This window comes from Dermacentor silvarum, chromosome 3 (genome assembly GCF_013339745.2).
Source record: "Dermacentor silvarum isolate Dsil-2018 chromosome 3, BIME_Dsil_1.4, whole genome shotgun sequence".
Classification (NCBI taxonomy): domain Eukaryota; kingdom Metazoa; phylum Arthropoda; class Arachnida; order Ixodida; family Ixodidae; genus Dermacentor; species Dermacentor silvarum.
The window spans coordinates 49,594,488-49,666,576 of record NC_051156.1 but is presented as its reverse complement, the minus strand read 5'-3'; the positions used below and the strand labels follow the sequence as shown (position 1 = coordinate 49,666,576).

At 45.0% G+C, this 72,089-nt stretch overlaps 3 protein-coding genes across 3 annotated transcripts in view; all 3 read left to right on the top strand.

Annotated features, from left to right (window-relative positions):
• Positions 1-7,655, top strand: part of LOC119445419 (venom metalloproteinase antarease-like TtrivMP_A) — a 19,794-nt gene extending 12,139 nt beyond the window's left edge. Inside the window, exons 4-6 of the mRNA XM_049664545.1 lie at positions 1,319-1,442; positions 2,850-2,915; positions 7,651-7,655. Coding sequence (XP_049520502.1) covers positions 1,319-1,442; positions 2,850-2,915; positions 7,651-7,655 — 195 coding nt within the window. The remainder of the gene's footprint in view (positions 1-1,318; positions 1,443-2,849; positions 2,916-7,650) is intronic.
• A 1,733-nt stretch (positions 7,656-9,388) lies between these two features.
• LOC119444333 (uncharacterized) lies at positions 9,389-28,634 on the top strand. The gene is made up of 5 exons (XM_037708745.1): positions 9,389-9,510; positions 25,485-25,556; positions 28,007-28,131; positions 28,281-28,330; positions 28,621-28,634. The coding sequence occupies exons 1-5, from the start codon at positions 9,397-9,399 to the stop codon at positions 28,632-28,634; spliced, it is 375 nt and encodes a 124-aa protein (XP_037564673.1). The 5' UTR covers positions 9,389-9,396.
• A 2,902-nt stretch (positions 28,635-31,536) lies between these two features.
• On the top strand, positions 31,537-64,586 carry LOC119445420 (A disintegrin and metalloproteinase with thrombospondin motifs 20-like). The gene is made up of 5 exons (XM_037709713.2): positions 31,537-31,562; positions 31,645-31,776; positions 41,887-42,037; positions 49,549-49,659; positions 64,455-64,586. The coding sequence occupies exons 1-5, from the start codon at positions 31,540-31,542 to the stop codon at positions 64,494-64,496; spliced, it is 459 nt and encodes a 152-aa protein (XP_037565641.2). The 5' UTR covers positions 31,537-31,539; the 3' UTR covers positions 64,497-64,586.
• The last annotated feature ends 7,503 nt before the right edge of the window (positions 64,587-72,089 follow it).

Sequence of the window (72,089 nt, the reverse complement as noted above, 5' to 3'; positions counted from 1 at the left end):
TCATTGGTACATAATTTTCGTTGCTTTTCCTCTTGTTTGGGTAGTGGTGATGATGATGAAGCATCATGACCACCTTTTGCTTTAACGCATGGCGCCTAATTCAACGTTATCAGTGTTTACTAACAATCTCATGTTTCAGTTAGGCTGGCACACGTCCGCTTGCGCGCTCCACGCGCCGCGGAGGACTGCAAAATTTCGCTGAGATGTTCCCAACAGCGTATGCTATCAGCGGACTATGTTTTTTTCACCATGCCCTAGGGGTGGTTCAGGACCCCTTTAAATAGTATGGCTCCCACGGCAAGCTGGTAAAATTTGAGCGCGTTTTGTGGCAGTGCAAAATATGTATCAAAATGTTATTCTCGTAGTTGAACAGTAAGACGGACTGCTAACACCAACTGATGGCGAAATCGATCGCACCACCAGCTACGCTTCTCTCGCGGCTAGGAAAACCAATCTGGAAAGGGGTGAGCTTTGTGTACTGCAAGCTCCAGAAGCGATGGCAGGAGACGCAAATACGTCACTGCCATTTTGCCTTCGCATGCGCGCCTCGGAAGTCAGTGCGAGATAAGTTTCGGCAGCCGGGCTCTGTTTTGGGCTGTTTTTGTCCCACGCCTGGCGACACCTTGCTGCGTCGTCGGGTGCCAGTGGGTGCGGAGCAAGACGTCCGATGTTTCTGATTGTTTTGAAGCAGTAGACGCCGCGGTAGCCCCCCACTTACCGATATCACAACGCATGCCAAAATGGTGGTCGCTGTCTGTGGCAGGTGCTTAGAAACAGGCGTTTTAAATTGGCATTACCGATTGAAATGTGCGCTGACACTCCATTTTGTCAGTGTTTAGCCATATTTGCCCCTCTTCTCTCTGTTCGAATGATAAAGATAGAATTGTTGAAAGAGCATGGTCATGACCCCTTTAATTTATCGCCAACGAATAAATCCACATTTGAATATGGAGTGTAGTAAATTCTTTGGAGGCCCGCAAAACTTTTGCACTCACTATATTGAATAAAGATATGACGACACGTTCCATTTAGCTTTGGTGCTCAAAAACCTCAAATCCTACCTAAACGTAGAAATCGTCAATTACAGAATTGTGAATATTACGGAGAAATATTTAAGAGAAAATAAACTTCGTTTTCATTTTGTTGGTGAATATTCTACCTAGACTAACCCGTAGCTCGGGACGCCATTGGTTCTCTTTACGTTTATCTGATATTTGAGGCTGTGCTGCGCTAAGCTTGCACCGTTGGTTCTGATTCTTGATGGTAAATTAAGTGTGTTTTAATGTAACTGATTACGTTGACAATATTTTTACTATAGGAGGGTGTGATCAACAGCAAGCTGAGGATAAAGCCACTACCTGAAAGTGAAAGGTCATCGCAAGGTCGGTTGCTCCACAAGGTATATGAAGTGCACGAGAGACAAGAAGGATCTTTCAGGGAAGGTAAGTAATCTTTCTCTCCTGTTGCTAAGACGTCTAAAAGCTGACCACACTGAATTATAATATGTGCTATGCCGTTAGTGGTGTTCAAGGAGCCAGATCATTGCCCAACCCTTCGCTGAGCAGACAAATAACTGACATAGGCAGGAAGGCCCCAGAGAGTGTTTATTGGTTATTTCATATGCCCGTACTGAACAAGAGTTATATTGGAATAGAGGCGGGACACTGCTACGCGTGAGTTTACGCATGCACCGTCTTTAAAAGACAAAGTCAGATGTGCAAGTGGCATACCAATATATTTGCATTCCTGAAAGATTGGGCATCCTGGAAATGTTTTAAACACGATATTTTTACCGGAAGGTTGAGCACGGGCCTTGTGTGCCTGAGTTATAGTGAGTACATATGGCTTGAAGTACCTTACGAATACTTATTTCGGCATACTGCAGTCTCTTAAGACTATCGCAGGAGCGGGAAGTGAGATTTAGGATGCAAAATCAGCGATTCCAAATGTATGAGAGTAGCCGAGCTGGCATAAAGATCGCACATGACCGCGTAAAACGTTCCAGTGTACTGTTATCTGGAGCGAGGTGTATGTAAACATTTACGTGTGGTGATGAAAATAGGACATATAGTGTGATTGGTTGACTTCTGTACAGCCATTTCACAGAAAACCAATACTAATGATCAGTTGATGGTGGCGCTGAGTGCCTTGTTGCTCAAGCATTTCCGCCGGTTACATTTGCCTAGACATGCCTAAGTATCGCACTCTCTCGAAGCGTAAGCCAAGTAGCTTTTGAAGCTTGCCGCTGATACATGTATAGATGAAAATCACTGCTGCTGTCCCTCCTACCGTACTGATCCTGGCAATACATAACACAGTTCCTTAAGATTGTTCGGCTCCTGTTTTGAAACAATATTATAAATATACAATAAGGAAGTGAAACTAGAAAATGGTCCAGTGAGTAGTAGAAAAGCGACTGTATGCTTTTTTGTGCTCTCAAGTAGAACTAAAACGAATTCGGCCAACGCATGCCACACATAATATTTTAGAAACTTCTGCGTTTAAAATAAAGTGCAGCGCGCATGCTTAACTGTTACTGTGGTTGTATTTTTTGACAATTTCGTGGAGTGAACTGTTCTACATGCGATAAAGGATTATTACTGAATATCTGCGAACTTCTCTGCTTACCGGATGGATAAATCTGGCCTGCATCAGTTCTGATGAGGCGTATTTGTAGGAATCTATTGTATTCGCGTTCGACGGCCAAATGCCCGTTCAAGTGTCAAAACGAACAGTCGCAAGAGATGCAATTCATTTGTCATTGTTCGTAATTGTTTGTGAAAACTGTCTCAAAGTTAATATACTTATCTGTTTAACTTGGCAGTTCAAGTCTCGTATTGTAATTTCAGGTCAAGTGCTTGAGCGTTTCCAAAACGATGACCAGAATAATAGGCGTCGCCACAAGTCTCAAGAGCGTGAGTGCAAATTTATTTCATAATCGTAGCAACAACAGCTATCCTTGCAATGCTCAATCACTCTGGCTGATTATAAAAGCAGAATGGTGCTTGGGTTATCATTATAAATCCTTCTGTAGGCAACATATTCAGGTGCACAACGCGTGAAGAAATTCGGAAGAGAAAAAAAAAACGGGACATTATTATTATGTAATTTAGCACACCATCATTGACTTAGGAAGCTACTGCAATTTTCAATTTCATTACCTTCAGCTATTCAAGGCCATGTATCACGCTATTGTTGTGAGAAAGATGATGGTACAGTCGAGCTGGAAGACCATGGAATTCTTTATTCATTGGGACTTTTATCTATCATTCTAGGATATCTCATATCAATATCATTTCAGTTTGGCTGTGTTCCCTGTCATGCACTATCAATCAGTTCTGACTATATTATACTGCATTTTTGCTCTCATTAAACTTATTATTGGTGTTTTATTTACTTCGGTCTCTCTAATCTTGTCATATTGCCGTTTCCGGGTAAAACGTGTAATGTTTCAGCATCAACAGCGCCATCTGCATCTTCAGTGTGCCGCTTGATCTCGAAACGGGAATCCCAGCTCTGGGTGAAATAAGGCATCTGTTATTTTCTCGTCTGCCTCAGCGAGCAAATACTCACCCCATTACCATTGGTCAAGATGCGGAGCAGCCTTTGAACACGGAAATCCGAAGCCAGTAACTGCATGCTCCTCAAACACTGTCTGATCAAGCCATGTGACGAGGCTCACCCGCTCAGTTTCCGTAATAGTGGCCAGTGTCCGGTATCAATGCGACCCTGGCATCTCTAATGGTACTAAAACCACGATATCGAACACGGCTAGTCCTACTAGGAACGGATGAACACACGCAAACGGCTCGACGCCACGAGGCTACGCAAGGTAGTATTTTCTTTAACAGATTTAGCAAGCAAGCGCTACGGGGATCATATAGTCACTACTGCAATTTCGAGCAGTTCAAAAGAAGCTCTGCAGAGGTGCTAGGTCCACCACTATATGCAAACTCCATGCTGAAGAGAGCTTGCAAGGACATGCACGAAGCATTGCAGAGTATTTAGCGAGCTACACAGAGCTCGTTGTCTATTTACGTGGGTGTGCTATTTTACCCATTACTTAATCCGAAAAAGTAAATCACAGCACGGAAACTCTCGATAGCGTTACTTTCAACTTTTGCTCGCTAAATATACGCGCGCTGCTGCCGTAATTTAAAATCAATGTCACAGTTTCGACGTGTTGCCTAAGGGCGAGCTTATTCAGCTCACCCTCACAAAAATATTTATTGAGAAGGCATTGAAATACCATTGGTCAAGTTGAATATGTTGTGCCGGTGAAGAGTAGGCAAAACCAAAGAGAAAATCTATTGATGGGCAGTGCAAAGCCGAGGTGGCGGAACAACAACCACATGAGCGCTTTATCAATCGTCATCTTCCTCCACTTGCTGGCGCCTTCTCCAATGTACGGGAATGGCTTGTAACATATGATCCCTGCCGGTCAATGACATTGTGAAGCAGAAATTTCGCGATGTCAATGGCACAGCTTGTTGGCAGTGCCCGGGTGATGGCATATCGTGTTGTGTAGTCAGTAGCTACGGCAATCTACTTGTTCACCTTGAAGAAAGTCGAGGGCATCATCAATCCGTGGCAATGAATATACGTCCTTACCTGTGACTTTGTTCAAGTGACGGTGGTCGACGCAGAAGCACCAGATGCTATCCTTCTTCTTTACTAGGATGACAGGTGATGTCCAAGGACTCCAGGAAGGTTCAATGACGTGTTTGGCGAGCATCTTGTCGACCTCCTGCTGAACCATTTGCCGCTCAGCATAGGACACGCAATAAGGACGTCGTCAAATGGGGCTGGCGTCTTCAGTATGAATCCGATGAGTTACAATGAGTGTGTGGCCCAAAGGGTGGTCATCAAAGTGAAAGATGTCGTGATAGGACATCAACAGCTACCGGAGATTGGGAGCGTGTGCTGGGATGAGGTCAGTGGCTATCATTTTGTCAAAACTGACATCAGGTGAACTGGACGAGGTGGTGGCCGTAGAAGAAGGCGAAATATCGTTGGTCGCATGGCGATGTTATGGGGAACTTGAGCGAACTTATGGGCAATACGTCTACTCCTGCCGTTTTCAAAACGCTTGCACTCCTTTATGATGGCATCTACTGTGTCACAGTCCTACCAGATTAGCAGATTGAACGCATCATGTTGCTATACCTTTTAGGACGTGTCCCACTTTTTCCGACGATGCCATACCGTCATCCGATTTGCCCCAAAGGGTCAGCACATCCTGTAAGACAAGTATGATTCTGTTGCTGTTTGGGAACGTGGTGCTAGCTCCTTCTTTTCTAGCTCCTTCTATGCTCGTAGATCGTTAACCACTCTTCAATGTCGATGTCATCAGTAGCACAAAACGTGCCAGGGTCTCTTGGCTGAGCAACGACAACGGTTGACGTTGCTGCAGTTGCGGTGAGAACCATCTTTTAGGTCACTGTGGAATGAGCCAGGCGCCGGCCGCTGCAGAGCTCCGTTGTATCGAGCTCCGTTGTACAGCACCTCCACCAAAAATGTGACTGTGATAAGAGTAGCCAAAAGAAAAGAGAAAACGTATTTTTAGAATATATACAGAGTGAAGATGAGACAGCGCAACAACCACACGAGCGCTTCTCCGATCGTCGTCTTCCTCCACTTGCTGGCGCCTTCTCTAATGAACAGGACTGGCTTGTAACAATATTATTGAAAACTCATTGTGAGTTTGTTGAGATATCATTGGAGGGAAGAGTTGAGGGCTCCTAAAAAGTCGCCACTGAAATTTATTGCAACACCATTGGTGAAATATATGCTCAATAATTGTTCAGTTACCGTTGAATGTAGATTGTGCTTAGATGCCTCATTAAGTAATTTTGTTAAATTGCTGTTGGGCTATTATGGAAGCAGCATCGCAATGGTGTTGTGATAGTTCTGTTGACCAGTTGTTAAATCATTATTGACAAATCATTGAATATACATTGTGCCAAAGTTAAGATAGCATTGTGATTTCATAACTCGCCATTGAAGCAGGATTGGTATTTCGTTGGCTAGTGCATTAACGTCCTTTTAATTTTGCAATTGCTTTTCTATTCGCACTTGCATGACCCGGTGCCCGTTGTTCATAATAACTTTCCCTAACATGATACAAAATCAAAGGAGGGATTGCGGTTTCTGGTACCTTTATTTGTACTAAAGATGCATGCCCATGAAACATTACAGTATATAAGGCACAACTGCATGGAATCTGAAGATATAGGCTAGTGCGTACAGCATTCTTCACAGGGTAAATACATCTGAAATGCTATACATTTTAACTCAATCGGAACAGTCATTGTGGTCTTCTTCTCTTGTGACTTAAGTTTAAGACTACAAGGCAAAATGACTCAAGAGGCACAGCTTAAGCATACCATTGCAACAACTAATTTTGAACAGATGCACTCTTGAACCTGGCTTACTGTGTGAACACACAAAATAAAGACCACTGAATAACTTAGACGAAAAAGTTTCACATACCAACACATCACAGAAAGATGTACGACTGCCTGTGAGAACGCAAAATAACAAGTAGAATGGAAACGAATGACTACATCTAAATATATACAAAACACCTGAATCACGTGTTTCTGACGAGCCAGGTTTGCTTACTTCAGAGGCAAACTTCTAAAGTTTGTCTGTTCTAAAAGCAGCTTACCGCAAGTCAAAAAGCAGCTTACCGCAAGTTCTAAAAGCAGCCACAAGTCAAGATCTAACTGAACAGCATTTAATTTCTTATGTCAATCTTGGGTACAAAAGAGGTTATTGAGGTATTTCCTGAATTTAGTTAGCTCATCAGTGAATTTTCCTGGACTTGAAGAAAGTTAATGAAAGCACTTATTTTGGCTTTTTCACGCGGCCCAGCGCTGCCCAGAAACGTCAGAACCCATTTAAGCTGCTTTTGAGTGTTAATCTTTTTTCGCTGAGTCATTGTCATTTATGCTGAGTCATGCTCATGACTATAATTTTTGCCATAGTCCCTTAGTGTTTCCTTCACTTTGTACCCACGTCCGAACTCATTTCAGTGTTTGTTGAGAGTTAATCTTTTTCGCTCGCTCATTGTCATGACCTACATGACACGCATGTCATGACACGTTTGTCCTGCCCTATCACATGTTCGTCCTACACTTCTGTCATACTATGCCAGTTTTGGTACGTGTCAAGTTAACGAAATGACCATTAGAGCGCGAAGACGTATGCGGCTGTTTCATGACTTACATGACACGCGTGTCATGACATTCATTTCATGACATCATTTCTGTTCGTCATATACTCTTGTCATAGCATGCCAATTTCGGTACATACTAAGTTTACGAAACTACCATGAGAGCACAGACACGTAGGCGGGTAGATAGATAGATAGATAGATAGATAGATAGATAGATAGATACTGTCAAAGTAGCAAATGTTCGCCAAGAAATGCTTCGCATTTAATACTTCGCATTTGGTATATGTTAACATAACAAAAAAAACGGAATTCTGTCTGTTCCTTGCAGAACAGTACAGTCACCGTATTAATATGTGTGAAACGTCCGTAAAACCTAAAACTGGGAGCATTTCCGTATTTTAACGGAAGTTTTTGCCGTATTATTTGAAAACGAGCTATTTTCCTTACTTTTACGTGCAATTCCTCCGCAGAATGACGAAAATTCTTTACAGTGCACGCCTAGCAGTCTACCATCGATCGCACAATCTTGGCGACATGGTCACGTCATAAAACGTTAAACTTTCAATAGACGCAGGCTGTCACGCTTGCAAGAAACCACGTTGCAAATTTTGCCTTCATATGACTACAAGTTTACAGCTAGAATGATTCCAAGTTAGTACTGCATCTGATATTTCAATAACAATTAACGGCTACTTTAATAGTGACCGCGCTAATAGAGTTTAGTTATTTAAATGCTGAAGCTGAAATATCCAATACATTGGCCAGACAGGAAGTATTTCTCGATTCGCGTTTTAAGCACACCGAGCGTATGACAGAAGTATCCCTAACCTTCCACTGTCATAGTACGGTAATAAACCTGGCCTTATTTGACAAAACTTAAAGCTATAACTCTACAGTCATGCTTATAATTACACCAAGAGAGATAAGTTAAGGAAACGTTGTTAAAACACACATTTAACGCAATTCATTTTGGTATTAACAAAGGTACGGAAAACGCTTCTTGTAGGTCACTGCTGTCACAGTGACCATGTTTGTATTCTTACAAGCATTATTTCCTTATGAACTTATTTTTATACGCTGTTTTTCTCAAGCCTTTTATTCGGTTGCTAATGCGATTGCAGCTAATGCAGTTTTGGAGTATGCGTCCGTTGTCTGGTCCCCGTATTCTTGTGACGCTAACAAATTGGAATCTCTGCAAAACAAAGCGATAAGATATATTTACAACAGATATGGCCACCATTTTTCACCCTCTTCACATGCCCATGACCTATCGCTTGACACACTTGCACACAGACGCACGTGTGAGCGTCTTATCACTTTGCATAAAATCATACACGGGTCGTCGGTTATTGCGGCACCGGTTTCATTTGTGAAGTGTCCTGCGCGTGCAACTCGAAGCACTCACCCCCTTAACCTTGTTCTATTTCAATCACGCTTGAACACTTTAAAATTTTCATTTTTCCCGTCAACAGTCGAGCTCTGGATTGGCCTTAACGGCTCACTTCGACAGTTACCTCCCGCACAATTCTCGAAAGAAATCTACCACATCTCTCATTAGTTCTAAGATCTGCTGGTGTACTCTTTATTTTTCGTAGCTTTGAATACATGCCTTTCTTTACACGCAATATTGTTTGTACTGACCATGCACATATGTAACATGCTCTACTGATTGTATGCTATATAATGTTTGATTTTGCCTATTTAGGCTACTTATGTACCCACCCCTGCAATGTCTAGCAACGAGATGGCAGTATTTGTAAATAAAATAAATAAATGTCTATTTTGTCATGAAGATGTTGTTCGTGAAACTTGTGCGCATTAATATAATTTTTAGACACTTTATCTGACCGCCTTTGCAAACGTAGGTTGTTAAATTTCAACATGTACTATTGTGTTGACCATTTGAACTATCATGCTTGTTTTGACAACCCGGATGTGTTTGTGTCGTTATCGGTAACAGATCTCGTATAAGCGGTCTCACTAATAACACACACTGCTCAGCCTGACTAAGGCCGGACCACGGTCAAAACGTTAGTGAGGACTTACGTGTTTTCGTACGTGTGCGAATTAGTTCGTGCTCTTTATATATATAGTTCAATGAAGCAGTGTTATATTTAAATTTGTAAGCACGCCTAACCGCAAACGTCTAAATTAAATTTTAATTTAAATTTTTTTTTCTTGTTTCCCAACGACGCGACACAGCGGAAGGACGGGATATGGTTCCTCAATTGTTTACCGTGGAACTTCATGTCATTTCTGACAAAGAGCACCAAGTGAATTTCAAAAGGAATGACGATTTAATCGCCTATATGGCTGTCATGTCAAATGCAGTAAGTATGTTTATTTTGTAAATGGGTTTCTGATTCTACTTCGTTATTTAAACGAAAGTGAATGAGGCTCAAGATACAACTGGAAGACCCAAAATAGTAGAGTAGCTATCTGGGTCAATTGGTACATACTGAATAATAAAAACCAGCCAAAGTCATTGTGTGTACCATGTCTCTTCTCTGTCCGTCGTCCTTTTGACTGGTTTTTACTATTTAGACCCAAGTTCGAGTTTTATAAGGGCGTCTTTGGTGCGAAAGTATATTTGCGATTGATGGATGGATGGATACTATGAGCTTCTTCTTTGAGACGAGGCGGTAGGTTGCGCCACCGAGCTGTTTTTTTTCTATATAGACTGAGCAACCCCTTTATCGTTCGCCACCTAGCGGCCGCGCCGAGAACTAGCCAGTCGAGACCAAAGCATGAAGCAATACGGGCTCTCCCACAACGTAGGCACTGAAAAGTTGTCTCGCAGTTTTCAAATCGTCGTAATACCGCGACACTCAAGCCCAACATAGAAGAAAACGGACAGCGAAATACTTTTGCTCTGCACCATTATGTGTGGCGCCGCGGTGGAAAGACAAGAAATGTGTCATTTCATTGTTTCCCGAAAGAACCACACGATGCGCATCGAAGAGCGACACGGATAAGAAACTTGTGTGTTTGGCAAAGTGACCGACACTTGCCTGGTTTGTTCGAAACACTTCATTCGGGATGATATTCTCCTGAGCCTCGGTCTTCACAACACCCTCGACGAATTGATTGAGGCACATCGCACTGCCCAAATAGAACGTCTTCACAGTTGCAAGACTGGCCGGTGGATCCTGGATCGCATTGGCCTCACTGCATCACCCTCGGGCCATGACCCGTTCTGCCTACCTCCTCCGATACGACAACGCTTCGTAGTCAAACCACTGCCGAAAAAGATGCTGCCCGGCCAACACGACGGACGTCGACAGGCGAGGGCACAGGCCCTGCACGAGACCTACGTCTCAAGCACAGATGCGGCATACGTAGATGCGGCCCGTTACACCTTGCAGTCGAAAGCGTACGCACTCAGCGTTATGGCCATCCGCACTCCCTCAGACACGACCACTGCCTTACGCATTGCCGGCTCCGTCCGAGCCCTAAACCCCGCCGAAGCCAAAGAAGCGGCTATCGCGCATGCGGCTTCGGCCAGTTACACTACGATACTTAGCGATTCGAAAACCGCCATATTTCACCTTGATCGCGGCACCGTCATCACTGGCACCCTACGCCTTCTTCAACCCCTCGCTCGTGAGCCTGACGACGAGGACCCCCCACCCATCTCGCTAGTTTGGGTCCCTACACACGCGGGCGACCCGGGAAACGAGGCCGCCCACCCGCAAGCTCGAGGATTCTTTAACCGAGCGGCGGGCAGTGCCACCGATCGCGAGGAGGGCCCCGGCGAGCCTCTCACCTCGTACCACTACATCGCGCAACACTACCGCCTCTCCCGCCGAACGAAACCGCCTCTACACCCAAAACTCACGAAACCCAGAAAATCGTGTGGCGCCGCCTCCAGACCCATTCGCTTCCTTGCCCACAAATACACAGCCCCATATACTCCGACCTCTTTAGCCCACACTATTCGCCGTGCGGCACGACCGCCACTCTCGCCCACGTAACCTGGGACTGCAGCGAGGACCCACCCCCGCCTGATCTCCTGACCACTCCCTCGCCCCATTCGCGGGATAACGTGCTCCGGAACTATAGCCTTGGCGTGCAATTCTGGGCCATTCAACGAGCCGAGGAGGTGGCGGCCAGGCACCGAATGACCACCATCCCTCAGTGAAATTTATTTTCACTTAAATAAAGTAGTTTCTCTCTCTCTCTCTCTGCGATAGACTATTGGTTTTCTTTGATTTATTTTAAATATTATGCACGCATTCCGAATTACGGAGTCTACTTTTGTTTACGGAGCACACTGTAATAAATTATATATATTGTGAGACAAGGTTTAGGCAGTCAAACTCTTCTTAATTCTCTCGAGCGAGAGTCCCACCACCAGGCTCCAGAACAGTGATGACGAGAATGTACAGATGAGAATATGAAGCGTATGAATAATGCTCACACTAAATTCCCCGCGCGCGCAAGCGGCCAGCCAGGCCGCGGCTTGGTCAGGAGGGAGGCGCCGAACGAATAGTTTTAGACACGAAACGAGAACGATCGCCGAACCACGATAACGATGGTCGGAAGAAACCTCGACGGGATTAACGCGATAGCTCACTGGGGATGTTTGTTCATTAATAATGTAGGGGCCAAGGAAGCGCGATTCAAACTTCGCTCACAAACCAGGTGTACGAATGTGCGTCCAAAGGAGCACTTCATCTCCAGGACGAAAGGAGACGTCTCGACGAGAGATGTCGTAACGTTGCTTGCGGTCTAGTTGAGAGAGAGAGAAAACATTTATTTAGACCATCGAGGTCGTTGATTTCTAGGACGAGTGGGTGGTGTCCTCATTCCAGGACTACATTGGGCATGGTTACTCGACGTACTCGCTGGACGAGAGCTTCTTGTCCCGCCAGAGTATCGCCGGTCAGCTGTACCTCCCACCACTCAAATGACGTGTTAGGCGTCTTTAAATGTTCAGGTTTGCCCCCGAACCCCCACAAGATATTGACACGTATAGATGTTTATCTTTCACCGGTGGCCGCTTTCCACCGGCTAACAAATGTTAAACGTTATCGCTCGGCGCAGGACGCGCCTGTATCGGAAGTTTCTAGAACGTTATCGATGCTTCTTTCCGTTGCCTGTTTTCACCGACGCTTATGTTATCTGATTGTATGACCGAGGCGAATTGTCTAGAACTTTCTGGAAGACCCGCGGGCATCAGGGATTAATCTGGAACCTTCGATGACTCCGGTATAAAAGCCGACGCGTTTCGCCGCTGATCAGATTTTCGACGATCGCCGACTGTGTTCGCCGTTATCGTTGTGCTTTGAGTGTACCTTGCTTTTGTGGGCACAGGTTCGCCCAATAAACAACCAGTTTCGTTCTACACAGTTTTACGACTGTTTTCTTCAGCGTCACTACTACGCGACATCTGGTGGAGGTGCTTTTGTGTCCATGCAGCGGACACCCCCGCAAAGCCGCGACCCAGGCCCGAAACCGGAGGACAAGACCAACATCGCCAAGGACCAGCGAGCTAGCCGTAGGCAGCAAGGTCTTTTGCCAGAATACGGACTTCTTCCCGAGAAGACCACAGCGATCAAGGCCAAGTCAACGACCTCAATGGCAGCCCCAGCGTCCCCCATCCTGCTGCAGCAACCTCGGGAGCCACCGACCTTCCGTGGATCATCAGCTGAAGACCCTGAAACATGGCTGGAGACGTACGAGAGGACCGCGACATTCAACAAATGGAGCGACGATGACAAGCTGCGCCATGTCTATTTTTCGTTGGATGACGCTGCTGGGACATGGTTTGAGAACAGGGAGACCACCCTGGTGACTTGGGACCTATTTCGCGAGAACTTCGTGAGGACCTTCACGAGTGTCGTACGAAAAGAAAGGGCTGAAGTTCTCCTGGAAACCAGAGTTCAATTGCCGAACGAGAGCATCGCGATCTTCACGGAGGAGATGACTCGCCTCTTCCGCCACGCCGACCCCGACATGTCTGAAGAAAAGAAAGTTAGGTTCTTGATGCGGGGCGTCAAAGAGCATCTATTCACTGGATTGATGCGCAACCCGCCCAAGACTGTGGCAGAATTTGTTTCGGAGGCGACAACCATCGAGAAGACGCTTGAAATGCGAGCCAGACAATACAACCGCCGTGCGCTGACAAACTACGCCGAAGCTCAAGCTCTAGGCGCCGACGACCTGCACGAGACGATCAGAGCTGTTGTACGGGAAGAACTACAGAAATTATTCCCAAGGTCGCAGCCTCAGGTGACTTCAATCGCCGACATAGTTAAAGAAGAGGTTCAGCGATCTCTGGAAGTGCCAGAAGCTCCGGCATCGCCTCAACTACAGCCGCAAGCGATGACCTACGCCGCCGTCGCCCGTCGTCACGGCCCCCCTCCGCGCTCGCGCCAGGGCCCCGTAACGCCGCAGTTCCGTCGTCCACCGCCGCCGCCGCCAGCACGCCCGCCCGTCGCCCAGCGCAGCTACCAGCGGAAGACGGACATTTGGCGCGCCCCCGACCACCGCCCGCTCTGCTATCACTGCGGGGAAGTCGGCCATGTCTACCGCCGATGCCCATACCGCGAGATGGGCCTACGAGGGTTCGCCGTCAACGCGCCACGTCCACAGCTTGGCGAGCGACCACGCGACATCGCTGACTACCTCGCCGGAGCCCAGTTCCAACCACGACGACCCTCACGCTCGCCGTCACCAGGACGTTACCTGTCGCCGCAGCGCCGACCATACACTGGCCCAGCGCGGGGCCGGTCCGTGAGCCCCTATCCGGGAAACTAAAGGCAGCAACCGATGGAGGTGCGGTTGCTGTACGACGCAATACCGAAGATCCTCCGCCGTCACCGACGACGACAACTCACGCATCATCACAACGAGGTACCAGCACAGCGCCTAGCAAGAGCCTTGACGACAACACTTGGCCGCTTCGCATACGAGGAGCTCTTGTTTTTGGGCCATGTCATCAACAAGTCTGGAGTGTGCCCTGACCCACAGAAAACGGCGACCATCACTGACTTTCCTCCGCCCGCCGACAAGAAGGCAGTGCTTAGATTTCTTGGCCTGTGCGCCTATTACAGGCGCTTCGTCAAGGACTTTTCACGGATCGCCGAGCCACTGACATACCTCACGAAGGCCGACGTCGAGTTCAAGTGGGAGACGCCGCAAATCGAAGCATTTGAAGAACTGAAGCGACGCCTGCAATCGCCGCCCATTCTTGCGCATTTCGACGAAAACGCCGGTACCGAAGTCCACACCGACGCAAGCAGCGTAGGACTCGGCGCCGTGCTTGTGCAGAGGACTGACGGAATAGAAAGAGTTGTAAGTTACGCTAGCCGGTCGCTATCGAAGGCGGAATCAAATTATTCCACAACAGAAAAGGAGTGCCTCGCCATCATCTGGGCTACATCAAAGTTTCGCCCCTACCTCTATGGCAGGCCCTTCAAAGTTGTAAGCGACCACCACGCCTTGTGTTGGCTAGCTAACTTGAAGGATCCTTCAGGTCGCCTCGCACGATGGAGTCTGAGACTTCAAGCATTCGACATCACCGTCGTCTACAAGTCCGGCCGAAAGCATTCTGACGCCGACTGCTTGTCTCGCGCCCCCGTCGAACCGCCGCCACAGGACGACCAGGATGACGACACTTTCTTGGGACCCATCAGTGCCGACGAATTCGCTGAACAACAGCGAGCCGACCCGGAACTAAGGAGCCTTGTAGACTACCTAGAAGGCAAGACCGTCACTGTGCCGAAGGTGTTCAGGCGAGGATTGGCATCGTTTTTCTTGCAAAACGATATTCTCTTAAAGAAGAACTTTTCGCCTCTCCGAGCCAACTACCTCCTCGTGGTGCCCTCAGCGTTGCGTCCAGAGGTTCTGCAAGCTCTCCATGACGACCCAACGGCTGGACATCTCGGTTTTTCCCGCACGCTCACGAGGATACAAGAAAAATACTACTGGCCTCGCCTCTCTGCCGACGTCGCCCATTACGTAAGGACATGTCGAGACTGTCAGCGACGCAAAACACCGCCGACAAGGCCAGCCGGACTTCTATAGCCGATCGAACCACCTCGCCGACCATTCCAGCAGATCGGGATGGACTTGCTTGGGCCTTTTCCGACGTCGACGTCCGGGAATAAATGGATCGTCGTAGCTACGGACTACCTCACCCGCTACGCCGAAACAAAAGCCTTGCCCAAAGGCAGTGCCGCCGAGGTAGCCCGATTCTTCGTTGAGAACATTCTCTTGCGTCACGGTGCTCCAGAAGTCCTCATCACCGACAGAGGCACGGCCTTTACGGCAGAACTAACTCAGGCCATCCTGCGATACAGCCAGACAAGCCATCGCCGGACCACCGCCTACCACCCGCAGACGAATGGCCTCACCGAGCGCCTAAATAAGACCATCGCCGACATACTGGCAATGTACGTCGACGTCGAACACAAGACGTGGGATGCCATCCTTCCGTACGTGACCTTCGCATACAACACGGCCGTGCAAGAAACGACGCACATGGCGCCGTTCAACCTGGTCTACGGAAGGAACCCGGCAACGACGCTTGACGCCATGCTACCGGACATCACCGATGAGGAAAATCTAGACGTTGCCACCTATTTGCAGCGTGCCGAAGAAGGTCGACAGCTCGCCCGCCTGCGCATCAAGAACCAGCAGAGGACCGACAGCCGACACTACAATCTTCGACGACGCTACGTCGAGTACCAGCCCGGAGACCGTGTTTGGGTCTGGACTCCGATACGCCGACGAGGACTTAGCGAAAAACTCTTACGTCGCTATTTCGGACCATATAAGATCATCCGACGTATTGGCGCACTGGACTATGAGGTCGTGCCAGACGGCATTTCGCAATCACAGCGGCGCCGCGCACGACCCGAAGTCGTCCATGTGGTGCGTCTTAAGCCTTTCTACGCCCGCTGACGATTTTAGGTACTTTGTTACTTTATTTTTTTTTCTTCTTTATTACGTGTGGTTTTGTTTTCGCTTTCACATTTGTTTGTAGCATCGGGACGATGCTTTTTAAGGGGAGGGTATTGACACGTATAGATGTTTATCTTTCACCGGTGGCCGCTTTCCACCGGCTAACAAATGTTAAACGTTATCGCTCGGCGCAGGACGCGCCTGTATCGGAAGTTTCTAGAACGTTATCGATGCTTCTTTCCGTTGCCTGTTTTCACCGACGCTTATGTTATCTGATTGTATGACCGAGGCGAATTGTCTAGAACTTTCTGGAAGACCCGCGGGCATCAGGGATTAATCTGGAACCTTCGATGACTCAGGTATAAAAGCCGACGCGTTTCGCCGCTGATCAGATTTTCGACGATCGCCGACTGTGTTCGCCGTTATCGTTGTGCTTTGAGTGTACCTTGCTTTTGTGGGCACAGGTTCGCCCAATAAACAACCAGTTTCGTTGTACACAGTTTTACGACTGTTTTCTTCAGCGTCACTACTACGCGACAATATGAAAGAGTGTAGGGCATGTGTCGCCGCACCAGGGGCAGATACCGCGATATATACCATGGGTATATCTGTGGGTGATACCGTGGGTATATTTTGCTGTATCTGTGTAGGTTTGGGAATGTATTTGTTTGGATAAGTCTGAGGGCTATTGCGTCTTCAGTGCTGAGCTTTTTGTGAGGGGGAGGACAAATCCTGCGGTTGAGTCGCTGGATCTCGAGTCGGTCGCAGTAATTTGATGGCAGGGGCACGAGGGTAAAGGGTGGGGATTAATGAGACGATTGGTTTTGCACCGCTCGGTTGATTAGCGCTCGAGCTAAGGCGTTCGCCCTTTCGTTCCCCCTCCAGTCCCGCGTGGCCCGGCGTACATGTGATTTGGTGGGATTCTTGCAGCCTCGGGCCTAGAATATAAGCCGCCAGCACCGGTGTTCGTCCGTTGGTAAAGTTACGGCAGGCCTGTTGTGAGTCGGTAACGACATGAACTTCCCTGCCCACCCTGTCATGTTGCTTTATTACTAGCGCCGCGGCTATGCTCTCAGCCGCAGCTGGGGTCTCTGCCCTGACGGAGGCCGTGAGGGTAAAGGAGTTGTCTCTCCCGTTCACGGCGGCTACCGCGAAGAGGTCGACTGACTGCTGTGTTGAAGCTAGCACGGTCACGACAGTCGTCAAGTCGCGAGACGAACTGTTCTGGTATACGGGCCGAGGTGTTAGTTGGGGCAGTTAAGAAAGCGGCGTCGATGATGGATGTCGGCGAACGGCCGTAAACGAGGTAATAAAGGTGAGTACCCTGTAGTTTGTTGGATAGCAGTGTTGTGAGCAAACGTCACAAACGGTAAATGTTTGTCCCAGTTGTCGTGGCTTGGCCCGATATACATTGATATCATATCTGTTAGCGTGCGATGAAATCGCTCTGTTAAGCTATTAGTTTGAGGGCGGCATGCGGATGTCGTCTTATGAACTGTGCCACAAGCTCTGAGTACTTCTTCAATCATTTGTGATATGAAAGTCTTGCCGCGATCACTCAACAGTACACGAGGTGCACGATAACGCAGCACAATGGCACCCAGAAAGAAGTCGGCAACGTCTGACGCTGAACTAGAGTGTAGAGGTGCGGTCTCTGCGTACCGTGTGAGGTGGTCGACAGCTGTCACAGATCCATCGATGACCTGCTGGCGTTATGGGCAGAGGTCCGATCAGGTCGATTCCAACAATGGCAAAAGGTTCTCGGGACATGGGATAGGCTGTAAAAGGCCAGCAGGAGGCAAAGTCGGTCGTTTCCGCCGTTGACACTGGACGCAAGAAGCGACGTACTTGGCCACAAAGGTAGACATGCCCGGCCAAATGAAACGGCTCCTAACGCGGTGGTATGTTTTGAGAAAACCAAGTAGCACCAAATGGGACGTCGCGAAAGGCTTCAAGGATTTGTGGGCGCATCGAACGTGGAAGAGCAGGAACCCAGCGCTGGCCGTCGGTGCTGTAAATGTAGCGGTGCATCACATCGTTGTCGAGCTTAAATAGTCGCAGTTGTCGACGTAATCGGGCATTCGGTGCAGAAATAGTACCGCACAGGCGTTGGGTGATACGGCTGCAGTAGGGATCGGAACGTTGACACGAAGTGAACTGAGTTCCGCGATTAGAAGACGACGTGTCATTAACCGCTAGAGGTAATAACGTAAGTGGAGAATTACTCTCATGATCAAGTGTCGAGCAATAGAGAGACGTGCTCGAAGATAATAGTGGCAGAGGGGAACCAGACAGAGCGTCGGCATCTTGATGCTTTTTCCCAGACTTGTAGACACTATCAAAATTGTACTCTTGTAATCGTACCACACAGTGACCAAGGCGTCCAGACAAATTTTTCATTAACGACAACCAGCATAAGGCATGGTGGTCGGTTATGACTGTGAAGTGGCGTCCATAAAGATATGGTCGAAACTGTTCTATGGCGCAAACAACTGCGGGGCATTCCTGCTCTGTTATCGAGTAGTTCTTTTCGGCAGCCGTTAATGCGTGACTGGCATATGCAACAACTCTCTCGTGTAGTGGTATCACGCTGTAGAAGGACAGCACCAATCCCATGGCCACTAGCGTCGGTGTGCAAACAAGTTGGTGCGTTCTCATCGAAGTGACAGAGGACAGGATCGGTTTTTAAGGCTTGCTTGAGGGCTTGGAAAGAAAGTTGGCCGTCGTCTGTCTAAGTGAGAGCAGTGCCCGACGTCAGCAACTTGTGCAGCGGCGACACCATGGCAGCAAAATGACTGATGAAGCGGCGGAATTAGGATGCCAGGCCCAAGAAGCTTTTTCATAGTTTTTGATTTTCGGGGCGAGGGAAGCGAAGCACGGCAGCAACCTTGTCGGGAGCTGGTCGAACGCCATATTTACTGACAAGGTGCCCCAACACTTTGATGTTCTTTCGGGCAAAATAGCATTTTTTTGTGTTGAGTTGGAGTCCAGCGTTGGAAATGCATGTGAAAACTTCGTCCAAACGCTCAAGGAATTGTCGATTGTTGGCATCGGATATGCGTCTTTGCACGTGATCTTATTAGGTTCTCGATAATCGACACAAAATCGTACAAAGCCATCTTTCTTGCGGACCAACACAGCAGGAGACGACCAAGAACTGGACGATGGCCGAATGATGTCTCTTTTAAGCATGTCGTCAATGTTGCCCGCAATATTTTTCCGTTCTGCGGAAGACACGCGATACGGGCGGCGGCGTACAGTAGAACTGCCTTCAGTTTCGATACGATGCACAGCGACGGAAGTGCGCCCCAGAAGCTTGGAGTAAACTTCAAATAAAGTGCTGTGTTTTTGCAGTAGGGCCAAAACGTCTTCTTTCTGTGCAACAGTCAGATCGGGATTTATCGCGTCCTTTAAAGCAGCGGCAGAGCATGATCATCAGTTATGGTAGACAAAGGTGGTGATTCGGTGTGAAGGGGTACCAGCGAAAGAGGTTCGGTGTGAGTAAAGCAAGTCACAGTGGTGCCCTGGGAGAGCACAACTGGCGAACAAGTCGTGTTATTTACCGCGACGTACACTCTACCGTGCTGAAAACGCACCAGGCTAGGAGTAATGCTAAGCCCACCAGAAATGCAGCGACTGCTCGGTGCAAGGAACACATCACCATTAATAATAGTTTCGGAAGTCAGCGTTAAAATATGCTCATTGCCCGCGGGAATGAAACAGTCGGTAGACGTGACGAAACGTAGGCCGTGAGCATCGACAGCTCACGAAGATTCAGCGTCCGTCATATGAATAGTGCGCTGACGACAAGAGACGAAAGCTGAAGCGGAGGACAGGAAGTCCCATCCTAAGATCATCACGTAGGTACACGAAGATAGCACTACAAACTGAATGTGGTGATGGCTGCTATCAATGAAAACACGCTCAGTGCAAACACCAGAGGGCTGAACAAGAATTGCATTAGCACAACGAAGGGGATGGCCATTATATGGTGTCTTCACTTTTCGCAATCAAGAACACACCTCAGTACTAATAACGGAAAGCGATTCACCCGCGTCAAACAATAATTCAGTCCGTATAACCTCCACAAACTCCAAAAGTACATTTGACGGGCGCGCCGGAAGAGATTCACGTAGACCACTGGATGCAGCTTTCCCTCCTGAAGCTGCACAATTTAGTTTTCCAGGCGGTGATAGGAGGACGAAGTAGCCGGTCGAAGAGGGGAAGAGGAGAGCCACATCGTTGATAGGAGAGCGACGGCGCGGGAAACGCAGTGAACCGGCAGCGTTGAATTCCTGCGGCGATGCGGAACATCACGAATAATAATCGTAGTAAGAACAGCGCCGTTGTGGTATAGGGCTAGAAAACTCAACCCTCTCAAAGCCGTCATAGCCACACCTTTCATCCTGCTGACGGCGTCGGCAAAACCTTGAAATGTGGCCATGGATGCCGCAATAGTAGCAAACAGGTCGAGGTGGGCTCCATGCGTTGTTAGACGGAAGAGCTGGTGATCTTGTAGTGATAGGATTCAGAGACCCGTGCGGTACTGATGCCTGTTGTGATGGCTGCTGGGAGGGTGGCACTATAGAGGCAACCTGGGCGTACGTGGGCGTAGGGATGGGTTGCGGTCTCGGGACTTGCGGACAGGTCACGGCAGCTATCTCTTCCCTCACGATATGGCGGAGGCCGCCGCCAGAAGGGGTCATATGGACCTCAGGAGGGGTAGACGATGCGCGGGCGTGCAGTTCCTCACGGATAATGGAGCGAATCAGGGAACGTAGCTCGCTGTCGTTTGACGCCTTGAAATCAGATGTGTCAGGGTGTAAGCGAAGCATATTAGGCTCATCGAGGCGCTGACACATACTGATAATATCTGCGACGGTAGTGGGGTTCAGCACTAGAAAAGCATTGAATGCCAGAGTCCCAATACCTTTGAGCAGGTGGCGTACACGGTCACTCTCTGGCATCTAGGGGTTCACGCGGTGGCAGAGGGCGACGACGTCCTCTATGTACGAAGTGTTCGACTCGCCCGAGAGCTAAACGCGCTCAGCAAGCTTCTTCTTGGCGATATCTGAGCGGACAGAAGAGTTCGAGAAATCTGGCGTAGGCGGTGTTTAAACGTGCTCCAGTTGACGAAATCGAGCTAATGGTGATAAAACCAAGTTCTTGCGACGCCGGTGAGGTAGAAGGCGACGTGCCTAAATTTTGCAGATTCATTCCAGTGGTTCAAGTCGCTCGCGCGCTCATATAGCTCCAACCAGTCTTCAACTTCTTCATGGGAAAATCCAGCAAACACCGGTGGATCCTTCTGAGGGGTGGTGCCGTTCAAACAGGGGTTCCCGCCGGAGCAGGCAAGGTGGATGTCGCAGTAGTGGCTTGCAGGTCTTGAGACATGGTCGAGTGCAGCGACCCGAGCGGAGCTCCAGGGATGCAGCTTAGGTGAAGCTGGAGAGAGACCGACATTGAGAGGACGAAGGAACCCGACAGCACACTCCACCACTTATGGGACAAGGTTTAGGCAGTCAAACTCTTCTTCTCTCGAGCGAGAGCCCCACCACCAGGCCCCAAAACGGTGATGATGAGAATGTACAGATGAGAATATGAAGCGTATGAATAACGCTCACAATATATACTCATGCACACTTAAGCCTAATTTAATTACAGCGAAGCTGTTTAGGGCTCACTCTTCGATGGTCGCATCCGGAAATACAAAAAAAATTACTCCATCTCCCGCTAAAGGGAACCATGTGTGGATGCGAAGCAGTTGGGAGATGGTTAGCTTGAGCGGGAGATGGTTTCGCGGCAGCGGCCCGAGCGCTCATCGCGGCGCTGCACAGAGAGAGAATGAGCCGCGCGCACCGTCATTTTCATACCGCGGAACTACCGTGGCGCCCCTAGCGGAGTATGCAGCTGTCGCACAACCTGTAGAGCGCGCCGATCCGGATTCCTAGGGGAGAGAAAGGGGAGCGTAGGAGAGGAGAGAGAGGGGGAGGGGAGGGGACGCGCATGCGCTTTCGGGGTGTAGCACGTGGGCGCCGCTCCGTAGAGTATTCCTAGAGGAGAGAAAGGGGGGAGCGTAGGAGAGGAGAGAGAGGGAGGGGACGCGCTTGTGCTGTGGCGGTGAGGGACGCGGGCGCTGCTCCGTACAGGTTTCCTAGAGGAGAGAAAGGGTGGGAGCGTAGGAGAGGAGAGAGAGGGGGAGGCGATGCGCATGCACTGTGGGGGTGTGGGACGCGGAAGCGACGGACAGAGCCGCCGGCGAGAAATGCCTCGCATTAAAAGAAAACTCTCATTGGTCGTATGCTGTATGTGCAAGTGAAAGCGCGTGAGGGCGAGGGATGCGCGCTTTCACGGGGAGCGAACGCACGCGGACGGCAAACGCGACTTCCAAGTGGAAGGGGAGCGGCGGGCGAGGAGGGCATCGAGGCACCCTAGACTGTGCGTGTGCATGCCTGCTCTCCCTCTGCGGGGCATGCGCGCAGCCCTGGCGGCCTCGGCCGCCTGTGCTACGGACTCTCTCTGGGCTCTTTCCCACCTCTCCCCTAACAGTGTCGACAACGGCGTTTAGCCGTTCCGTCACGTAGCGAGCGTTTAGACAGCGGTTGTGTGCGGTCACACAAACAACGCGCACAACGGTTGTCGACGGCGGCGGCGTTTTGCACGCGTTCGCACCAAACGCGCGCGGCGTTGGTGACGTGTTTATGAAGAACGTGCCAACCTTTGCCGTACACCCTATGGTGGTGTACCGTAGCGACCATAAGGCCATGGTCCCTGTGGTCACTAAATAAATGAAAACCACCGGATCATATATATTTCTCATTATTTAATAGTTCAAATAACCAATTCCACCATCACATCTTTATAGTCATAATTGAAAATACACAATTCCCACCATAGTACAGCTTCTCTACTCTTCCATCACCACCTCTGTGGAATGGCTGACAGTTTTTTGTAAGGTTTTCCATCCGAGCCTTAGTGCTGCTGATGCATTAAGCAGGAGGGTTATTCTCGCTTATGTACTTTTGTCCGGAGGCACGGTATCAGTGAACGATAACTACTTTGGAAGGCATGAAATTGATCATAGCATGGTATGCCGCGAGGTGATATATCGTTTTGCTAGCGTGCTTTGGTTTTGTGGTGCAAGCAAAAGGCCCTGTTTTCTATGGACAATATAACGTAAAGCTATTCCGAAGTGTTCTTGCTCTATTTCTGCTGTTCTCCCTCCACGACTGGTAAAATCTTCTCAGGCGACGCTCAATTCGCTTGTCAGTCGCGCGAAATCATGAAAACTTCTTTAGCTGAGCCTGACATGACTGTATACATGCTAAATATGCATAATTAGGCCGAACACCGCAGGAAAGGTAATTTTAAATTCTACTCCTTGTTCACCAATAGCCTTTTGGTATTCGTTGAAAATATTCGGGATGCGTTCACATCGCATGTCTGTCAAGCGAGACCACAAAACCGCGAAAGGTAACCACGTCAAAGTGGTGTGTTCGCGCTAAAGATGGTTTAATATGGCGAACAATTTTTTCGGTATAGCCAGAGAATTCTCCGTTCTGGATGGAATAGTAGATAACTTCACGGCGATCACTCTGGCACTGGCTACTCGGAGCTGCTGGGGAAAATGAATTTCTTTGCGTATAATAATTTTCTGTTGTGTGAGAATATAGCGTTGGGGAGAACTTTCAGCATGTAATGTATATACATGCCGATGTCGTATACAACATCGTTCTGCGAACACGAATTCGCCGAATACCCGTATCTTAAGCTATCCGTTGAACGCCACCATGGCTTCTGACCAGCGACCGCAAGTTAAGCCAAGGGAAGCGGACCAATCGCAGATGCCAAAATGACTCACTGCACCCTGTTGTCAACTTTGACGGCACTAGCTCGGCTCTACCGAAATCCTCTCCATTCTTGCGCGCTCGTTGCCTCCTTTCAGCCAATTAGATAAGAAAGACATGTCTAGGTAGGCATTGCTATTCGCCTTAAAAGCAAACAATTGCGACCTCCTCTAAAGGAGGACAGCATTTGATGGGGCTGTACAAAACAACGCTGCGGGTCCGCACCGGATGCTTGCGTCAGCAGTTACGCAAATGGGACGTCAGGAGACTGTAATGAAACTAGAATGGGAATATATTTATATTTTACAGGCATAATTGAACGCGATGACTTGTTAATTTATTCGCTAGCTAGAAATTTAAGAAAAGTGCATGCAGTGCTCGTTCCAGCTTTTGATCATTCGAAACGCGCACAGTGCCGCTCTTTCGCTTTCCGACACTGCGTACGTACGCTTTAATTCGTTTCCAAGTCAACATCCACACTAACAGGAATGACTTGGCTCAAAATAATCCGTGGCTAAATTTCCGAAGCATGTTGGAAGAAACGCCACTTGATACTATTTGTTATTATTGAGTTCTAACGATCCCATGGTTTTACTGGGGTTTGAGACTCTCAAAGGGCCGCGCGTGTCTTGCTGTGTTTCCAAGCCCGCGGGTCCAGCTTTGAACTCTGCGTACTGCAAAGACGAGGAAGCGCTTGTTATCGAACTCAAACGACCTGATCACAAGGACGAACGAACTAAAAAGAAAGGTGCACACCAACTTACAGACGGACCTCTCATTTGCTTTTATCGCAAATGGCAGTGACAAAGTAACTTCTGTTTTCAGCCTCGTTCTATCAGCGCACAATAGGTGTATTTAGCTCCTGAAAGGACGACAGATACTACTACATATATATTGTGCGATTATACGTGATGTACCGCAGTACGAGTTCCAGCGGGGAGTCGCCAATGAAGGTGGGCAACTGTCAAGTATGTTACCAGTATGGTAGAGCTACTGCGCACACATGCGGAATAGTAAGCATAGTAGAGGCAAAGTAAGGCATAGTAAGCATAGTAGGCATAGCACAGGCATAGTAAGCAGAAACACTTCCCTTCGTTAATCTCAGGCTCACTTGAAAATCTGTCTTTCTTTAAAATAATATGATGTGGCACGTCGAGCAAGCTGGATGTTTGCTCATACCGCGCCACTATTTTCATGGTTTCGACTTTGAAATACTTGAGACCGATCAAAATAACGTGATCGGCATCATAAACCAGAAACTTCAGTGCAGCCTGCGAAAGATTCGCCTTGACCCTGGATATTGCTGCCATATTTGTTTATTTTGGCAGTGTTTCCGGCACAAGTAACAAAATCTGGAGTTGCAAATAGAGCCGCGCAATGTCGGTCAGATATATTTAGGTGCCGTCCGCGGCGTTTAAAATCAACCATTTCAAGGGTATAACCTTAACCCAGATTTAGCGCTTGTTTGTATATTGGGGAATTTAAAAAATGCCTCTAATTTCCTGAAGTTATGTTTTATGACAATAGGAAACTATGCTTTCTTTCAGGTAAACTTAAGATACGTGGACATGCAAAATCCAAGAATAAAATTCAAGCTCATGGGAATAACCAGAAATAAGGTAAGTACCCTGAAAAAAACTTACTACGTGTGGAAATAAAACGCCAAGGGGATTTAATATGTGTTGGTTCAATATAAGGAATCGTGCAATATCAGAACTCTTTGCTTGGACATTGTACAGGCCGCCAAGAATCACATTTGTCAAAAAGAAATTGGTCGACGGGCAAACTATGCTGATGACCTGAATATTGCGCAGACTGCGCTGACCCAAAGCAGATCACGCAACCGGACTGGCGTTTGGGTCGGCCCATTCTTAGGAGTGAGTTAGAAGGGTGAGGGTTTGGGCTAGTTGGTTTTCCATGAGGCTCTGTGGTGTAGCGCGAAGCAAGACGAGGGACACAGAAAAACGAGGACAAGCGGAGTGACACTGAGTACCGCGAGTGCAGATGGAGCTCTTACTATTGTGGTTGAAGTGTCCACTTCAGTCCTAGCAGTAACGGTACCTAAAGAAAGAAATGGATGCCTCATTGGGGAGCCTAAGGATTCATAGATCCAAGCAGAAAAGATATTTCAGCAGAACCCATGTCATGAGGACTGTCAGCGTTAATACGATTAGCATTCAAGGAATGTAGGGACACGTATTGGTTAATGAACCTTTATGTACACTCTATAGCGGTCATTGTGAGGTTTCAATTGTTTTGTGTTTGTTACCAATCGCACATAGGTGGGGTCCGTTCATCTAGTTCGGAAGCTGATAAGGCCCTCTTGGGGATAATGGTCTGTTATAACCTAGTTCCTTACACAGGCCGTGCTATTATCAGTAGGCAAGCTGGAAAGGATATGATATACTAAAGTGATAGAACCGCCTTGTTCACAACGAGTTGGAGTATGGAATAGTAAAGAAAATCCAGAGCTAAGAAAAGTGCTGATGCACTCAGAGCATGACTGACTGTTAGGGTCAATTATGTTGATGTTAAGGTGACTGCAAATTATATTATCCTTGTTCTCGTCAATTAACGTGTTCAGTAACTCCTCGATTTTTTTGCACAATTCAATATAAGAAGACGAAGGTGAACGATAGATGGAAGCAATTATAATATTACGACTGGCCGGCAAAAAGTTACTACTTGACTAAAAGTTACATTGATCTTCTTCTAACCAAAGCAATTCGCAGAGAAAGGCGCACAAAGTGAGGTCATGACGGCGTTTATGTGACAGTTTTGAATTTACTAATATGTCCGAACCGCCACTCGATGTCCTTCGCGATGACAGTATTGAGAAGTACAACTGGGAAGACCGTACAGACTACCGTCATGGGATGACAACCAGGTCTGAGACAGGCAAATGACAGAGAAAGCGTGGTCGAGAATGGAAAGAAACGTGACAAGATAATCGTGGTGCCTACGAATACTGCGGATGTTAAGATGTACTAAAGATAACGTGGGCTGTTTTTTTTCAGCAGAGCCATTAGTTTGATCAAGCGGAAAAACACTCAACCGTGATGAATTGTAGAGATCAGACCGTGCTAAGTAAACGACATGTGGTTACGTGAAGATAGATCAGTCACATAGGAGATGCGGTGTACAAGGCTATCTTCCGACTTTTTGGCCTTGATAGCGCCGTTGTCGGTCGGCAGAAATTTCCAACCTGTAGATTTCTTAAGTTCTAGCACCTGTATAAAAAGCCGCTTATTTTCCGGTGTTAGATGATCGTTGATAAAAATAGATGTCGGTGGCTTATGCGAGAGTCCAATAGCGGTTGTAGTGAGTCGGGCCTTTCGCGCTTCGGATGCAAAGTCAGCCTTTTTTGTCCTAGAGCAGAATTGTGCTATGATCTTGGTTCCCTGTTTAGCAGGTACGCGGTCAACATTATCTATATCAGCAGCAACAACAGGATCGCCGCTCCTTTCGCCCAAGGCCTGTACACTTGACAGGCAGTTTTCCCGGCCTGTTTTTGGGATGCCCTTAATTTCCACACTGTTTTGCCGCAAGTACTGCTCCAGGTCACCAACTCGTTGCGTAAGGTTCGTGTTACTATGCTCGAGGGACTTCTCATCTCTCATGGATTTGTTTTTTTTTTTTTGCACAAGACTGTCATTCCTTGATTTCACAGATTCGTACAAGTGGTTAAAAGCCATGAGGCTTTGGCGCATCTCTGCGCCTTCGTGCGTCGACACCGCGGTTAAGCACACAGAGTAATAAACACAAGCAGTAAAACACAGAGCAATAAGTAGCAGTGGTGGCGGCACAGAAGGTATTTGTGAAGGGCTAGGAAAAAATTACTAAAGCACTAACCTGCGCAAAAATGCAGACAAAGGCTAGGACCGGAATTTAGGCCGTACTTTAGGACTGTAATTTAGGCCGTACTTTAGGACCGTACTTGAGGCATTCTCTAAACCTGTCATACCCATGAGCGAACCGAAGAAAGCCGCGAAGAAATTTCGGAGGGTCTAGTGTATGGACAATTTTCGTGTGCGCCTTTGGTAAGAAACTCGTCTGTCTTTTCATACAGAACGACAGTTTTTCGAAAGTTGGCCGAGGCACAGTTGAGTCGGACCCGACTTTGCAAGGCTTGGCAAAGTATTTCCAAAGGGGACAGTTGCCAGGGAATCCTGACCTGGTATATTTTGTTACTGGGTGAGCAAACCGCTAATACTTTTTTGCCTGTCTTAGCGAAAGCGAACACTGATGTTAAGGGCTTCCGATATACATTTTTATTGTTTATACACTTATAGCGGGGTATTGTAATGTAAAACTTTCTGATAAAACTTAAAATTTACCTACAGCCTTGACATGATCGAATTTGAAAATGGAGAAATGAAGAGAGGCATAAGAGGTAAGTCGAAGTGCATTGAATGTATAGCACGTCACCGCAAGCTTTGTTTTCCTGCATGGCAATTTCTCAATTAGGGCAGGGAGCTGAGGGCTTACCAAGGATGGCAATACATTAATGAGGTTGGCGTCAACAAGCAGCTGCGCTTTTACCCTTTTATTAGTGCTAGTGTTTCCTGTGTCGCGTAGCAAATAAATTGTGTATATTCTAGTCACCAGAAAAACGAAGAATTGGAAATGCTCCCTTGCCTCGAAGCCGAATGAGTTAGCCTTTTTTTATTTTTGACCGGCCAGTTTGCACACCATGAAGAGATGGCGCTTGCCTCGCGACTAACCATTTGTTGCCTCAATACCCGCCATGTCGCCTCAATATCCGCCGTGTCGCCTACTCGGTATTTCGATTCCCGGTCGCGAGCCGTGCTTGCCGATAGAGATGAAACGCGTCTGTACTTACGTTTGCATGCGCCTTAAGGTACACCACATGGTTGAATTGAATCTGGAGCCCCAGCTCTACTGCGTTCCTCATACCTTTTTGACCTACTAATTGCGCTGTATGTATACACACTTGACTGAGGCTGCTTCTTAGTACATGGACAATTGTGGCATTCTCACGCACATCTTTTCACTGAAATACAATCAGCTCGCAGTCTTTAAAGTTCACACTGAGGAAGCACCGAATAAAAACGTACAACTCGCTACCGGCTTGGCGCCTCCTGCAAACAAACATGTATCCAAACCCGGTGGCCTGCAGCAGAATATATCCAGAGCAATACAACGATCAATGCAAATTATGTAAATGTAGGGTGGATCTGCCACATATTCTATGGGCATGCTCAAAGGCGGCTCCTTTCGAGGGCCGCAAAATTCAAAACCGGCTGCAGTGGGAGACCCTGCTGCTCAGCTCAGACCAGCAAGACCAGGTCTGGGCCGTCCAGCTAGCCGAGGCAGCCGATGAGACCCAGGGGACCTCGGCCGTCTGCTAGGCGGAGGGAGGCTGCGTCCGCCCTCGTGAATTGCTGGCACCATTAAAGTTGAATCTCTCTCTCTCGCTACCGGCTTCGTGCTAACTCTGCCCCTATAGTGTAGCTACTTTCCTCGCAGGTTTTATTCATCCTTGTTTCTTCGCGCCACAAACACGAATTGAAATGTCAAACTGTCATTTATCATAAACGAAGGTTTTTCCAACGTGAAACGACTTCGAGTTTTTCTCGAAGGGGATGTTGCCGGAAAAACTGTGCGTGCGAACGGCGGTGGATGGGTTGAACTTTTATAAAATGCTACAATGAGCCGAAGTGCACTACGGATATTAAAAATAGCCATGCTGGATCTTCTCACGTTTCAATATAGCAGCACTGCCCGAGCCAATGATCTCAAGTCATTCGAATTTTTACCAGGACGATAGTCAGTGGAGAGGTTGCGCAAGATTGACCAGCATTGACATTACTTCGCCGATAGGTTCACACTTCAGACCAAGAAAAAGGCCCAGAAAGCAAGAGATCAAAGTAAGACGAGAAAAAATTGCTGGCTCTCCCATAGTCGAGAATAGATGTAAGCATGAAATGGCTACCGTATGGCGTTTTTTGCTGCCTGTCGTGCCGTTGCCTTCAACCGCGTTTCTGCTAGCAACAGTCAAACGCGCTCAGCGTCTGCGGCCACTTTTTCTTCTTGTCGCATCGAAGTGGTCGGCTGCAAATGTGCAGCCTTAGAGCTCCTGTATCTTCCTTTTGAACGTCGCTTTTGGAAATGGCATACAACTTCAGTGTATTAGAAGTTACAGGTTGATTGATATTGTGAAGAAGCATTAGGAAGAACTCGGAAGCAATATTTTTTGTAACTTGTTTGGAGAGTAACTAGCGTATGCAATGCGGCCCTATACAAGTGGTTGTGGGCCAGCGACCACATTGTTTCAAGTTTTGAGTGGTTGCCCGGATGATCTCGTGTTCTCGCAACTTGCCGGCGGGTTCTCGTTTTGAGTGCCTGGATGTTCTCGTTTGAGTGCCTAGATAACGGCTCTGGCTTTTGGCTCAAGGTCACTGGAAGGTCGCCGACAACGGGAACTAAAAGCATTACATGCTTAAAATTGAATGTGGGGGGACGAGTACCCGATAAGAGCTTATTCAATGTGTCCATCAGGGTGTATTTCTTGCATTGCACTCATGTACTCACGCCGTTTTTTCCACTTTAAATCCACTTACAGTAGAATGCATTTATATCGAAACGCTTGGGGCCTACGAAATTATTCGTTATACGGTTCAGCAAAACCGGGACAAAATTATTCCTTCGTTATAGAGGTCATTTCATTGTAGAGGCGCTCAACTGCACCTAAAACATTTTTTAAATATTTTTTCTCCTTAGCACAGCAACCAGAAATGCTAAAAACGAAACTTGTTCTGCGTATTTAGTGCGCAGACTGTGGAATCTACTTTAGTCGAAATATTTTCGTTAAGTGAAGCGTTAGTGTTTCACATGGCATTTACGGCCTAATGGGGATTCAAAATTGCGTAGAACCAGAAACAGGACGACAAAAAGATAGCATCATGGTGGTAAGTACCATTATACAACACGAAAAACGCCCAAAGCATTTCGAACAGAACTATACTGTTACAGCTACGCTAACCTCTAGGGTTACAGAGAAAATTAGTCAGAAATGTGACCTAAAATGCGTAAAACCTACGGAGCTTACTTTGTTTAAGTAAAGTATTCTATAGTGAGGGAGCAGTAAATAAAAACAAAAGCCAACAGTTCATTTTCAAGAAGGTTAAGTACAGTGAGAAATGTAAAGCAATATGTAATCTAATATCAGCAACAGCTTCATTTTCAACAATCGTTATTCGTTGTAGTAAAGTTAAATGTTAAATTCAAAATTTGTTGGTATTTCAATAGATAATCTGGGTATATGGCCCTGTACCGCCAGAAGATGTCCACGTTTAGAGCATTAATCGGGCAATACTCCGCATTCGCTTATAAATTTGAAAAAGAAATTGATTCTATATTTCACTTCTACCCCGAGCTCCTTACCTTCATCTTTCACGATAGTTTTAGCATGTTATTTAAAAAGTGTCTTACGTAGACAAGTTAGGAGACTGGAACAAATGTTGTAATCCAATATTTACTTTATTTCCACGAGGCATCGCATATAAGTATCAAGTGTGCCGTCGGCACCGTGTCGGAATGGGCGAAGATATACCTACTTCCTATTCTGGAGTGAAAACAATGGCTCACGAACTCGCACATATGTAAGTTTGTTTCTCTTCCAACTTAGTAAACAAATTTCAACTTTGTAAAAAAAATATATGAATTCTTCCTTCCACAACGCAGACTGGGAGCACCGCATGACAAGACGCCAAAGTGCCCTTTCTCCGATGGATATCTCATGAGCTATTTTGACGGAGGCACGAAGAAGTACCGGCTGTCAAAGTGTAGCGAAGAAGAAATACGAAAAAATTTGCAGTAAGTTCAAACATTTTATTTTTTAACGCATAGGATTAATAGCACTTCTACTATATATAGAGTTAAGGCACTCACACATTTTGAATACAATCTTTATTACCTGATAAACACATAAAACGTAACATATTGCATAAAATCACATGTGGCGAGCACAGGTATGCGAATTTAATTTCCTGTGGATCAATTGCGGAGAGCTACTTCTTGTAAAACGTGACAAGTCATCATGATCACTCTAAGTACAAAGGCGCGCAAGTCTCTAGTGATAGTTCCATGTCAACCATTTACCTGTCACTGCTTCGCAAACAAGTTGGTTTGGTACAAAATGATTTCTAGTGCTACGCCAAACAGTGTATCAAAAGTTACCTTATGGTGGGATGTTCGCAGGAAGCTTTTCTTGATTAGGAAGGCTTCGAATTATCCGGTGGTTTCAAATGACAGTATATAACGCTGCTTTTATTATTAACTGGCCCTTGCTCATGTTTGTCAAATTTGTCACTGCACGGTTCCATGTTTCAACGATTCGTGTCTCTTCGAACTCTTCCGTAAATCAAGAAAAGTGTGCCGAACTTAGTTATACCTCTTTGATAAAATTTTAAATAAACACGTGAAGTGTAACAAGACGTGTCTTAGGGTTAGTTGGTTTATTATGCTAAATTTATCATTCGATTGCGATAAAAAGGACCCAGAGAAAACTTGGTACTGCAAAAATGCTTTGCCCACAACCTGTGCTGTTCTGCGTTTTCCATATCAATTTTTTCCGCGCTTTGTATATTTATTAGTACAGTGGACAGTTGCGTCACGACACTGTCCAGTGCGATTATGTCACTGTCACCTATTGTAACTTTCTGGTAACAAAGAATCAACGAGGGGTCCGAATTGTTCGACACCCTGCCTGCCAGTGGTTCTTACGAGACTGCGGCATTCCGAAATTTCCGCGATATTAGGTACCAACCCTAAAAAATGTAATAACAATCAGCTTCGATTGTGGCCTCTTCAATTGCGGTTAACACGAAATAATGTATTGCCTCACCTCAACCCCTAACTTACTAACAATAAGTTCTGCAAATATGCTCTATTTCATTTATTAAAACTTATTAATCCTGGCAATGTGCTATTCTGTCACCATCGGCGTTGAGGAGAACTAAATAATCCGGTATCAATAATCGATAATCACGGTAAAAGACAGCGTTACTTCTTTGAAATCTGCAGGAATTCCAAAGAGTGTTGATAGCAATTTGTTTTTAAATGTAACGCGTCAGAAATAATAAAAGCGAATCTGTTATAGGCTAGGTTCCAGGAGATCGCGTCCGGCCACGGAAGCCGATAGACAGGAAGTAGATCAATTTTCGATTCCATATGCGTGGTGGTTTGGCTCCATGTACGTGGCTGTTTCCCGCCAGCTGTGCCTTAGCACAGGTGTCAAAACGGGTGATGCATAGGCCATTGCTATATCCCTCAGCACCGCCGATGCCTCTTTCACAAATGTCGCGATGCTCGGTGGCGGCACGCCTCCCCAATCGTTGTGCCTCTTTGTCTCGGGACGCAGAGATCGCGAGAGCGCTGTTATCAGCAGTTGCCCTTTGGACTCTTTATGGGATGGAAGCTCATTTAATCCCATCTGCCAGGATTCTGACGGAGCCGTGCAGTGTGCCGCGGCTATGAACGCTGCGGCTCATACGCTAGTCTATGACGATGGTGTGGACTTAGCGCAGCAAATGCCATCGCACCGGGCGAAAACAAGATGCCAGTGTCCATGGTCTTTGACGAACATTCCGAAGATGCTCAATGTAGTCAATAATGATAATATATACATTGACTATAGCAATATTCACTATACCAGACCCACCAGTCACAGTTTCGCTGGCTTGGATCGTCACAGTATAGCGAAAGCGCTCTGAATTTTTTTTTTTGCACGTCAGCAGAAGTAAACATGCTGTTGACGGCACGTTATAGACGGTTATGCGCGTGCGTAGGCAGTGTGCGGCCTTAAGATACTGTGTGCCATTTAGATAGAGTGCAAGCAGATGTTCAGGTCAGGGCATGATTTATCTGAATAATCAGGCGACACGAAAGCGGTCCGGTCAATGGCAAAGCGGAGCGAGCGCGAGCACCAACAATACTCTTCATCCTCGTCTTTTGCTTGCGTCCGTGTCTGTCGCTACAATAGCATATTATTCCGAAAAAGAAGGGTGTTTTCAATCCCTAGTCGGTTCCTACGTGGGAGACGCCCGCTACGCCCCAAGCGCGTCCTGCAGGACTCTAAATAAAGTTTTTCCAGTCCAGTGCAGGGTGTTTTCAAGCGCGCTGAATGTACGAGGCGCACGTTTGTACGTTTTCTTTGGGTAAAAATGCACGTTATGCCTGAAGCCTGATTATTCTTCTTAAGGTATTGTCTCGTAGTAGAGACAGCGAATAATACAGAAGCAAAACTGTGGATGACGAAACTAATTTTTTTATTGGGCGAACTTGTGCCCACACGAGAAAGCGATAGCGGCGAACACAGCCGGCAATCATCGGAATCTGCGGGTCAGGCGCATCGGCTTTTATAGATCACTTGTTGAAGGCTCCTGTGTAATCGCTGGTGGCCGCGTGGTTTCCAGAAACTACGACGCAATTCGTGTGGCGTATTCAGTCTAATTGTGCAAGGTTTCGCTAGGACATTCACAACACATTAGAATCATCAATAACATTCGCGTAAGTTCTAAATCATGTAACCGCTTCTTGCGTTGTGCGTTAGCGTTTAACGTTTGTTATCTGGTGAAAGGGGTCAGCGAAGAAAAATAAACAAGTACACATGTCAATATAATTACATTGAACTGTCTGCAACCACCTATGTTGGACTGACGATTATAAGGACCTTAGAAGGTGTCGTCATGAAAACCAGATCACTGTTATTGCACCCTAACTACTTTTTTTTATCTGAAGCCGCCTCGGATTGGCCGCTATAGACACTAAAAATTGCTGGCACGTATATTAGATTCATGAGTCATGAGGTAGGTAGTGGCGGAATACTGCAACAGGGAGGTCAATTCCTGCTCTGGTGAGGGAGTGAGCTTAGTGGGCCTTCCTAATTTGGTTGCACCTGGACTAGTATAGTCCCACTAGCTCTCGGCAATTTCTTTGCCGGTGTCAGGCGCCGCTCCGTGCATGGAAATGTAGTGGACTGGAGGAAGATTCGGACTTATGACCTTCAGGTTAGAAGACTCCTATAATTAATCTATGGTCCTCAGTCCGCAGTGGCTGCTGAGCACCTGACTAAGGCGGCGGTCAGATCTGCGACACGGCAGAGGGTGCTAAGAATCTCTGGGTCCGGACAGGCCGCCACTGGAAACTGAACATGAAAACGTTCAACACGCGCACCCTCTCGAGTCAGGCTAGCTTAGCAGGGCTATTTGAGGAATTATCAGGCACTGCCTGGGATAATGTTTGCCTTAGTGGGGTTAGAAGAAACGGTGAGGCTGACTAACGGCCACGTCCTCTGCTACAGAGGTCTTTAGGATAAGAGAGAATTCGGAGTGGGATTTCTAGTTCATAAGGACATAGTGGGCCACATTGATTAATTCTACAGAATTAATGAGAGGGTAGCAGTCGTCGTAATAAAACTGAATAGAAGGCATAGAATGAAAATTGTACAAGCCTACGCCCCAACCTCCAGTCACGATGATGAATAAATACACCAGTGTTATCTTTTCGTAGCAATAACCGATTCAATTCGGCTTTGGAAACGGCTGCATGAAGCTGTTGAATTAGCAATGAGAAAGGTACAAACTTCATAGGCAACTTCAATGCCCAGGGGGGCGGGGGAAGCGAGCAATTGGCAACTACGGCATCGACTCTAGTAACACGAAAGGAGAGAAGTTGGTAGAATTCGCGGGTGGGAATAGGCTCCGAATAATGAATACCTGCTTCAGGAAGCGCAGCAACAGGAAGTGCACCTGGAAAATCTCTAACGGAGAAACAAGGAATGAAATAGCTTTCATACTCTCTGCTGATCCCAACATACTGCAGGATGTAGAAGTGTACGTGTGGTAAAGTGCAGTGACCATATGTTAGTGAGGTCTAGCATTTCTCTCAATTTGAAGAGAGAAAGAATAACATGAATCAACAAGAAACAGGCCAACCTAGACGCAGTAAGGGTAAAAGCAGACCGATTCAGGCTGGTGCTCGCGAACAAATATGCAGCTTTAGAACAGGAAGATGAAGACAACATAGAGGTATGAATGAAACCATAACTGTGCTAATCTCAGAAGCGGCAATTGAAGTGGGAGGTAAGGCACAAAGGCAACCAGTAGGGAAGCTCTCCCCGTAAACAAAGGACCTAATAAAGAAACGACAAAACAGGAAAGTGTACAACTCAAGAGATCAGATACAATTCGCTGAACTGTCTAAACTGATCATCAAGATGAAAGGAAGGGATATCCAAAATGATAACGTGGAAAAGATTGAGGAAGCAGTCAAATACGGACGCAGCATGAAATCAGTCAGAAGAAAACTTGGCATAGGATAAGGCAAAATGTATGCACTAAAAGATACGCATGGTAATATCATCAGCAATTTTGATGACATAGTAAAAGCAGCAGAATAATTCTATACTGACTTGTGCAGTGCCTAAAAGAGCCAAGCTAGTTCATTCAAAGTAGTGATGAACAGGATACAGAGGCTCCTTCTATAACTAGCGATGAAGTTAGAAGGGCCTTGAAAGACATGACCAGGGGCAAAGCTGCTGGAGGAGATGGAATAACAGTCAATTTATTCAAAGATGGAGGAGATATCATGCTTGAAAAGATTACGACCCTTTATACGCAATGCCTCACGACTACAAGTGTACCAGAAAGCTGGAAGAACGCCAACATAATACTCATCTATAAGGAGGGAGACGTTAAAGTATTGAATAATTATAGAGCCATTAGCTTGATTTCAGTATAGTATAAAATATTCACCAACATAATTTGCAATAGAATCAGGGCAACACTTGACTTCAGCCAACCAAGGTAACAGGTTGGCTTCAGGAAGGGATAATCTACGATGTGTCATATCCATGTCATCAATCAGCTAATCGAGAAATCTGCGGAGTACAATGAACCAACTTTCTCTACTTTGGTTTCATAGATTATGAAAAAGCATTTGATTCCGTAGAAATACCAGCAGTCATAGAGGCATTGCGTAATCAAGGAGTACAGGAGGTACGTGAATATCTTGGCAATTTGCACAGCAACCTTGGTTCTCCACAAGATAAATAGAAAGTTACCTTTCAAAAAAGAGGTCAGGCAAGGAGACACAATCTCTCCAATGCTATTCACTGCATGCTTAGAAGTATTCAAGCTCTTAGACTGGGAAGGATTAGGAGTGAGGATCGACGGCGAATATCTCAGCAACCTTCGGTTTGCAGATGACATTGTCCTATTGAGCAACAATAGGGACAAATTACAGCAAATGGTTCAGGACATTAACCGAGAAAGTGCAAGAGTGGGGTTGAAGATTATTATCTAGAAGACAAACAGAATGTTCAATAGCCTGGCATTAGGAACAAGAATTCAGAATCGCCAGTCAGCCTCTAGAGATTTTAAAGGAGTACGTTTATCTAGGTCAATTACTCACAGAGGAACCTGATAATGAGAAAGAATTTACAGATGGATAAAATTGGGTTGGAGTGCATACGGCAGGCATTGCGAAATCTTCACTGGGAGCTTACCACTGTCGTTGAAGAGAAAAGTGTACAATCATTGCATTCTACCGGTGCTTACATATGGGGCAAAAACTTGGAGGTTAACAAAGAAGCTCGAAAACAAGTTAAGGAGCGCACAAAGAGCGATGGAACAGACCTTGCTACTGACCGGTGAAAGAGACCAAGGAGCGATGGAGCAGACCTTAAACACATAATCTGGGCATGTCCATACAAGCAATATAATAACGATAACAGGTCAGAAACACCACAGCCAACTTTAATAATAAGAGATGAGGAGCAATGGGAGACCGTGCTGCTCATCTCGGACCATGGATGTTCAAGCAAGACTATTCCAATTGGCTGAAGACGCCGCCGCGGCCCAGGGGCCGCCGTCAAAAGGGGGGGAGGGAAAAGGCATCTAGTCATTACCCCCTACTCTAACCACATTTTGGGCAAAATAAAGTGATCTCTCTCTCAGACTTTTCTACAGCTGTTGACCTTGTCTGCCATGAACTGCTTTATCTTAAGCTCAGTAAACTAAATATTGACCCTAGCATATTTGAATGGATAAAACTTCTTGGTAAACCGACAGCAATTTGTAAATGCTAATGACTACAATATTTTTCGCTGTCACGCAAGGTTCTTTCCTCAGTGCCCCAAGGTTCTGTTTTCGGGCCCCTTATTTTTCTAATTTACATTAAGCGATTTACCTATTGTACTAACTGTTGTATGAGGCTTTTTGTATACGACGGTGTTGTATACAGCGTGATTTTCTCTGATACCGACACATCACTACTACAGTCTGACCTTAACAATATTTCTGATCGGTGTAACACATGCAAAATGAAATTAAACACGACGAACTGGAAAATAATGAGAATTTCTTGTAAGCGTTCTATTAACGCGCGTAAGTATAACATAAATGGTACTGCTCTTGAAGAAGTGACTATTTAGAAATACTTAGGGTTCCACAATAATTCTAACCTGTGTTGCCAACTACACATTCATTATGTTGTTAGTAATGCTAACTGCGTGCTTGGGTTCCTGCGTTGTAACTTTTGAATGGCCCCTCTCTTCTCTTAAACTTATTCTTATAAGACTTTCGTTCGCTCAAAACTAGAATATGCATCAGCTCCTGTGGGACCCATTTACTGAAGGTCTAATTAGTCACCTTGAAGCTGTAAAAAATCGTAGCGCTCGCTTGATTCTTCATAACTACTCCCGTCTTTTAAGTGTTTCATCTATGAAAACAGCGTTGTGCCTTGCGTCCCTTTACTCACGCAGAAAAATAGCCCGTGTCTCCTTACTTCATAAGATTTACTACCGTAACCCTCGTCTTAAGCAAGAATTACTTAATATAGTGTTGATTTCTCGTTGTCACACTAACCAAAACTTTCATTCTTTCGTTCCTCAAACTTGTAATGATCGGAACCACTTGCTCTCCTCCACTGTATATATTGCGGGTGCGAGTGACTTTTAAAATGCACTTGAATATGTTACATGACATTTGCTTTGTGTGTTTTTTTTTTGTATTTATTGTCACCACTCTCTTCTTTACCGCCTATGGGCCCTCATGGTACTGCAATAAATGAACAAATATATCGCGAAATAGAAACGCGTATAGCACTGCGCTCAACTTCCGCTTTAAGGAGGGTCATAATTATCGCATGATTTTTTTGTAATCTGATTGTATGTGGGACGCAAATTGTGTAGAACTTTGTGATCTGCGCTAGACGTTGTACTTGTGTTGTGAGAAGTGCTCGACGAATGAAACAGCAAGCACAGGCAGGTAGAAGCCACAGCCCGTACAAACAGGTGGCGGCAAACTGAAAAGGGAGAACTAGAAGGAAGAGAAAAACGCGAGGCACGGGCGGAGAAGAGCGTGCGCTGCGGGACTCGGTAGCCAGACGACAATGAGGCGGTGCCGGTTCGTGAAGCGCTGGTAGCCGTCTCGCCCTACCCTTTAACCTTTAACCGCCGGCTTCTTGGCCAATCTCTCGTAGTGGTAAGCGCCACGGATGAGGATCAAGCAAGCAAGCAAGCGTGCAACTAGACAAAGGCAGGAGGAAGCCCCGCTATTCGTAGTAAACAGACTGTTCCGGGGACGTTCACGGACGACGGTCCACGGTCGAGCGGTGCTTGGTTGACGGAGATGACTGGCCTTTGGCGCGAGAATACCCGTCCCTGCCCCCCCAACCTGGGCACCGGAGAGCGAAGCTGCGACCCATTCGTCGACCGTGATGGTCGCGATAGCCAAGCTTGGCAAGGCAGACCACTTCGACAAGGGGGTCTATCGTTCGTCCTCCGCCTTGTCCTCAGCAACCGCCTTGTCGTCTGGGCCGACGAAACTCCCCGCGGGAATCCGTGTGTCACAATCACCGTGACTTTTGCTACTCACCGCGCCGTTGACGCACGGAAGGTTGCCGTACATAGCGTAACCGTCTGACTATTATCGCAGTCCTTACATTCGTTCCTGAATACTATGACTGTATTTTCATTGAGGTTCTTCTCAGTTATAAACGTAACTTATTCCCTGTGTTAGTTTAATATACACGTATCACAATTTGTGTACAAAACGGCCTTGTTCATTATTTCGCACCAAGGATGCCCTTGCGTGGACAATATCAGGCAGGCACCCTCGATTATACTGTCACCTTCGACGAGTCATGTAAAAAATCCGATGGGCTTGACCCGCAAATCACATTTCCGACGATCGCCGACTGTGCCCACCGCTGTCGATGCGCTTGAGTGTTACTTGTTTTGCTGGGTACAAGTTGGCACAAGTTGAATTTGTAACTCACAGTTTTCGACGCTGTGTCGTTTTTTCAGTGTCACTCCCACGTGACAATACAATCATAATACAAAATTGTGACAGCCAGTTCTTTCTGAACAATGAGCGACACAACTGGTGGAAGTGCTTCGTCGGCCGCAGCTGCTAAACGAGCTGCCCGAGCAGAGGCTCAGCGCCGCCGCACACAGGTCCCTGCCGTTCAGAATGAAATTCTTTGCCACAATGTATCGCCAATTCGGAACACCTAAACAGGTGCGCTCAAAATTCGTATTAGGGGGTACCGTAGTCGTCGGTGAATTATTTTTCTTGCGCTTCTATTTAACTTTGTACTATAAACTTGTTTGGCCAAGTCGTTTGGCCTTGATGTCCTTAAGTGAAGCGAAGAGTGTTACGCCTAGTATTGCTCTTATTAGTTTGATTTTACAGCAGAAATTGCACGATTTGATCTAAAATTCTGGCAATCGCCTCAAGACTATGCTAATTTCAGGTTGACAGCTTTACATTCAATGCGAAGCCAGTATATGGCTTATGAGGCGGCTAATCCGGCGTTGGCATTGTTGGCGTGACCACTCCACGGTCCACTGAGGCTACGAACCCTCGACCTTTCGTGGGAGTCCAACTTACGACCTTTGTTGCTAACTAAGGCGATGTTAGTTAAGGCACAGGAAAATGACATAGAGTTAAGGCACTCGAACCCTCTACTTTGGTGCGAATGGAACCCATGGCTTTAGTGTGAATTAGGGCGAATGTAATAAGGATCAGTTAATTAAGGTTAAGGTAATTAGAACACTGGAATCCACGATCTTTGGTGGGAGTCGAACCAACGACCTTGTATTGTGCGCACCTTATTACGAGCACCGTTGGTCATGTGGGCGCGCTTCTGCTGGCGTGACCCCTATGCTTTCGCATTCATCCACGTAGGAATGACTAAGTATCCCTTCAGTTTTGTGTATTTGCTTTGTTTCATGAATTGCTTGGTACGTCTTCTGTAACGTCCTCTATTGACACCACCAAGGAAGAGAAGGATAACGTAATAGAGCGCAAAACTTATATTGATTGACGGGGACCCACGACAGCTCTACATTAGGACCACCGACTCTATTATTATTGCACTACTCATTATGTTACGTAATCAAGAAGTAAATATACTTCAATTCACATGAAATTCTGCCATCGAGCCTCACTTACGGAATCGACAGCTACTTAAAGAAATCAAATGGGGAAAGCGGGAAATTGCATTTTCGTGTGAGTGCGCCTTTATACATGTTAGAAAGAAGGCGGACAGAGACCGACACAGGAAGACGGAAACGGATGACACACATGCTGTTTGTGTTTTCCTATTCCCACTTCTTGTGGCCTTGTCCGGATGCCTAAGTCTTTTATAACATGGATTCCTGTAGCCTACCTCTACTAGCTGTCGTTCTCTACAGCTTTATACCTCAGCGCATAGGATCTAGCAGTTTGTTTCCTTGTATTGTTAGCGAAGTTATGTAGACAATAATTAGCAAAATTCGATTGTTGCAAGGTATATTTGAAGACTCCGGGATGAAATTTTTGAACTGACATTTATGTCCCGTTAGTTGCACTAACTAATTTGTATTACGCCCCCTGTAAACTAAAAGAAGCCGTAGATGTTCAAATTTGTTCTGCCCAGGGAACTCCCGCAGAGCTGTTTTAATGAGCAGAGCAAGACAAACTACCTGGATGTGTACAAGAGATATCCGGGCCAGTCAGTACGGCCACAGCATTACTGCGAAATGATGCTCAAGGTGAAGGGAAGACGAACGAAAGTGTTTCCAGAAAAGGTGAGCTACACCACGAGACCATCTCCTGTCGAGAAGTTTTGCACTGGGTCGCTAAAGGGTCACTAATGACAATGTCAACACATCAGGCAGGGCCCTGCAGGCTGTGGTTAGTTGTAGGGGACCACAACTCCCGCTGACTTATTTCCCGTTCGAAACAATATCTCGTTGTCGGCACCGCATGTCACTTACCGACAGAAATCAATGAATAACAAAGTTTTGCAAAAACTCGTAATGTTCTACTTGGAAAAAAAAGGTTCGAGTATCGTTTGAAAGCGCATCATCATCATGCGCTCACCAACAACACTGCGTTTTCTAAGCAAATGACGATGCTACTGATGAAGTGATGCGTGTTTATCACGTTTCCTTTTTGTGTGTGCCGTTTCTCTAAGTTTTACGATGGTGATACGGGCGTCTGCAAATTCGGACAGCTTGCTACGGAGGATAATGGTGACCTAGGGCGCGTTAGATGCGAATAGTCGTCGCTGTGATGATTATGAAGGAGGACCCAACGACCGCATTTTAGTTCGCATGAAAAGTAACATTCTAGACATGTATTGGTAGTTTTTATTGTTGTGCCCTTTGTTGCGTTCCATGAGGGCGGCTAATTTATTTATTTATTTATTTATTTATTTATTTATTTATTTATTTATTTATTTATTTATTTATTTCAGTACTCTCAGGGCGAGAGGCATTACAGAGAGGAGGGGCATATACAATCGGCGGCAGTTTCCTTAAATTTGTTGACGTCGGTGATGGCAGCGATGAAGGCAGGGAGATGGTTCTAGTCACTTCCAGTTCGAGGAATAAATGCATTTATATAAAGGCTAGTTCGGCATTGCGGTATTCCTACATTGAAGGTGGGGAGCAGTGCGTGAAAATATATACGATGGAGAGGAGTAACTCATCTTTCAGAATAGAGCTTGTTTAATAAATTTTATGAAAAAGAGATAGGCGAAAATATTTACGGTGCAGAGAAGGAACGGGAAGGCCAAGTGCAGATTTCATTGCAGATACGCTTGCTGTTCGGGAATAATTTGAAACAAGAAAACGGGCGGCGCGATATTGAACAGACTCTAAAGTGGTAATTAAAGTCATCTGATTAGGATCCCAAATGGAGCAAGCATATTCTAATTTAGGCCTTATTAACGTCCTAAAAGATGAAGCTTAACGGCGCTGTTAGAAGCTATGAAATGGCGCCGTAAGGATTCGAGCGAGCGGTTAGCCTGGTTAGATATGTAGATCACGTGGATTTTCCAGGACAGATTGTGTTTTAGGTCAATACCCAGATATTTCTACGATGAGACAGGTGATAACGGAGTGTTATTAAGAAGATAGCGAGGGGTGTATTCAGGAGGGCGGCTGGAAATACGCAGGTGTTTGTATTTAGTGGTGTTAAGCGTCATGAGCCACTCGCTGCACCATGAAGAAATTGCGTTCAAATCCGATTTCAAACATGCTTCATAAGAGGGATTAGTAATTCAACAATATAGCACACAGTCATCTCTTCGAAAAGATTTATATGGGAGATAACGTTGTTGGGAAGATCATTAATATAAATTAAAAACAGGAGAGGACCTAATAGAGAACCTTGAGGTACTCCAGAAGTTACGGAAACAAGAGGTGAGTCATAATCATTGACTGAGACATATCGACTACGGTTGGAAGGAAAACATTTAAGGCCAGCCTAATACGTTATAGTTAATATTAAGAGCACCGAGTTTAATTAGCAATAGATCATGAGAAACAGTGCCAAACGCCTTAGCAAAGTCTAAAAAAATGCAATCGACAATTACGTGAGTTTCCTTAGCGCGAAATAAATCACTAGTGAAAGAAAGAAGCTGTGTCTCACACGAAAAAAAAATTTTTTGAAGCAATCTTCACATGAATTGAAAAAGTTATTAGATTCAAGGACGGTAAGAAGATGCGAATAATGAGCCCAAGAAGTTTACATGGAATGCTGGTTAATGAAATGGGCCGATAGGTAAGCATTGAAGCGCTACTACCTGATTTATGGAATGGAACCACCTTCCTCACCTTCCAATCAGGAGGGATGGAACAACTCTGTAATGACTGTTCAAAGATTTCATGAAGAATCAATGGCGAGCAGATAGATGCACTTTTCAAGAACTACGTTGTAATGCCGTCGATACCTGAACAAGATGAAATTTTCTGTCTTTCAATTAAACATGTCACACCAACAGAATCAATGATGATTGGATCCATGGGTAAAAAATCAGATGTACAAGGCTGAGGAAAAACATTCGGCAAGGTAGACGAAAAACATGGGGCAAAAAAAATCATTTACACTTTGCAGCAGTCACTCTGGTGTATTGGAGTGTTGTGATCATCGCAAACATCTACTGTATTCGGCTTATTCCCGCTGACCACATTCCAAAATTTTCTCGGATTATCTCTAAGAAGGAATGGGAGCGTGTGCTGGTAGAATTTTTTTTTTCAATTTTTGTTTCAGACGAAATTTGTTTACAATACCTCTTAGCGTTCGGCCGTTTGGGTTGCCTTGGCCCGCCGGAATAGTCTTTTTTTCTTTTTCAGCAAGCGCCGCAGGCGCGCGTTAAACCACGGAGCATGAGAGTTAGATATAATGCGTTTCTGACGGATGAATTTAATAATTAAAATGGACTTTTTCTTTGAATAACGTCCACTTTTCATCAACGTTGCGCGTGTAGACACTTGGAATGAAGTGAGTGACAAAATCCATTAGTTCGTAGTTTAGTGACTAAAAGTCAGCGTTTTTATCGTCTCGGATAATTTTTGGCGTTTTGGTAGCGGGAACACAAGTGCGCAGTTCAATATAAATGAGGCAATGATTACTCAAACCAGGTAAATATCTTAAGCAGGAAACAAGCTGGGGTGTAGTAGTGAGAAGGAGGTCATGAAGCTTGCTGAGTATGCTGAGTATATCGTGAAGGCTGAAGGACAAGTGGCGTAAAATTAAAATCCAGACATAGGTTGACGAAGAGAAAGCACTCAGATGAACAGTCAGATGAGGGAGGAGAGTCATGCCAGTTAATTGCTGGAAAATAAAATCATCAAGAAGGAAGAGTGCACATGAAGGTAACCGGACAATTAACTGATTTAAAACGTCATCTCAATCTGAATTAAATGTCAAGGGTGAACTGGGCGGCCGATAGCAAACACAAAAATAAAATCACGATATCCCAGAGTTACACTCGTACACACGATTCAATTCAATTCAAATCATTTTTATTGATACGTAAATTAGTACGTAGACAGTAGTATAAAGGAAGGGGTCCCAAAGTAAAAACTGCAGGCGGGACCCCTTACGATGAATTAAATATCGAGTAATGAAACGAAACTAACACTGCATAGGTGAAACATTATTAGGCGCATGAATGACGAAATAATTAAAGTAAAATCGTGCATTATCATATACTAAAAAAAGCCAAGTTACAAAAAATAAAAGCTGTACAAAAATACAAAAGAAAACCGACACAACGTAACAACCAAAAAAGAAAAAAATAATAATAATACCATGGTGTAACATGTCAGCACAGTAAATTTGAAAAAGTGACGAATACATTCATAGACAATAACAGTTATTTTTTTATTCAAATAGGTATTCCTTTAAGTCAGATTTAAATATGGAAAGAGAGTTACATTGTTTTAAGTCGGTAGGCAAGAAGTTCCATAGGGATATAGCAGAAAAAAAGAAGAGTTTGTTTTCCATAGTTAGTGCGTACCTTAGGCAAAAGTAGATTGCCCTTAACAAAAAAAAAAAAACGGGTGCAGTTAGCATTAACGAATACCTATGATGGAATTATCTCGAGGTAGAGATAGCGATAAAAAACTACTCATTAAAAACTACAAACTACTCATTTGCAAATGAGTAGCAATATTTATAACACAACTCAAGCCGCCACGTACGGTGATCAACGCTCCGTCACCAGTACGCGAGATACGGTCACAGCGAAAAAATTTGAAAACTCTTTCACATTCAAATATTTCATAATCTGCAATATCACTCGAGAGACAAGTTTCAGCCATGATAACAATGTCATCTGAACACGAGTCAATGGCTAAAGACAGGTCATCACGTTAATTACGCACTTTGGAAAAAAAAAAGGAAGGGAATTTGTTTAGTGACCAGACGAGCAGGTAGCTATAGCGATGAACTACTAGCGCCAAATGAAGCATTCGGGATAATATTCGTGGAAGCCGAAACAACAGATGTGCATCTTTCTCGCTGGAACGCCTTTCGGCAATATCTACTTCACAAACACGATCGGTGGTGGAACAATAGACGTAGCACTTTTTCTTGATGTACAATCGCTTCAACCTCAAGAGATGCTTCTCTCCCAAAGCCTTACCGAATTCAGCCAACTTTTTACGGGACTGGCGTGTGGCGCGAGAGAAGTCTTCACTAAATGATACTTTGGAATTTTTGAACTTTGTACGTTGCGATATAATCTTGTCTCTTAATTTGGGAGAACTAAATTTAACTATAATGGGTCGACATTTCTCCGATACGTACGAGCTCAGTCTGTGAGTACGATGAATACCTTCGTCGGGAAAAAATAGATCCAGTTTGTCTGAAACAATTTTGCAAAGGTGTTCTTTAGACTCGGCCCAAGTTTCAGAGCTAGTGTCCGGGATACCGAAAAAAATCAGGTTGTCTCGACGGGAGTGATCCTCGAGATCGTCTAGCCGTGAATTAAATGCAGCTGACTCCGTACGAACAGCCTCGGATATGGCATCGTTGAGTGCAGGAACACCTTCACTGTCCAATGACTGTACCTGAGATTCGACAGCCGCAAACATGCTAGTAAGGTCACATACTTTCTGCTCTAGTTCAAGTTGGTTCGCCTTTAGCTGTGGTAAAGTATCCGTCAACTCACTGTGACGGGCATCCGATTTTTCAGACAAGGCCGCAATAGCAGCTAGCACATCGGCATTTGGATTAGTATCGGTGGGTCCCGGGTTTGACTCAATATCGCCAGTTAATATCAGGCTTAACAACGTGTATGCAATCACATATTGTAGAAACTAACACTAGTGTGCAGGGGAAGAGCAGCGTACAAATTTTGCTGGTACGTTTAGCGTGCAAGGAAGGACAGTCACCAGCCTGTACAGCAAGGAAGCAGAACGGAGTGTCAAGCGTGCGCATGGTGGCCACTCTTCCTTGCCCACTCAAGGAAGGAGTGGGAAAGAAACACGCTGTAACATTTCTTTTTCCAAAAAAAGAAAGAGTAAAGTATGGCAATTTTATTACCATACTTTTTTCCATTGTGCTTGTCTGTTTCTCACGTTTTCTCTTGTTTCACTAACAGTTTCTGTTCATTGCTTGTTCCGGGATTTGACATAAACAATTTGTTAACTAGTTTACTTCCTTGTGACAATTACTTTTCTCCCTCATGAGCGCAGCTTTCATGCAATACAAGAGAGTCGAGTAGTAGGATCAGGTTGCAACAAATCGTACAAGTACTGATAAGCACACAACATTGACTATATTAGATGTGACAAGACACCCGACACTGCGCGACACATACACGGATCAACTCTACGAGCGTATATCTCCGAGTCCGATCACTCGCAGGGAGAGCAGCTGTACCTTTTTTTTCGGAACCTAAGACAAATTGGTCCACACCTACGAAATCTATTTGCCTATACTTGGCTCGTGACTGCACAGAAAAAAAACAGACTAGTAAAGAGAGAATCAAATCTCATTTCACTCGCAGTGTTGATTTTAAAAAAAATTCACTTTACTTCATATTTTGGAATTTCTTGAAACAAGTTCCGTAAATGTCCAGAAAAGATCTGTCTACCAACAAAAACCGAAAAAAGTATTTCTTAAAATAACGTTGTCCTTTAATAAAATTTGCTATTGTAATAATAACTATATTTAATTTATTCTATACGGATTTAGTTTTTAACATTTAGGTTGCCCTTCTTCCTATATATGGATTCGCTAAATTGATGAAAATTTACTTTGTGTCATACGAGAATATTTCAATTTTTCAGATGACATTAACGGTGAACGATATCTAACCTAATCCTATGCTTTATAGTTAAGCTCATCTAAACGGTCGGTTTTATATCGCCGGCAGTTAGCTTACACTTCAGTCAGCAATGTTTCATTTTTCTTAACCCCTATATTGCAATATACTTATTCGAGGATCTTTGAGAACTTGTAAAAATGTAGATATATATTCGGTAAGCTACTAAACTGCGAGTACACAAAAGGTACTTACACTTCGCACTTACGACTGTTTAAGAAAAAAAAACGTATACAGTATTCATGCTACGACAATATTTTTTTCTTGGAGCCTGCATTAATCTGAGAAACATACAGCTGTATTAGGTTGAGAAAACATCGTCATTCTTCATAATACGTTCCCAATTATAAACTGAAAAGTGTTGTGAAACAAGGCAATGACGGGGGTTAAATTGTATGCCTGAGTAGAAATACACAATATGAAGCCTCAACATGCAATGCAGCCTAGACGTAATTGTTTAATATTTTGTTCTTCCCAGAGAACACTTCCTTCCGATTTGGCAGTTTTACCTGGAATTTAAGAGGCTTTGGAAAAAAAAAAACGTCGAGCGTGAAATTATTTCCGCGTTCTCACTCTTGAACAAAACAGCCCACCAGCAAATTGAGCGGTTGGCGCTATGGGTCAGGAAGCCCTTTCTATGTTAATGAGCAATTGAGCGCCATGAGCGCTGAAGGATTCGAAAGTTAATTTTATCAATGCACGGATCTTATACCGAACGTTTGCTCTGGAATTATGTAGTTTAACATGGGAAATACTATGCAACAGTATTTTCGCTGTTTAATACTAAATGGTGACATAAACAACACAAATCGTAATTTTACGGTAAATGGAATTGTAGTTTAACTTTTTGGAGGGAAGTCTCAAATGCAATATTACACTTCGATGGAAAAATTTTGCATTTGCAATAGCGGCATTAAAGTTCAGCTGTGTGGAGGTGTTCCTAATAGCACACCAAAGGACACCAAAGGAAAATATTCAGTCAAGTTAGGCTTGTGTAATAACGAATTCGTGATTCGTAGCGAGAACAGACCTGTTCTAAGCGAGAAAACGACGACAACGGAAATCAATGTCGCGCCACCTGTTGTGCAATATATCTCTTCTGTGACGTCAGCAGTCACCGGTTCAAAGGTAGCGCAACAGGGGAAGGTCACGTGGACATACCGAAAACTTGTCCATTTGGCGAGGACGGTTCCAACTAAGGAGCGGAACTGGGGTTTTGTGTAACAATGTTTACGCAACGAAGTGATATGCGAGCACACAGAACGAGATGACAGACTTCTCGATGAGTAATGTGTTAATATTTCCTCACCTAACAACTTCTATTAGTGTCAGGTTATGGTATTCAAGTTGCATAATCGCAAACCGGTACTGTGCACGTGTAGGTTAAATACATTAAGCTCTGGAAGTCATCAGTAGTGTAGGCAATTACGCTAACAAAATCATGGCGAAATAAAAAGGAATTGTCGTCTATTTCAGCCGGATATCCTTAGCAGAGAGTGCAAAATGAACTGTTGCAAGCAAGAACAATCTGAAAATTTGTGCTATAAAGTAATCATATTGGAAGGAATGGAGTGTACCAAAGGAAAGGTGAGAACTAAACATTTTTCAATGCTCAATCTAGAATAGCAAGCTTAGTTGTGTTGTAACAAGGCGACAAAGTTATTCCACGACTTTACCTCATTTTCAGTTCCTCTCAATGCCAACCTTCTTATCACTGTTGAGAAAATAATTGTGTGATAACAGAATTATATTACCAATTATTTATGCAACACACGTTGTACGAATAGTGCAAATGGCACAGAAAAAGTAATCAGAAACAATTTTTTACAAGATTACGCTTCATTGCTGATTTCACTATATGACTTGTTTTCTCTGGGTTCTCAGTTATTTATACATTTCTCATAGCTCATATTGCCAATTTTTATGTATACGTTTTTTGCACCGATCGGGAATCTTGAGAATACACTTCCCATAGAACGCGTTCTTAGAAAATGACGCACTTCCACCCGGATTACTTCTGCTGTCTCGTAACCTTGGCCTAGCATTCAGTGCTTGAAATATAGAAAAAAAATGGAAGTCCTGGTGAGCAAGAACAAAGCTGTAAGACAGATTCAGGAGAAATTTCTATCCAATTCTATCAGTTCGCTTTCCTGTTAAGAGGAAGGTTTGCCTCAGGAGCTCTTATCGAAATAATGGGAAAGGAGAAATCATTTTTCTCGGCAACGACTGCACTAATCTGACGAGGTTTGTTGTATTCAAAGGAACAAAATAAAGTCTAGTGACTACTGCAAGTGGATTTGTGATCTAGGCCATCAATATAGGAAAAATATGGGCGAAATCGCAAATATTTGAGGCGGTAATGAAAACCAATCTCGCCATTCTTTATAAAGCATCTAATAACAATCTAAAGCAGACAAACTTGATTATTTTACATGGCTCCTAAATACACCACTAATATGTTAGAACGACTTTTGCAATACCTTCACCAGCACCGTAGCAAATTAAAATAAGATATAAATTAATGTTTCACGTTAGTCCGGTATGGATGTTTTGATGGATGGAAGTCACAGAACTGCGTTATCTGTTCTTGTCGCAGCGTTACAGATTTTAATTTTGTCCATTTATATTATTTCAGTCTTACCAACTTTCTTCCTTAATTCTAAAACAATTGAGGCAACAAATGAAAAAAGAAACTGCTATAGAATTTACCTTTGCTTCTCAAGTGCACCAAATTTATTTAAAATTGGTCCAGGAATCATCAAAGAAACCTATTATTGCGTTTTATATGTATTTGAATAGGCGGCGTCAGAGGCTTCCTAAGGATGCACCTGGTTGCGTGGCCATATCGCCTGCCTTGCAGACAGGTTACCCCGTAATGCGCGGCGGAAGTTATTCAGTGCATGAATTTCCCGTAATCTAAGCTTTCTCGTGATTCTCGTGATTTTCGTGATCTCGTGAAATCTCGTGATTTTCACGGAGCCTTATTGTAAGCTTTCTCGCCACTTCGTTCATTGTTAGTCTCGTCCCTCATTTGATGAGTGCATCAGCAGTCGCCTTGTCGGCTCATGGTACGTCTATCCAAGGGCCATGATACCAAAGCTGGTCTTCAATGCTCGTCCGATCATCTTCAAAATGTCTCACTGAAGCATCTTGTAAGCTTAGGCCGCTGAAATTTGTTGGAAGAGAAATTCTATCAGCTCAGGTTCACGAAACGAGAAGTCGTGAGCTACCCATTTGGTTTACCTTACTGGAGTATCATAATAATCAGCATCCTTATCATCACCAGCATCATGCGATTATGTGAGCTGCAGAACGAAGGCCTCTCCCAGCAATCTGCAATTACTCGCGTCTTGAGCCATCTGACCCTTCGAGCCAGCTGATACCTTTGTCGCCCCTATCGCCAACCGCACTTTTATCCTGCAAGCAACACTATAATCAGTTTTGGTCGTCATGAAAAATTGGAAAGCACCATCGTCAACAGCAGCAGTCTTTGAAAATACAACAAACAAGCATAATTCGGGATCATCGTCTTTTGGGTTCAGTGGCGGTGCCAGGAAACAGTAATGTCACCCACTAACTTCACAATACAGAACAGTAATCGGCAATCTCTCTTCGCAAACCAATCTAGTGACTACCTTCTTGAGTTGCTTTAATGGTAAAATAGAAACCCACCTACACAACGCGGAAAATCGGTCGCGACGTAAGCACAGTTTTTCTTTTTTTTTCATTTTCCACACTAATGCAGTCAGTGAGTGAGCGAAAAAACTTTATTCAGTCCACAATAGACGCAGTACAATTTTTTTTCAGACTCGGAACAATCAACGAAGCGCCATTGCCAAGAACACCTAGGCATGGCAATAGACCCTACGAAAATGAATCCAGCTTATCGCCTGGGTCGTCAATCAACTTTCCGCTCCCTCTCTATCATTGGTCAAATTCGCCTTCCACAATGCCATAAATTTCATTGTGTCCTAAAGCCGGAAATAGAGCCGCACTAACTGCAGTACCGGTGAGAAATGTTCACTGGCCGTCCGTGTACGAGCGCATCTTCTGACGTTCGCGAAGGCGCAATCAGTTCATTTGGCACCTCAGTACAAAACGATCTAGCTTAAATAAAAATTATTTATGTACGCCTGTAAAAATATGACCCTATTTCATTAACATGCGTCCTATAAAAATGGTGACGCTCGTCATCTACTCCCATGTCATTAGTTTTCTGGGCGCGCATAGATTTTTACATTCCACTCAGCACGGGCTACGCAGAGGGCTCTCATGTGAAACCCAAGCAGGAATAGTCATCCATGACCTAACTTGCAACCTTGATTGTAGCGTTAAGACTAATGGGGCAGATAATAAAGCAGATGTTGGTGAGGCGCATTATCGAAAGTTTGCGCATAGAAGTGGAAACTGTGCACGTTGGCACGCATTTATCTTTCGGTTCTTGATGCGCTCACAAAGGCGGCGACAAAGAGAAGTGCACTAGACATGTACTGATTCGCAACTGTCGTTTTTATTAAAATGAAATCAAGGCTTCGACGAACACCTGTCTGGTCGGAAAGAATAATTGAATTATTAAATTTTATTAGACTGTAATATTTTAATAAATTTTATCAGAAAACAATCGTATATAAAGGCAGGCAACAATATTAGCAGAACAGAAAGCTACGGCGGTCAAAGCATTGTACATTATTGCATGACTGCTTCATCACGGTTATCATATTATACATGTGCTAGTGAAGTACCTAAACTCACAACGTTTTGCGACGCTTAAGGACCAAGTTGTACAATTGTAATGAAGAAGAAGACGGACGGAGCAAACAATAGCGGGCGCTATCATCGATGTAGGGCGCCAGCGCAGACCGCGAGCTCTGGGCGCCGTGACCGTAGTTCTCTTGTTAAGGCCAACCTCCATGCACGAACTTTCGCGACGAATTTCACTTGACGAAAAATCCAGCGCGAAGCGCCGTCGCGGATTCGTCACATCACACTCCTTGCAACCAAGAGCCGGCAAACGCCGCCGACCATGCGGTCGACGCAGCCCGCGAGGAGTCATCGTGGCCAGACGAGATAGGCTACGAAAGCGACGTTGGCGAATGAAAGCAGAAGGCAAAACAGCGCCTAAATCAATGTTTTTACACCTAAAATAAGACGCCTGACCTGAAAAAGTGCGTACAATAAGTGCTCGCTGTTAGCCGGAATCTATTTTGACTGTAACTTTTCTTTTTTTTTTGCGAATACCGTGGCACGTCAGTATTTCGCCGATACTTATCCCTCGTCTGACACCCTGCGTTTCTTTACGGCTCTCTCTGCTCGCGCGCATCTAGGTTTTTCTCCCGTCAGCTTCCGCCTTCGAGCCTACCCTGCCATTGAGGAAACACGGAAAGCTATTAGATAGTAGACAGCTTTAGTATAACGCACGTTTATTACTTGCACGTTTATTACAGCGCACGTTTATTACAGTTTTAGTTGGCCAGCGAGAGCTTCCGATCTCAGAGGCCATATGCCATCGTTGCGCCTATCTCTCGACTTCACCGACAGGTGGCGCTGACATTTCGAAGGTTGAATGCTAGATAAAGAACATGTATAGTATACCTGATTAAATCAAGCAGGCTAGGTGACTATTGGTCGCCGCCCCGTTTCAAAGGGGATGCCAATAAATCATCATCATCATCATCATTTCCATCGTTAGGCTTCGTGTTGTTCGAAACGAGAAGGGATCTCGAAAACTCCACAAGGCTATCCATAATACACTGTTGTCGAAGGTGCCTGAGACTAAGCGAAAGCCGTTTACGCAGTCGTTTGCTACGAACGAAGCGAATTCTACAAAAACCACGCCAAATTCAATTCGAAGTGGGCAGCGGGGACCACCGCCATGTTTTACGTACGTGGCATGCGAGAAGGCTCTTTTGTCGCTTAAAGTTGCGAGCCGCCCATATGCTGCACCTACACAGTGCTTCAGCTCGCGTTTTTCTCGGATGTGCCAATGATCTACACCCTGCAAACGTCAATCAAACGTCTTTCCAAAACACGGCGGTAAGCAAGGCATCATGTTGCGGGTATGCATGGGCAGAGCATCACCGGAAAGGGAAGCCCCTAACTACATAGAGTACACAAAACAAGCAGTGACCCATTAACTAGAACATTGAGGCAGAACAACCAACAAGGAGGTGAAACAGCGCTGGAAAACAAGCGTTTGAAACGAAGGTAGGAAATAGCAGAACAGTAGCCAAGCGTCAACAATCAAAACTCCCGTCGACGGGCGACCGACGGAAGTCAACCTCTGCGCTGTGGTCCAATTGGTCCACGCTCTCCGCCGCGCGCGACGACTTCCAGTGGCGGCGGTTCGCTGGGCGGCGAATATCTGGAGAGAGCGGATCGGCGGCGAACAGTAATTTATTTGACGTCGGGCGGCGGGCGGCCGCCGCCGAGCGGCCGCCGCCGAAAGTTCGTCGCTTTTTCGCTCCATGGAGGTCGGCCTTTACTGTGCTGGTTTTATGCGATAGCAATTATATGGACACTCCAAGCGGATTTTTGCCGTCGTCGTCGCCGTGAGGTCGTTGCCATGAGGCGGCGACGAAAAAAATCGTCGCCGCGCGCCGTATGTGCGCGGGAAAGAGCGTGCGTGACGCGCAGTTTAACTGAGAGCGAACGCACGGCGGAAAGCAAACGCGACCGTCGCGCGAAAGACCGTGGGGGAATGGGAGGGAGGGAGGGGGTGGGCGACGTCGTGCTGCGGCAGCAACGGCGCAAGGGGAATGGGCGGCTCAGTCTCGCAAACGAAAGGAGGAAAGCGGGAAGGCAACGCGAGAGGGAGGGGGTGCGTTTTCTACTCTGCCCGCAACAGCGCACTTATACTTTGAGTGGCTGTGGCCTGTCGCCCGCGCCGTATCTTGAAAGCGATCTGCAGGCTGCTCATAGCTTTGTATGCGTTGTGCTTTAGCCGCTCAGCTTCCGTTGAAGCGATAGACCCCACGAACCTTCGCTCGCTGCTGCTTCTGCGCTTGCTGACGCCATCGTTTTGACAAAGGTTGTATGCAGTCGTCGAGTGGGTCGTCGAGTGTTTGCTTGTGCGCGCTGACACCATGCTTGTTAATTCACTTAGTAAGCGAATGTGTCCAAGTTTATACAGCCGATAAAACTACTATCCTTACTCCGTATAGCTTTCTAATTTGCTATTGCAATTGATGCTTCGCCTTTGAGGCGAGACTGCGACTTTTTCGCCTGCCGCTTGCCGTAAATAAATCCTCCTATCAGAGTGGTGGAGGTGAGGGATCCCATTCAAGCCTGGAGCTCCGAAGCAGGACGTTGCCCACCACCGCTCTGACAACGCCTGATGACACCACCCAGCAAGGCGCGGCCGAATGTCAATCGGTCATCGTGTCCAGCGTGCTGCGCCAGCACGATCCCGCTTCCTTTAGCGGCACCGATTACCATGACGTAGAAGATTGGATGTCGTCGTTTGAAAGGGTGAGCAGGCATATCAAGCGGGACGATGGTACGAAGCTAGGCTACGTCCTGTTCTACCTAACAAACGTCGCAAACCTCGGGTTTCGTAAGCGTGAGTCTGGCTTCGCAACATCGGCGACTTTCAAGACGAGCTTTGCGGAAGTGTTCGGTCACTCCGCAGTGCAGAAGCTTCGTGCTAGGCGCGTCTACGCGGGCGAGCTTAGGAGCAGGGCGAGAACTTCACGATCTCTATCGAAGACGTCACTGACTTGTGGAAGCGCGTGAATCCATTGATCGAGAAAGACAGGATGCAGCACATCGTGAAATGCATAGACGACGACGCCTTTCATATGCTGCTGGCTAAGCACCCGCGCAGCGTGTCTGAACTCGTGATCTTGTGCCAGAGCTTCGACGAACTACGCAAGCAATGCGTCTGAGCTGGCCGGTAGACGTCCACAGACGATTCCCTCGCTGCATTGCGCTCCTGTCGCAAATCAAGGAACTTGTGCGTGAAGAAGTTACTCGACAGCTTTCTTTTTTCCCAACCACTAAAGTGCCTACGCGCTCTCTGACCCCGACCATCCGACAGATGACACAGGAGCAGGTCACCGAGGCGTCGAACAGCGCAAAGACCCCTGTCTCGCATTCCTCTTGAAAGTTATTTGCGCCGCTTCACCCGCTGGACAACCCCGCCGCCAAGCCACGCATTTCGCAATACGCGATGCACGTTTACACCGCAGCAACTACCAGGAGCATGGAGGTAAACGGCTGCTAGTCATACCGAAGCAATTGCGATCCATTGTGTCTGCATACTTTCATGGTGACCGGCAACATGTCCATACAGGCGGGCTGGAAACGTATCAGCGGCTCCGCCACAGCTACTACTGGCACAGGATGTACCCATTTGTCCATAAATATATGCGGTCTTGTTCCGCATGTCAATACCGGAAGACGTTTCACCATACACCCGTTGAGCAGCAGCCTTCACCATGTCCTCCCCGCCCGTTTGTACTCATTGGAATCGACTTTTATGGACCGCTTCCATGCTCTGTTGCTGGCAATCACTGAATAATTGGCGTGGTGGACCATCTCGCGCGATGCGCAGAAACAGTTCCACTCTCTGCATCTGGTGCTCGTGACGTCGCTTCCTTGATATGTTTTTCCTTCATAATGCGCCATTTCATTCCTCGTCATGGTGCACCACGGGAACTGCTGAGTGACAGAATGAATGATGAATGAAAAGCATTATTTACGGAGCTTTTTGAGTCCGTGTATTTTTTCCCAACATCACAGAAGAGCTCCTCCGCTCGTGCCGTATTGTTCACCGTACAATCTACTAACTACCACTTTCAAACCAATGGCCTCACTGAAATTTTCAACCGCACGATGAGAGACATGCTAGTGATTCACCTTGATTCTTGCCATTCCAATTGGGATGTCGTTTTCCCCTTTTTTTCGCATGGCCGTGAAATGTCCTCCGTACTTGGCATAATTTTACCGTATGCCCTGAACGCCTCCGAATTCAGTCCAATTTCCGACTTCGCACAGCATGCCGCCAGCTGGCACGCTCATTCACGTCCGACACCCAAGCCCTCCAGAATGATCAGCGAGACAACAATAAGCATATAGAGAGTTTTGCTGTTGGATCCCTCGTCTGGCTCAGAATACCGTTATACTTTCGTGGCCTCACTTCCCAGTTTGCTGCCAAGTATTACGGGCCATACCGCGTCAACGAGTGCCGCCTTATACCGTCACTAATGTCACTAAGGCCGTCAACCCATCCTCAGACAAGCGCCATTTTTGTCTTTGTCAAGCGCCATCTTTATGTTGAATCGGCCGCATCTGGCTGGCATTGATGAAATTGAGGAGGCAGAATCGGCCGCATCTGGCTGGCATTGATAAAATTGAGGAGGCGCTGCGTCAGACATGGACGCCATCTGGCAATACATCTGGAAACATGGGCTTGTGCAGAGGGTTTCCTTCCTCCATGGCAGAGGGCGCTCGTCGGCGCGCAGTCGGGGAAACACGAGCTTGTGCAGAGGGTTCCCTCCCTTTGTGGCAGACGTCGTTCGTCGGCGCGCATAGCATGGCATTTTCAGCGCAGCTTAAGAAACTAGGGTCTTTAGAGTTACGTATCTATGTATTTTCTATTAAAGGAACACACCTCCTAATACTTACCTAGTGATGTTGCGCCTCAGATATGCGTAATATTTACTTTTTGATCGATAACGTTCACAAGTATGAACAGCCGTACCAGTTTAAGTAGTGTGGGCGGTAAGCAAGTGGTCCAACTTTGGCCGGGTGGCTGAATCGGTTGACAGACAGACAGACAGACAGACAGACAGACAGACAGACAGACAGACGGACAGGTCAAATTTTCAGCGTTTAAGTTCCCCAAGAAAGACTATCTTCTTTAATAGACAGAGTAAGAAAACGTCTTTTCATGTATCGAGGATAAAAACTAAGTACAAATTAAGGTACTTTGTCGCACACTTTGACAACGGTATATCTCGAAAGTAGCAATAAACCTTGGAATCTATTCCAACTGCATCTGAGGTGAGCTCACAGGATATTCGCCACGAGATCTTTGAGTGGTGCCCTGTCGCGTGTGACGTCAATGAGGGGACTCCGCGGACTCCGCTTGCTTGCTTGCTTTCTGCGTGAAGGTAACTAGAAGCTGTGGGCCGTCCAGCTCTGCGCGAATTTTTGGAAAAGCGAGTCAGCAGGTTTGTCGACCAGAATGTGCGGAATGGCCCAGGGCAATATTCCCTGCTAAATCGAGCCGAGTAGTCGTCACCACGCTAAGCGTGTATTGCTCCTAGCGTCCTGTGCTAGTCATCAGTGTGTATACGTGCGTGTACAGCGTTGGTTTCTCGCCATTTCTGTTACGTTTTCATGGCGCACTCATAATAATTTGTTGGCCTTTTTTTGACAAAGAACTGCGGGGTTTGGCCTTCAGCTACGGTGCCTGCGCTTTAATGGCGTGTCTTTTCAGCGCATACTACGTGTTACTCACTCCGTCTGCCACAGACATTCCAGATTTTGTTGCTGCCCAACGCGTTAAGCATATCACGAACGAAGTTGGATGCCATTCTCAAGAACCTAGATGGTCACTGCGGTACTTTAATGCATGCACTGCTTTAGCGGCATTGCAGCAAAATGCGGTATTAAACGTCTGATACAAGGGCGGGAAAAATTAATGGCTAAAGCAAAGTTACGTAGTCTTGTGCTGCAGTACTGACTTTCCCACTATTTCTGCTTAAAATGCATTACTTCTACCGTTACACAGCTCGCACCTGCATGTTAGTCGGCTCAGCGTAACCCTTTGCTTCCTTGCTCCTACCATGGGTAACGCGCACATTCGCCGAGCTAGATTCGTCCAGCTATGATAATTAGTTCTATCGCGTAACAAAAACAGGCGACAACATTTTCTTAGATCACCGTTTCCAATATAGTTTTGCCATGTAAGCGGTTCATAACTTTTCGAAACTAAACCAAGAAAATTTATAAGTTTAGGTTTGCTGGGAACTATACCGAATAAGTTGCTCGAGCGCTAAACAGTTAAAGAAAAAGGAGAAGGGGGCCGACGTATAAAGGCGAAATGCTTACAACCTTTGCTGCGGTTTATTAACATAATATTTTTATTATTATGCTGATAAAATAATGCTCTTTGAGTGGTTTCCGGTAGTCGGAAAGTGCACTGAGCAGAAACAGTATTACGAGTATGCTAACCTAAACAAACAATCTTTTTTTCTACATTAGAAAGTGGTAATCAGGTTTACTTGCAAGAAAATAGTGCAAAGCATGCTTGACAGCTTGACCCACTAATGTTCAAGGTAAACTGTTTCTCAGTAAAATAACGAGATATTTGCTGCCCGAAAAAGCTTAACATTTGCAACCCCAAGTTGCTGGAATTACGTGCGAAATGTGAAATTCGCATTCAACTACAATGCCGCGTTGTCAAGGCAAAATTTTGCGCGTGAGACATGCGATCGTGCTTCATTTCCAACGCTACGTAGCCTCTCATTTACTGGATCGACGAGATGCTTTATGGCTGAGTCACGAGAGCGTGCCTCTGCCCGCGAGATATGGGGTCATGTGACAAATAAAGACATATGTAAAAAATAAATTCTGAGATGTTACGTGCCAAAACCACCATAGGATTATCAGCCACATAGTGTAGGACTCCGGAATGGTTTTGACCAGCTGGGGTTCTTTACCGTGCACCTAAATCTAAGTACACACGAGCGTCGTTGCAATTCGCCCCCATTTATACGTGCGGCCATCACGGAAGATGTTGAATCAGCGACCTCGAGCTAAGCAGCGCAACGCCAGATCTACTGGGCGATCACATAGGGTGGTTATATGTAAGATGCATTTAATATACAAGGTCTTCATAATGCTGGCAATAATAAAACTAACACTAGGAAAAATACAGATAGTAATGGGAGACCGTCGTGGTACGCGAGCACGCAGACAGAGCGCGAGGAAACCCATGAAAATGGGGCTATTTTAGCCGGAGTGTAGCAGACGACAAACGGGAGTCCCCCGTCTGACGTCACTGGAGTGCCGTTCGCAGCGCCGCCAACGGTAGCGCATAAGGCTAATAAATTGTAATATCTAATATCTGCCATAAAATATTTGTATTCAAACCTAATTAGGAAACAACTTGAGACAGGCCGACAGCGGTGTGGACAAGGGGGCACATGGGGGGTAGCCAATATTGTAGTTTACTAGTACATTAAGAGGAAAACTGAAACTGGGGATGTGATATGCAATGGTCACCTAACGCGCAGAGGTGAGAACCAGTGGCCTATCAGAGTTACCGAATGGATGCCCAAGGAAGAAATGCACCGTCGAGTACGGCTGAGAATACGGTTGGAGTGACGAAGTTAGGAAACTTGCAGGCACAACTTGGAACCAGCGAGAGCAAGACAGGGGCCACTGGTGATCGCTGGAGGAGACTTTTGTCATGTAGTTAAGATCGAAATATGCCGATGATCACTGCTTTTGAAAAAGTGAGAAGAAAGAACGCCCTATTGAAGCAATGCTCGAAGAATTCATGAAACCAAAGCTATTGTATATCCGGCGAAATCATTAAAACGAGAAACCTGTCGTTAAGTCGCATATGGGCTCACGCCTCTTCGGTCGTTTTTATCGATGAGTTGGGGGGGCCGTGTTGGTTAGGAAAAGCCAATGACAGGGAAATTTAGGGGTGGAAGTGGTACTGTCCAAAGCGGAATTTTTGTGCTGTTAGCATTCTTGATGCTCCCATTCTCGCAAAATTTTGAACAGCACATATCAAACACGTGCACGCACTGACAAAACGACATTGCACAGGAGCTCCAGATCGAGCTGAAGCGCTGGAGTATTTCTTTTTGTACTTGTTGACAGATTTATCTTAAAAAAGAAACTAGTACACGTTATAATGAAGACGAAACAGGCACTGATGCACAATCCGTCGGGAACGTGACGTCACACATGCTACAAGGTGGACACACCGTGTACGCAACTTCTCGGTATCCGGTATCTTGAATCTGAGCAATTGTTTTCGGCACTAAAGTTTTGTCCGAGAAGATGGTTCATTTAGAACTTCCAGTGAAGGTGGCAAACGTGAAATCTTATAATCCCGACATGATTTCCGACAGTAGCACTTCAAGAAGTGGAAATACCATGTAATTAACCAATGGTTTAACGTGCTTTCTGTTAAATCATATTTCCGATGGACAATATACCAGTTCTTGCTACATAGTCCTTAAAAGTAGTTTTATTGATTTAATTTTTATTTTGGAATGCTGTGGTCTTGAACATAAGACCATTGCAGGTAGGTGTACATATTTCTACAGCCACGTATTGAGACGAAAAGAAAGAAATCCATTAAGGCAAAGGCGTCAACAACAAATATACATAGCAGACAATACTTCATCAATATCATCACCGCACAATATCATAAGAGATTATTAATTTCAGCGCGTTAGATCCACGCACCGTGTAGACCCCAGCACGCAAAAAATCACTAATTAACGAATACGCATTATCAGCAAGTTTGTTGCAGTCGATTATAGTAAAAACAAAAGAGGAATATTTGTAACTGTTAGTTAATCCTAATGATTTGGTTGATAGAGAATGTCGCATGCGTGTAGCGTAATTACTGGAGTAAGTAAATATTTGGGATGTGTCACTATTGTAGTGCCTATTTATTATCTGCAAAATCAATTTGTAGTGACAAGTACGATTCCTATTACTGACATATGGTAAACCGCTTTTTCTTAGAATGTCCGTGATGAATGTACGGCCACAGGAATTATATAGATATCACTGCGTTTTTAACGCGATAGCGTTAAGGGCCCCATGTAGCAGAAAATCCGGCGTTGGCGTAAGCGCCGGCGTCGTTGGCGAACATAATCTTGCCGAGGGAGATCATCCCAAACCACCCCGACCGGGCAGGCCCTTCGCCTGATGCCAGCCGTTAGTGAGCTAAAGTTGTATTTTTGAAAGTAAAATCCGTCAGGAAAATCATAGACTAGGACTTAACCACAATTTACAGACTTGATTGTGTCGGATTGTAATTTGAATATACGAGAAAAAAAGACTGATAAGCAGCCAGGGATATTTGAATGCTATCGTGTTCCACTGTTAAAGGCGAAGCTAACGCGTCCTCCATTTTTTAGCTCTTTCTAATTTGTAAATATTGGTCTTAGTGTAGGGGTCCCAGATTATTACAGCTTACTTTAAGAGTTGTCGTACAACAGCATTACAAACAATGAACCGAGTTTGAGAAGCAAACCTTAATGCGCTCCTTAAGAAGAACACATCAAGAACAGCACTATGAGAGACACTACCGATATGCTTTCCCCAACAAACGTTATTGGAAATTCAGATGCCCGGATACTTGTAGGATGTGACTTCGGAAAGCGCGTAATTAGTAACATCATACTGGTAAAGGAAAATTTTTTGTGGGATTCTCGTACCTATGGTTTTATCAACATTTATCACCATTTGCCTCATGTCGCACAAACATTTTACCTCATGAATGTCGCTATTTAGCTTGGTTTGATTTTGAGTGAAATTAAGTTTTCGTGAAGAACACAGTCATCAGCATATAACTTAACATCGACAGAAAGATCGTGATAAGTAACATTGATAAATATAGGAAACAAAAGCTCTTCAAGGACAGACCTCTGTGGGACTGCAGACTCAACCACAATGCTCTGACAGTGGATCCAAGAGATATATGTTCATCATTTTTTTATTACAACTTGACCTAAGAATTCGATTTTTGTGCAAAATTGTGTGCAAAAGCCTTACAAATGTCCAGAAATGTAACATCACTTTCTTTGCCTTCTTCATTATTTGTGAAAAATCATGTATTGTGTCTACCAGCTGTGTACATGTCGATTATCCCATCATTAAAGCATGTTGAACTTGTGATATTACGTTATAGTCTCCTAGAAAGTTAGATAAATGTTTGTGAACATGTTCAAATTGCTTGCATGCTGTAGAAGCAAGTGAGATTGGCAGATAATTTTGTATACATTTCTTGCCACCACTTTTATAGAAAGTTTATTTCTGGCGACTTTCCAGTTATCTGGTTAAGCACTCTCGCCAGCAATCATTCTATATATCACACAAATATTGGGAACACCATTGCGCGTACTGCTTTAGAAAGGCATTTGGCATATTATTGGGGCCGGGGGATTTCTTTTCATCAATATTTAACAACAAATTAAACACTCCAATTTCAGACGTAACATTAGAGATATGGCGTAAAGACAAAATAAATGTTAGGAGACGATCATTGTCGCAAGGGAAAGCAGTTTTTAAAAAGTTATTAAAGGCAACGCCCGCTGTATTATCATCCTGTACACAAGTGTAATTTATTCAAAATGTATAAGCAGATCTAAAACTTGAAACAATCCCCCTCCAAAATTTCTCAGGCGACGTTTTATTAATAACGGGAGTTGAGTAGCAAAATAGTTTTGCTTATCATGGGCAATCTGATGTTTAAATTTTTGTGACTTCTCTTCAATAGCGGGAGCAATACAAACGACAGTTCAGTTTTTCTCGTTTCATGAGGCATTTTAGCCTTTGCGGCAATTGCTACGTTTCTCTACTGATCGAAGGAAAGTTAAGCTTCGATAGGTTTGCGAGCATGTCCGGTTACCAGTGACCTGGGTTTGGTTTAGGGCAAACATTTATTGGTGTGCAAAACATTAAACACTGCGAAAATGAAGCCGTAATGTTAATATGTATATATAACATTAAATATTTATTATTTAAATTCGCGATTGGCATCATTTCAACGAAATCGCCTAATTTGTACCCCATATATACTTTCGGTATATATATACCCAACGGTATCAACACGCCAAAGCGTGTTAACATGCCAACACCATGTCATCTTTATGCAAACTCTGTTTTTGTTGCACATATTTGTTGGCTATATTTGCTGCTCTACGAACCTATTCAAACCTGTCCTTGCAACCATGCCATGATGAAGAAAAAATTTTTTGCTCTGTTTTTGTTATACCACGTTTGACATATGCAATGCTGATTCGACACGGGTTGAAGCACCTTATAGCAACATTGTGGCATGGGGCCCCCTATACTATGTATGCATTTAAGCACAACGCCTTACCGTATAATGTATGCCCCGACGAAGAAGGCCGGAACGCAGGCAATAATGTATACTTGTTTTCGTACAGGCGTCCTCAACTTACAAGTTCATATATATATATATATATATACCCACAAGTATCTGAATGGTTGTTTTATTTTATCGTCAATAATTTTATCTGGAAGTAGAAGTTCACAGTTATGTGCAGCAGACAGATTAACCAGCAATGGTTGTTTCGAATTTACTTTTGTTCCGTACTGGCAAATTCTAACGTGTTGTCGTGCTCTAACCATTATCATGTTCTTCTCTTGCATCCTAGACGTGCAGAAGAGGAGTCTGTGGGTATCACAAATGGCCGTAGTTATAACCTTAACTTCATACCGTTTCCGTCTCCTGTCCAGAGAAGGCAGAGAACTTTTGGTACTTCGGAAAATAAAGCAGTTGGAAGCAATATTACTCACCTACGTTGGTTTACTTGGCTCTTAATCTGTGAGAAATACTCTCTTTTTATAGCCGTCTATGCATTGGCTATAGGTGCTGAGGTCGTGCACGTGTAGACTGCTGGACGGATGGGAACATCAATCAGGCACAGATATAACATGTTTGCTTTGTGGAAAACAGCTAGATTCCACAGTACACGCCGGCAGGCTATGCCTAGACTCAAATAAGGCTATGCCTTAGACTCGAAATAAGGCTATGCCTTAGACTCGAATAAGATGGCGGCCACATAATTGAAGACGAATCTTGTTTTTTGTGTGCGGTTTGTCCACTGGCACGGTATCCGCGCGTTCTAATCTACACCAGGCAATTTAAACGCTCTGGTGAGTATGATTTTAGTGCAGTCGTTGGTAACGGCCGCTAAATTTTTCTTATTCACAAATTTTCCAGTTTGCTTACAGAAAACCAGAAGGGTCAGGACTAAAGGCGCTAGCATGCACCTGACTGAGGCCCTGACACCTTTACAATCTGCGCTCCAGCGACGCAATTGGGACTCGGGACAGCGTAAGAATAAACAGAAAGGGACAAACAAGTGGGGGAACAAGGAATTCATCAGGCAGGTTCGAAAAAAAATTATACATGCAATCAAAGAAAAACAAGCACAATGATGTGCAGGAATTAAAAAAAAGGATGAGCAACACATTTTGGCCGAGTAATAAAAACGTAATTAACCATATTTGTAGTACTGCTATTTCAGTTCTTGACGTCACGAGTTGGAACATTACGCATTCGGGACCGAACATGGGAAACACGCGACAAAAACAGACATAGTTCTTTACTATGTCTCACATATGAAAGCACTACAGTATTCATTAGGCTCAAACTGGCATGAATAAACATTTAGAACGTAAAACACACATAATTCACATGAAAAACCGCACATCACACCAACGAGCTATGTTCGGTAACAAATATTCCTTTTGTATAATTTTATTGAAGACGATTGCTATATTAGGTCTAACATTTGCTTGTTTTCATTTAGGAGCTTAGGAATTTTATACCTCAAGCTTTGCATCCTATAATTAGTTCTAATCTTAGGTAGTTTATAGTTAATCACATGAAAGTAGCGGTCTGTGGTCGTTTGAAGATAGATAGACTCAAAATTTGCCCAGTTGTCTTTAATTTGCGTGAACATATAAAGTGAGAGCTTCTCTGTTTAAATAAGATTTGGTGCAACTAATTTATACCTCATTTTATATGGAGATGTGGTATCATTGAAGCGGACGCGTTCAAGAGCACGAACAGCTCTCTTCTGTAAAACCTCCAGTTTATTTAAATTGGTCGTCGTTGTAGAGCCCCATATCAGTAAGCAGTATTGTATATGGGACTGAGTTAATGCATGATATATAACCGGTTTTAATCTATTTGGAATTAAAGAACCTATTTTCCATAGTGCGCCAATTGTTCGAGATAGCTTACTTTGGAGGTGGGATATGTGGTCATTCCACGATAAGTATTCCTGAGAAAATACACCTAGGAACCTTATACTGCTCGTCTTTTCAATCACTGCGTCTTCAAAACGCAGGTTTAAACTATTATGTATATGCTAGTTTCGAGCTCTGAAGATGACATATTTCGTTTTACTTGCATTCAACTGCAACTCATTCGCATCTAACCATATTGATAGTTCTCTTAGCTATATATTAGCTTTTAATTCGAGTATGTTGCAGATGTCATTCATATATAAAAGAAATAAAAGGGGACCTAATATCGAGCCTTGTGGTACTCCCGTTGTGATTATGTGTTGATCAGAAGAACAGCTGTTTATTGTTACGTACTGTTTGCGATTTTCTAGGTAACTTTTGAATTACTGATAAGCATGGCCCCTTAAGCTGTAACAGGGTAGCTTATTTAATAATATAGAGTGAGTAACTGAGTCAAACGCTTTCTTAATATCTAAAAATATTCCCACCGTAAAGTGTTTGTTTTCAATATTCTCAACTAATGTTTCTTTAAAGCCTAGTAGCGCTAGCTCAGTCGACTTGTTTTTCTGGAATCCAAACTGCTGGGGTACCATCAATTTGTGTTTTCCTAGAAAGTCAGTGATTCCTCTAAATATAACGCCTTCAATTACTTTCGAGAATACATTCAGAACGGAGATAGGACGATAGTTTCCTAAGTCATCTTTTTTTCCCACTTTTGTGTACAGGAGTTACGCGTGCTACTTTTAATTCATCGGGAAAGTATCAGTTTTTAGAATGCAGTTACAAATGTGTGCGAAGGGAACTTAAATTGTTGACGCTACAGCTTTGATCGGATCAGCCTTAATCTCATCATCACGAGCTGCAGTTTTACTATTTAGAGATGCAATTATTCTAATTATTTCGAATTCACTAGTAGGCATCAGGTATAAAGTATCAGAACAAGCTATGTTTATATATTTGCTTGGTTCAACTTTTATCGTATGATTTAATTTCCTGCCGCAAGTTAGGAAATGCTGATTAAGTTTGTTGGAAAGGTCTCAACCTGTGACAGTTTTGCAGGCAAATTTAATTTCATCAGGGATTAAATGAATGGGCTTTGAATGACATATTTCATTATAGATATTCCAAAGTTTAGTGGAATCATCAACGCCATCAAATTTATTAGCGTAAAAGTTGTCTTTTGCTTTTATGATTTCATTGTTTAGTTTATTGGGATACCTTTTATATTCTTTGAATTTATCTCTACCTTTCAGTCTCAAGAACTCTTGAAACAGCTTGTTCCTGCCCTGTATTTGTTTATAAATTGAAGGTGTCATCCATGGTTTCCTAACCTTTTTATTTTTTTTCCATATAACTACTGGGAAAGCCTGGTTGTATAAGTCCAGTATCTTTTCGTAGAATCTTGAAAACAGACCGAAGCGCGGTCTTCGTTCAGGACTTAGGACCAGTCTGCATCAAGCAGGATCTGCTTGAACACTTCTATTTTAGAATCATCTATTCTTCTAAATTTATGGCATTTATCATATTCTTTCTTCCTTACTGTTTTTCCTAAGATACAAAAGACAGGTAAATGATCACTAATATGGATAGATAGTGCCCCAGAGGCTATATTGTTTTCCACACTATTTCTATAAGAAATATCTAGCATTGCTTCATGGGCAACAGTTATTCGCGTGGCACATTTTACGAGATTTTCACAACAATAACTAGACAAAAGAGATGAAAACTCTTTTTCTGCAGGGCTGTTTGACAAAAGGTTAATATTTATGTCACCAGTAACTATAATTTTTTTCGAAGGAGTTGACACATATGCAAGAACATGATCAAGATATTCGAAGAAGCGCGCGACATATCCCGATGGAGGCCTGTATACAGCAATTAGGTAAGTGTTGGAAAACGATACTGTAACGATTTCGTAGTGATTTGAAATCAATGAGTATTCTTTTTCCATAGAGCAATCAACATCATGCCCTATGTAAACAGTCACACCACCACCCTTTTTCGACCTGCGAAATACACTAAATGCCATTGAAATACACACAAAAGCCATTGAACAGATAGACATACCTATCACTCGCAAACCATGTTTCAGTGACGCAGAGTACATCAAACTTCAATGACATCTTTTCCAATTGGCGCTCAATTTCTTCCCCTTTGTTTTTCAAACTAGTGCATTGAAATGTAGCATAGAAAACGCATTGTGTGTCCACGCATTCTGTTTTACGTACTGGTTAAAGTAATCTGGACTATACATTGAACCATCCATGGTATTTACGATTTCAGCGAAGAAACCAGCGAGTTACGCAGGCAGAGCATTTATACCATCTTCTCGAGATCGCTCTCAGTAGAAATTTTAATTGCCGCGTTTCCTGGTTTCTTGCGTGCGAGCACTGTTCCGCGATGTTCCCAAACGAACTGGTAGCCTCTTTCCACTGCCTTTGAGCGTGAAAGATAAAGAAGCTTCTTATATGGAGGTGTGAAGTTTTCAAAAAATCTGACATCCGACTCTCTTTTTCTCAGTAGCTTAGCCTTTGCCTTCCATTGCTCTTTCATCTTGCGAGTGGCAAAACGAATGATGATGGGTGGCACACGATTGGGGCGTGAGGGCAACCTGTGAATGCTGTCAATGTCAGAGTCAGTCAATTCCTGTAGCCCCAGTGGCTCACCGACAGAGTTTACTACGGCCAACAAATTCTCATTTGTTGTTACTTGAATGCCGTGAACCTCTAGGTTCTGTCGCCTACTATATTGCTGAAGTTCATTTAGCTCTTTCTTCAACCGAGGTATTTCTTGCTTTGCATTTCCCGCTTCTATTTCAGTCACCCTTTTCTGAAGATTATTTATCGCCTGGTCTTGCTTGTTCAACCGCGTTGCAAACTCGTCATATTTATCAGAGGGCATTTGCACAGACACAAACTATTTATCAATTTATCAACAATTAATCTCGTCTTGATGGGACTCCCCGAAAAACTAAATCACATAGAGTCCCTCAATCACACAATATATGCGGACGATATTACTATCTGGGTCTGTGATGGCAGCGACGGATCAATAAAACAACGACTCCAGACCGCAATAAACACAGTAGAGGAACACCTCATAGGAACAGGCCTCACATGCTCTGCAGAGAAATCCGAACTTCTCTTATACCGCCCCACACTTAGGGGCAGGCCTCCCAAAGGATACGACAGAAACAAGGCTCATGAGGAAATCGAGCTACACACCAAGAACGGGCGGAATATCCCAATAGTAAATCAGCACAAGGTACTGGGTCTAATAATCGAGAACAAAGGTACAAACGGGGAAACCATAAGGAAGTTAGACAGAAAGGTAACGAACACCATGAAATTAATCAAACGAATTACTAACAAGCACCAGGGTATGAAGGAAGAAAGTATCATACGGCTCATACAATCAGTCATAATCAGTCAGATCACATGCATAGCAGCCTTCCACAATTGGTTTGCAGCTGAAAAGACCAAAATTAACATCCTCATAAAAAAGGCATACAAACTAGCACTAGGGATTCCAATCAGTACAAGCACAGATCTATTCCTAAAGTTAGGACTCCACAACACACTGGACGAACTCATAGAAGCGCAACAAACATCCCAGGTGGAACGACTAACCAAAACCAAAACAGGACGGCATATACTACGCAAGCTAGGAATGAATTACCACAATCAATACGGGGAAAAGACGACGATAACGAGAGAAAATTCGCGACAAACTCCTAGTAACAAATATACCCAAGAACATGCATCCAGTTTACAACAAGGGCAGACGCACGAGTAGAGCAGAGAAAATGATCCGAAGCTATGGCTCAGACGACAGAGCAGCCTTCGTAGACGCTGCTGAATACACACACAGAAATAGCTACGTGGCAGTAGTCGTAGATCACACCCAAAAACCCCTTACAAGCGTGTCAGTTAATACCAAACATCCCGAGACAGCAGAGGAGGTAGCCATTGCACTAGCATTGGTCTCCACAAATGCTCAATACATAATTAGTGATTCTCAGGCGGCCATTAGAAACTATGCTAAGGGTAGGATCTCTCCTGAGGCGTGGGACATCATCATAGTCAACAAAGCAAAATTCTCTACCGCAGAGAAGAACGGCAGGCAATTGCTCAGGTTCCCAGCGCATACGACTCCAGCAATTCACGCAATCAACCCCAACGAGGTAGCACACCGCGAAGCTCGAGGTCTTACTCGCCGAGCTGAGCAAGGAGTGACTTCCATTGGTCAGGGAAACGCGGAGGAGGAGATCTGGAGAGAAAAAGACAGATTAACAAGATTTAGCGATATTACAAAATTCTATCAAAATCAGAGGCGAATATTACCACCGCCTCACACTAAACTGAACTGAGTCCGTTGCTTGGAGGCGATTACAAACGGAAACCTATGTGAGTCCCGTGCAGTTAAAGACGTTCTACCCCGAGATATACGCCAGCGATATGTGCAAGCTATGCAAGTCTGCTAGAGCCACCCTTCAACACATGTTGTGGGGAGGAACAATATATCAAGAAAAAATGGCAGTCTCCCCGGAAAATCTACGGGCGCGGTGGTCGGCCACGCTGCTCAGCTCTGAACTCCGAGACCAACTTTGGGCCGTCCAGCGAGCCATGGATGCCGTGCGGGAGCAACAGCTCCCAGTGGCCATCTAGGCGGCCCCAGGCCCGGGCCTCCCAATCGCCGGATTTAAAATAAAGTTATGTCACTCATTTGCACAGAACTCTCAATACTATCAATGGTTTGTTTCATTCCTAGGACTAATTCCATTTTCTCGGCGAGAGGCAGCAAAGTGGTTAGCATTTTCTGAATGTTGCTCAGTTTATCAACAGTGCTCGGGTCTTCCCTTGTCTTAGAGTCGTCATTTGACGGCCTGCCATGGTCAGGATTTGCACAGTAACTGCATTGCCAGTCATTTTGCAACTGGATATTCATCTCGTTAAACGCCTTTGCTGTCACTCCCAAACACTTTCCTACATGAGAACATGCTTCACACTTGATGCATTTCAATGATTGCTGATTGTATAAGAAATGTTTGATGCAAGTGCCACAAACATCAAGCATCACCGAATCTTGTGAGCCCGCCATTAGAACATGTATACAAATGTCACTCGTGCGACGGCACAGGCAGCAGCAGTGATATCTGAATAGTGTTTTACGCAATAGTAAAAAAGTGTAATCTACCAACCTGCGAATACGGAAGGTAACACGTTAGGCCGGGTGAAGCGTTCGAGCTGCCTGCCGCTGCCGTCCCGAGCACAGAATGAAGGGGGCGGACACGGCCGGATCGTTGAGCGGTAGTGACGTATTTCCTCGGCACTTGTCTTCGTTGTAGGCTATCGGCGAATCTGTTCAGCAGCCAAGATATAATTCCTTGATGTCAAAAAACAGCATCCACGGTCGCCAAGCCTGCGAATACGTAAGGTAACACGTCAGGCCTGGTGAAGCGTTCGAGCTGCGTGCCGCTGCCGTCGCCAAGCACAGAATCCTCTACCTAAATAGGTGTCAGTATCCTCAAGAAACTGGACCGGGCTACTTGGAGGGCGATATACAACTCCGATTAGTATTATCGGGCCGGCAAAGAACAACTTACACCACACATTTTCATATCCAGTGAAAGAAGGTAGAGGTCCAAACTTTAGTGGTTTCTTATAACGTCGCGCCACCGCCTTTCGTCATTCTATCGCGCCTGAGCCAGGAAACATTTCGTAATTTGTAATTTCTTAATGAAACCACGTTTTAGTAATATGAATTATGTATGGATCATGTAATACGCATAGGCCTTCCGACCACTGGACTGAAGAATCTGTCGATCGTTCTAGAACTCGTCCACTTCATGCTTCACACTAAGCTGTAAAGAGGCAAAAAAGGGAAGTACAAATCCCACCTAACCTCTTCACTACCGAAAAAAATGTAGGTAAGAAAAACAGAAACATTTACAACACTTAATTTGAAATGGTTTCAGAAGTGCAGTGAAAAAAAATCCGGAAAAATTTTTCATTTTCAAGCGGTCGAAATGA

Bases quoted from the DNA above. Each gene is read 5' to 3' on its own strand.
- LOC119444333 (XM_037708745.1), top strand. From the start codon at position 9,397: ATGGTTCCTCAATTGTTTACCGTGGAACTTCATGTCATTTCTGACAAA. The intron at 25,557-28,006 runs GTAAGTACCCTG...CTTTTCATACAG, and splicing joins TGGGAATAACCAGAAATAAG to AACGACAGTTTTTCGAAAGT. The intron at 28,132-28,280 runs GTGAGCAAACCG...ATTTACCTACAG, and splicing joins CTGGTATATTTTGTTACTGG to CCTTGACATGATCGAATTTG.
- LOC119445420 (XM_037709713.2), top strand. From the start codon at position 31,540: ATGGCTCACGAACTCGCACATAT. The intron at 31,563-31,644 runs GTAAGTTTGTTT...TCCACAACGCAG, and splicing joins GCTCACGAACTCGCACATAT to ACTGGGAGCACCGCATGACA. The intron at 31,777-41,886 runs GTAAGTTCAAAC...TGTTCTGCCCAG, and splicing joins GAAATACGAAAAAATTTGCA to GGAACTCCCGCAGAGCTGTT.